At 39.0% G+C, this 72,089-nt stretch overlaps 2 protein-coding genes and 1 long non-coding RNA gene across 5 annotated transcripts in view; 2 read left to right on the forward strand and 1 right to left on the reverse strand.

Annotated features, from left to right (window-relative positions):
* Positions 1-9,398: 9,398 nt before the first annotated feature.
* On the reverse strand, positions 9,399-17,955 carry NDUFAF4 (NADH:ubiquinone oxidoreductase complex assembly factor 4). Its single transcript, XM_054490884.2, has 3 exons — positions 17,593-17,955; positions 16,673-16,776; positions 9,399-11,315 (listed from the first exon to the last, which is right to left on the reverse strand). Exons 1-3 carry the CDS (start codon positions 17,726-17,728, stop codon positions 11,028-11,030), a joined length of 528 nt encoding a protein of 175 aa, XP_054346859.1. The 5' UTR covers positions 17,729-17,955; the 3' UTR covers positions 9,399-11,027.
* Positions 17,956-17,992: 37 nt separating this feature from the next.
* Positions 17,993-30,213, forward strand: LOC134739743 (uncharacterized). The gene is made up of 3 exons (XR_010126752.1): positions 17,993-18,116; positions 25,393-25,490; positions 28,790-30,213. It is a non-coding gene; the product is annotated as an uncharacterized LOC134739743 (long non-coding RNA).
* Positions 30,214-44,632: 14,419 nt separating this feature from the next.
* Positions 44,633-72,089, forward strand: part of KLHL32 (kelch like family member 32) — a 224,608-nt gene continuing 197,151 nt past the window's right edge. Inside the window, exon 1 of one of the 3 annotated variants that reach the window (XM_054490891.2) lies at positions 44,633-45,031. The gene's annotated coding sequence lies outside the window, so the exon portion shown is untranslated. The remainder of the gene's footprint in view (positions 45,032-72,089) is intronic. The other 2 variants (XM_054490897.2, XM_063666439.1) reach the window with 2 other exon arrangements.

Consider the following 72,089-nt stretch of genomic DNA (forward strand, 5'->3'; position numbering starts at 1 on the left):
TTAAGTGCTGTTAACAAAGAGTAGAATAGAGGTAATGTACCAGTATTGCCTCTGGGATGGGACTATAGATGCAAGTCAAGAGGTTTAAGTGATGGCAGAGGCTAGTGAAAACAAGCACGGATGTCACATTCCTTTTCTTATGTTTTGAGGATTCTTGAGTGTATTTGCTGTGTAGGGAACATATACCAGCGTCACAGATACAGGTGACATGATAGCCAAGACCATTTAATGAGAGTGGACCTTGGTATAAGATGCTAGAGCCTACTACTTCCCTCTCCTTAAAGCAAAACCTCCATTGCACCATACATGCTCAGCCTCCTCTCCTTTGCTATCACCATAACAACCAATATGCCATGAGAAATATAATAAGATGTTGTCCTGAGAAGTGACAGCGTTCAGTGCCTGTCTTTAGGAGCCTCCTTTAGGGGCTGACCTTCTTTCTCTGAGCCCGTGAAACGCCTAAATTATGAAGGTCTAATTAATCAGCATTTGAAAGCCTCCATCAGCATCCCATCACCAAGGATACCTCACAGAACCATGAGTGTGCACCTCAAGGGCCAGCACTGATTCACCAAAGATGAGGCAAATATCAAGACTGCATAAGAGGCTCGAAATGGAAAGATACTCTCCAGCAGTACTAGATAGTCTAGGTGTTTTGAAGCCTAGACTTCAAGTAATCAAACGCACAATCCTTGGTAGGGAGCAGAATTATGTGGGATGAAAGAATGCAAGGCACACCACTGACCCAGACTTGGGTAAAATAACTGGTCATTCCCACATTCTCTGTCTCATCTATATGCATTGGCACATGCTTCCCCTCTATACTAAAGTTTCCTCCACAGTGAATTCCTATTTCTCCTTTTGTGCTATATCCAATGACCACTTCCCCTGTAAGAGTTACTGTGATATATCATATCCCTTTGAAATTTATCTCTCTGGGAATATTTGCTGTATGCATTGGTCATATTCATTCCCGGTCTCAAAGTTAAAAAGAGTCTCCCTTGCTAGTGAGAATTACAAGTAGAATACAGGTATAGTGGTGGTGAGGCAGCCCCCACCTCCTACCGTAGTCAAGATGAGGACTTTGGAGAAGAATCACACCTGGGATAGCCCCTCCGCCATTGATTTCCAATACAGCCTTGGGTCAAGTAAGTACTCAGCACTCTAATATTCAGTTTCCTCATCTGTAAGGTGCGGATAATAAAAGAAACCACCATATAGAATAATTTTGAGGATAAAATGAAATAAGGAAAGGAAAGTACTTGGCATGATGTCAGGCAAATAACAAACACTGTAAATATGTAACATGGTAATATTACTATCACCATTATCATTATAAACACAATGGTTCATATATTGATACTATCCTACAAAGGAATAAAAGGTTTTACTTCTGGGTTTCCTATAGATTATTAGTTTCATTAAAAATTTACCATCATTGAAGTAAAATTTGTCATAATTGATTTGAAATCTCTCAAATCAAGCTAGCAAAAGGGAAAACTGTACGAATGACAAGTCTCTGAGCTATAGCATACTTTTAAAGGCATGCAGTTTTATCTATTGTAAATTCACAGGACAAACTAGGATATATAAACTGGACTTTCTAAATAGAAGTCCAGTTGAGGAAATAATAGATAATCATGCATTTGTAATTAGCATAATTTCCTCAAATATATTGCAATATACTAAATTCTTTAACTTGTCGTGGGGGATAAATTGCTCTTAAAAACTCAAAATAATTGCTTTCTTAGAGATCGCTTTTTAAAATGATCTGCTTCTGTCCAGTACAAGCAAAAAAAAAATTCCAAGTGATGGAGTCTGACTGTATTATACTATGTATCAAGTTAAATCATTACGAATTAATCTTCCCTTCAATGTCTTATATCTCATACTATCTCTCGTGATCTATTATCACAAGTCAAGTTTGACATTTCTGTAAAATTAAAATATTATGTTACAGAATTCTGCTCTTTCTTTCTAATTAATTAAATTCTTACACGGTAGAATCCCTTTATTTTATACTAATAAAGCATACTCTAGTTTCTGAAAAAAATTCAGAACTGTAATAGATGTTTACAAACGGGGGGGCATGAGAGAGGATTTAAGTTTACAAGCCATGAAGACGATAATAGCTGGAGAAGATAATTCTGGAGATCCAGAAATCCATTTTTTATCATTATCACAATTACGGTAGGGCAATTTCATTGTTATTATAATGTGGGTTGTGTTTTATTCTGAGGATCATGAAGTTCATACACTTATTTCTGGTTAGTTTGATATATCGTCACAGCTATACAAATAGTGGGTGACCTTTGTTGGTGGGAGAATGAACTTGAGAATGTTTAAATAACTTCCCAGTAGTGCGGAAGCTGATATCTGAACACAGATGTGCCTTGCTAACATGCTCTAAAACCTCTAATTCACTTATGTAAAATAACTATAAATATTAAATATGAGTTGCAAATATATTCAAAGCACCAGAACACAATTAGAACTCTTAAACCAAAAACTATACCTACTATTGATTTTGTTTCTGATGACAAGAAAGAAACTCTGAAGTCATCCAGCATCTCCAGATCATCTTCAGGAAATTAAGTGTTATTACAAGGTAGGTGAAACACTGCATGGTGGATCAGGGAACAGGATGCTGTGTTCTAGACTCTGCTTTTAACTGTTTGAATTTAGACACCAGACCTGACCCTGCAAAATGAGGGAACTAGACTTGATTTTGATTAAGGTATCATCCAATGCTATACAATGCTTCAATGAGCAGACATCCCAATTATCATTAACAGAAATATTCAGTCTCAATTGCAGCATAAACTAACCCGAACTTTATGCAATGCAAAATGCACCAAGATCAACTTGTGCCCTTAAATAAACATATGCAGCTAAAATCTGACACAAGTTGTTACGGGCCGAATTGTGTCACCAACCTCTCAAATTCAGATGTTGAAATCTGAAACTCTAATTCCTCAGAATGTGCCTATATTTGGGGATAGGGCCTTCAAAGAGGTAATTAAGGTTAAGTGAGGTCATTAGGGTGGGCTTTAATCCAATATGACTGGTGTTCTTATAAGGAGAGGAGATTAGCATATAAGCAGGCACAGAGGAAAGACCATGTAAGACACAGGGAGAAAAAAATGGTCATCTACAAACAAAGGAGAGAGGCCTCAGAGGAAACCAACCCTGCCAACTCCTTGATCTCAAACTTTCAGCCTCCAGAGCTGTGAGGAAATAAATTGCTGTAGTTTGTTTACTTTACCCAGTCTGTGATATTTTATTCTGCAGCCCGAGCAAGCTAATGCAGTTGGCTCTTCTATAGCAGCTATATAGTCAAAGGATTCCAATGCACATAAATATAAATAGTAGGTATAGAAGGAACATTAGATGTCTAATAAAATGTGAAGCTCTGAGATTCTGCTAGAGGTCACACCTTCTCTGTAAACGTTAAAGAGGGCTCTTTGAGGATAACAGACTCTGCACAAAAGCCCCACAGTGAGCATCAAGGTGGAGTGCCAGCCTCCACTGTACCAGCCACAGCAGTGCTCTGCAAGGAGAAAATCAAAATGCTAATAATATCTACCAGCATAGGAAAATCAAAACCACACAAAGGATGAATACTTAAATAGCCTCTCAAGAACTGGAGTATATTCACAGAGAATGGAAGACTTTCCACATGCATAGTCACCAGACATACCAGCCACACAAAGGGACTAGGATTGCTGGGAACCTGAATTCTTTGGTGAAGTAATTACTTTTGTATTCTTTTTCCCCTTAAATAGCAGCTCCATTCATTTTTCTTGGGACAGTACCATTAATTCAGGCAAATAAGTCATGCTCAACAGGGGTTTCATCTCTCACACCTTTGATTCCCCATTGCACTGTGTTTATACTTACAGCACTTACTAAATTTTGCCCTGTAATGGGGTAATCTGCACACTTCTCTTGTCCCAACTAGTAAGCAGGGACTATTTTTATTCTTTATCATAACTCTTACATAGCTCAGAGCCTTGCATGGAATTAACAGTAATATCCACTAGCTAGAATTGAACTAAACTGCCATTCAATAAATCTCTGAAGTATTATTTTGCATTTTAAGTCATAGGTAAATATATATCTCGGTAGGAAACTTAGGAAAGCTGGAGTTCACATTGAGAAAGTCGTGAGAGATGAGTTTGGAGAGATTAAGTAGGCGTGGAGTTCCTTATAACTTAAGGAACTTGGATTTTATCCTAAGATAATAGAATGAATTTATCACAAAGGAGCAGCATTTTCATACTTGTGTTTTTGGAAAAATTAGCCTGAGTGCTAGTTGAAAACTGAATTATAGAGAGTCATTACTGAAGCAGGAAGCTGGTGGCAGGGGCGAATTACAGAACAGTCATTGTGTCTGAGTTTTGCAGTCTTTGTAATTGGGAGATTAGTGGGATCACTGTCCAAACAACCAAAGGATGCACAATAGGGTAAGGTATGAGGTAAAAATTGTGAATTTAATTTTTTGTTTTCTTTTTTATTAAAGTATTAAACACAATATACTAATGTATGTGAAATGCTTTATTCTGAAATGTACAGCTTGATGTATTTGTACGTTTGCATATCCTAACGCAATGGCTACCAAGATCAAGATTGAGAACACTTCCAGAGCTTCTCATGCCCTTTCCTAAGCAATAACTTATTAACTACAAAAAATAGTAATTTTATAGTGAAAATCTGACAGACACCACCTTAGCCAAGCTATCAAAGTTAACATCATCAAAATGAGACAAATTGACGTCATGTATTTCCTGATATGACGCACTGCAAAGGGCAAAGATGGCCACAAGTTCTTTGACACTTTTCCCATAGTGTGGTTTATGTTCCCTACACTTGAATCAAGGCAGACTTTGTGACTACTCTGACAAATAGAATAAAGAAGTGATGCTCTGCCAATGTCTAAGCCCAGGCCTAAAGAAGCTGACAGGCCGGGCACAGTGGCTGATGCCTATAATCCCAGCACTTTGGGAGGCCGAGGTAGGTGGATCACCTGAGGTCAGGAGTTTGAGACCAGCCTGGCCAACCTGGTGAAACCCTGTCTTTACTAAAAATATGAAAAATTAGCCAGGTGTGGTGGCTGGCACCTGTAATCCCAGCTACTTGGGAGGCTGAGACAGGAGAGTCACTTGAACCTGGGAGGCAGAGGTTGCAGTGAGCCGAGATTGCATCATTGCACTCCAGCCTGGGCAACAAGAGCAAAACTCCATCTCAAAAAAAAAAAAAAAAAAGCAGCAGCAGCAGCTGCTGACCTGACAGTTTCACTTTCTTTGTTCTGTAATGTTTGTTTTTGAACCCAGCCAATCACCATGCTATAAGAAGCCCATGCCATATGAATAGGCTGCCTATAGATGCTCCAGTCTATAGCCTTAGCTGAACTCTCAGCCAACAAACAGTATCAAATGCTGCCATAAGAGTAGGCTATCTTGAATGTCCCGCCCAGGTGAGCCTTCAGATGACAACAGCCCCAGCTGCAACTACATGAGAGATCCCAAGGGAAAACCATCTAGCTGAGATTCAATGGTTCTTCAATCTGCAGAATCATGAGAGATAATAATGAATTGTTTTAGGCTGCTAGGTTTTGAGATGGTTTATTATTGAGAAATAGATAACTGAACAGCAGCTAACAGTATAAAACTTAAGCTCCATGAGACTTGGAACTTTGTTATCTTAAATGCAGTATCCCCAGCCTCTAGATAAGTGCCTGGCACATAATGTGTATATCAATAAATATTTGTGATGAATGAACAACTGGTAATATTATTGATTTGAGAAAAGAATTTGAAAAGCCACTTATCTTTTAAACAGCTATTAAGCAAAGTTGAAATGTTTGTCTTCTTTCTGCTTAATAACTTGTGCAAGCAGAGAAAGTTTTTAAAAATGCTATTAATCTTAAATCTACATTCAGAAGTAGATTGCACATTTGACCTACCTAGAAATGGGTCTCTGAAAAAAATTGAATGTGGTGACCTAAATATTTAAAGGCTTCATTAAGAATGTTGTTTTGAGGCTTTACAATCTCTTAAATTGGGTCTTTAAAAAATATTGTCTTACCTTTTATTATTCCTCCAGAAATATCAGGGTTGGTGATGAAAGAAAAAGATGCACCAAAAGAACAATTTAAGAAGAGACAAGGTACTCTTTTTCTTTGGTGGTGTTGCAGGATTTCTGAGATATTTGTAAAGCAAAATGTAATAAATCAATCTCTCTCTCTATCCCCCTTTCTTTCTACAAGACACATTTTAAATGGCTTTTCCCCATTTCTATGCTCCTTATCTGAAGCCATAGCATCAGTTCTGAGCCAGCACCAGAAGAAGAAGGACTAATATAGAAATGATTGAATAATGAATGGATAATGGCCTAAGGAGCAATAAGCAAAGTCAATCAGAGTTGAATACTCTATGACTCTATGCAAGGATTTCCCGACACCTAAAAATAATGTGAATAATAAATAGGAGCTCATTTGTATTGTTTCTTACATGGCCAATTAAAAAACAGCATCTGTTTCTATATTTTGCCAAACCATATAAAGACATGGCAAATCATAATGCCATATACTGAAAACAATTAAAAGTAAAAAAGTAAAATTTAAATATTACACAAAAACATACCGGTATATTACACATAAACATACAAATCACCTGGTTGTATAACAGGATAATTGAAAAATGAAAGGAAATTAAAACTAATTCTAAAATACATGTAGTAATTATTATATAGTTCAGTTAAAGTATTAGGTGATTTGTGTTATGCTTACCCTGAAATGCAGGAAGACATTCAGAGAAAACTTTGGCTATGATATTCCCCATACAAAATGCTATAAAGCAGACACACATGGCAAAATTGCTCAAATATCATTAGCTCTAAATGGAATTTTTACTACTAAATACATATTAATCAATATTTATTCTTCTGGAAATATAAAAGGTCCAAGGCTTATTTTAGAAATTGATCTATTTTTCCTCAGTGGCCCCTTCTATTTCCATATGTGGATGTCAATAATCCTATATATAAATTATTACTTTGCTTGTATTTGAACCATAAGCAGAGTTGATTGTCAGTCAGGTAACTTTTCTGTTTAAGAATTAGATAACCTTTCCAAAGGTTATTATCTCTCATGTAACTGAGGAATTTTCCTGCTCATCAACTTTACTGTTATCCATTTCATCTCAGGGATTACTTCTCAATTCCCAGGTACTGGCTTATCCCATTTTAACTAAATTCTTATTCCCAAATTATTCATCTTTACAATGACTTCCTTGTTACCTTTTTCCTCACAGGAAGCAGAGAAGGAAGCAATTTTGATGTTACCTACTACATATTTTACAATATCAATAAACTGAAAAATACAGAACTCCAGCTCTGCTCAGGATTCTTGTACTCTAACTAGTGAGCCCCTCTTCTACAATTCTATTCACAAGTGCTCCCAAGATTTAGTTTTATTGTTGGGGCACTGACAGTGGCAAAAAAATAAAAATAAAAGTATGGGAGTACCTGGAATTCGTGACCCAAATGCTCTGAATTTAAAGCATAGGGATTTATACCTAATACATAGAGATTTTTACATAGGGATTTATACCTAATAAGTGCTTCTGATTTTCACCATTCCTTCTAATAAGTAATCCAGTCCTATTACTCCTGAAGCAGAAGAAATGGAGCATCCACGCTAAAAAACAAAAAACAAAAAAACAAAAAAATACATTCCTTCTCTCAAACTGTTTCATAGATTGGTCTTTGTCGAGACAAAATAGAGTAGTTATCAAACAATGAGTGATGGCTATTTGAGGTGCATAAAACCATTTTAATCCTTTATACTTGTTCTTTTCTTGTATATTTTCAACTTGTACCCAACAGGTTATCTTTAGGCACAGCCCCATTCACGGTGCTTTGAGCCCTTCAGTTCAATCCCTCCAAGTATGGATATTAGAAGCTTCCTCACACTAAATGCTCAGGGCCCCGCTCTCCTTTTCTTGAGATTATGGGTGTTTTGAGGGCACTGAGTAAATACAGAAGAGGGGATGTCCATGCACAAGTATTTGGGGACAAAGCAAAGCTCTCCGGCACAGACAGGAATCATTCCTGAGTGATGGTGAGATGCTAAAGGTTGGCAAGTTGGAGCTAAGACAGTTACATCCAGCTCAGAGGTGGCCTTTAAGTCCTGCAACAGTGCCTCTTGCAGTTAGGATTATCAAACCTCCTAATTTGTCCAGGACATTCCAGTTTTTGCCTATTGTCCCTATTATCGTGATGTAATTGGTGTCCCCTTTCAAGTATCTTAGTTTGGGCAAAAAATTATATGGTCATCCTATTTATTTATGGTAAAATTTTCCCAAATCCACCCACTTTTCTGCAGAAGGCTTCTCCCTTCTTGAGAGCTTTTCCTCTATCAGCTCCCTGGATCCTGGCTTTCCTGTCCAGCCTATTAATCTCCTTCCTTCCTCTCCTCACCCTATCCCCAAATCTTTGAATCTCCTGAAATTCTTTCCTTCTCCCTTCCATCAACTGGAAAGCTTCCTTTCTTCAAACTCCTTCAAGGCCACCCTTCTGTCTATTCTCTGATCCTTATCTTCTTTCACAATAAACTTTAGACCAGAGAATGCTAGTTCACTTGCACAGGTGATCAGCAATTTGGAACATGCTGGTGGCACTGGTCATAGATATTTTTTAAACACCCATGATGCAGAATCCATGAACCCAGGCATCTCCCAGACTTACACCAGCCTCTCATAGCAGACATCTATATTTTCCCAGAATTCTACAGGTGACTCTCATATACAGTGAGCATTGAGTAGTCCTGCCCTCATATGTCCCAGGCACTTTGCATGACATCTCATTAATTCTCATAATCTTACAAAGGCAACATAGTGTATCAGTTAGAAGCACAAGGTTCTGAAAACAACCTAACAGGACTAAATCCAGGCTTCAACACTTACTAAGTAACCTTTGAAGTTACTGAAGCTCTCTGTGCTTCTAAAATATGGCTACTTATCCTTGTACCTATGGTAAATACTAAGCAAGTTAATACATGTAAAGCACTTCAATCAGACCCTAGTACAGTAATTACTTTTAAAATGTTAGATGGCATGGCTAGTGGTGATGCTGAGATCTAAACTAACGTTTTCTGAATCTAAATTCCATGCACTTTCTGACATCACCGCTACCAAGTGCCCTCCTATATATAATAAAAGGCAGTATAGTAGGACTGATGAATGGTATGGGAAGAAGTTCTTGATCATGTGACACCACATAACAGTTGCCTAACCACGCAATGTAGATATGAATAGAGAAGATGGCTCAGAAGAATGTACTAGTATTTGTGACACAGCTAGTGACCATTATGATAAAAAGAATAAAGTTTTGACTTATTTACAGTTTTAAAGTGCATTTTATATTGAGTAGTTATTTCATGTTTTCTTAAAACAATTATTGTATTGAACTAAAAATAAACTAGGTAGTTTGTTCACATAACAAATCTACATTCAAAGACATGCTTACAAATTTTCCAGTTAGTCCATTTTTCTGTTCTCAGCATTACTACAAATGCCTCATTCCGTCATCACGTTGAATGCTTCAACATCTTCTATATCATTTCCAGGTTCATCTCTGGGAAGTAGTGATGCCTATCTTCCCTCGGAAGAACTAATAACCCTAATATACCCACAATTCACACCCTTTCCCTTCTTTGAGGTGTGCTGCTTTTTGGCAAGACAGAAAAAACACACTACTAGGATTTGAAAAACTAAATTCTGGGCCTGGTTAGGTCATAAACTACAGAACCTTAGGTCATATATTCTCCCCAGGCACTTGTTTCTCCACCGCAAAAAATAATTCCTATTTGCTTGGTCCTTTGTAGTCCTTTATTATTTATCTTCATGATAACCCTTACATTTAAGGTAACATTATGCTCATTTTATAGAAGAAATTCAATCTCAAAGAAGCTATAGTCTCCCAAAGATCCCACAAGTAGTAATATATTAGGCAGAGCTAAACTCACACACTCTCACTCAAGATCCTAGTACTGGTACATGCTATGCTAATTAAATTTGCTAAAATGGATGAAGCGGCAATTTCTCAGGTCCCTTCCAATGATCCTGTTGTCTGCTTTTACTTGCTATTTTCTTCTCTTCTCTCAACTAGCATTAACATCCGAAACTATATGTAATCACCAAATTTCATTTACCATGGTTTTTTAATTATTCTTTAAATTTTTCTCTATTTCCACATTAAATCCAGAGAAATGTTACTTTTTTGAAAGTTTCTACTGCTTCCTGCCACTCTGAAGGCCATGGGACTTACTTGTCAAAGCAGAAATTCCCATGGGACTTACCTATCTGTCAAAGCAGAAATTCCCAACATTTTGTAAACACCACTACTGTTTATAACTGTAAAGACAATTATTCCATACTTAAAACCAATTCAAAATAAAATAAATCCTCAATACTTCTTATTCCCTGGAGTAGTAATTTTAATTAGATTCTATTGATTCGTTTTCTCCTGTGTGCCTTTATTTGGGAAATACTGTTAGTCTACCCTGCTATAGAGTCTCTTTCCCTAACAAGAAAATGTCAGTCTTAAGGGTCAGGAAAGCTTTTACTTTCACTATCACATATGAAGAATGAACTAAACACCTAACTTGGAAAGTAAAACTCGGTTGAGGGATTCAGGACATTTCCCAAGGGGTAATATGACCAATTTAAAAGTTGGTATATGTGCCTAAAATAACAAATTAACTCTTTCACCATAATAAAGGTACAGATGTGCTGATTAGTCATGCTGACATGCACTTATGAAATATGCCTAAACCAAATTAAAATAAAACAAAATATATTCTATGGCAATCTTGAAAAGTCAGGGAGCTCAACAAATATTAAGAGTATGCCCTCACAATGAGAGCATTAAATATTTGGTAATTAACATAATTTAATATGCAAAAAATGAGAAAATATACAGGAGGAGGGATGAGGAGTACACATAGTAAATTTTTGTGATTTTCTTCATTTTGATTGTATTGCTTTCGTGTCTTCAGGAGGGAAGATTTCGACTTCAAAAGTAGCAAAATATTTAAGAAGAGAATTCACATCTTTCTGTTCTAACTGGTATTCTTGCGCTATTTTCTCAGCAGTCCAGGTTTCTGGGAAAAGCTTATGATTATTGAGAAGTGACAATGCTTCTGTAATGGAAATTTTGCCTTTGGGAATGCTCTTAGTATTTATCATATCAAGGTGATGGTCTTTCGGCAATCTGAATTCCTTCGGCTCTTGACATGTTTCAGCAGCTTGTACCTAGTATCAAAAAAAAAAAAAAGGGTTTCAGGATGAGAGAAAAGATTTGACATCTACTTTCATACTTCTCAAATCTACACTATTCCTCTTCACGTAACAACTAATATGGTTTGGATCTGTGTCCCCACCCAAATCTCATTTCACCAAATTGTAGTCCCCAAAGTTGGACGTAGGGCATGGTGCAAAGTGACTAGATCATGGGAGTGGATTTCCGTCTTTGGCGCTGTTCTCGCGATAGAGTTCTCACCAGAGAAAAAAGTGTGTAGCACCTCCCCCACACCCCGCTTCTTCTTGCTCTGGCAATATAAGCCGTGCCTGCTTCCCATTCCACCATGATTATAAGTTTCCTGAGGCCTCCCCAGAAGCAGAAGCTGCTATCCTTCCTGTATGGCCTGCAGAATCGTGAGCCAATTAAACATCTTTTCTTTATAAACTACCCAGTCTCATGTATTTCTTTACATCAGTGCAAGAATGGACTAACACAAATTCTATACATGATTTTCCAAACTTCATTTTCTTATTATAATGAGCCATAGTTTAATAGTACTTTTGCCACATTGCCTTTTCATAACTATAGCTCTATCGTTAAGAAATGTAGGTAGCTCTAGAAAATAATAATCAAATGTATACCATTCACTCACCATATTATTTCATGTGTTTTATAAAAGAACAATGAAAATAATTTATTAAAAACTGCACCTGTTTTAAAAGAGCAGGATTCTGATGCCACCCTAACAGCTGGCTTGATAACATCTATTGTTTTCCAGCTTTGTATTTCATACTCAGTACTCCCAAACACCTTGAATGAATTGAAATATTGCTAGTGATCTTGTCTCCCCTGAGAAAATAAACTAACGCCTCCAATACACTCCAGTATAAATAAAACAACCTATGCACACCCATCCTTCCATCTATCTGTCCCATCCCAGCTTAATCCCAGCGTGTGTGCTCTGCATTCCATTCTCGTTTCCTAGCTATGCCTATCATTCTTTCTTTTCTTTTCCTTTTTTTACTGCACCGTGCCTACTGCTGCTTTTTGGTCAAATATAGAAATGCTACAGTTACTATGTTTTTTAACACGCCCACCAAACCCAAAACCGACACCTCTTTTATGGCCAGTTTCCTTCTCTTCAGGTACTGTTTAAAAGAAATAATGCTTGCTATCTCTAATGACTGCCTAGTTGCTTAATTCAGAGGACACTTTTTAGACGTCATTTGAACTCACTATAGTATCTCACTACATCTGACACTGCTGACCACTCCAATGTACCTATAACTATCTTCCCCCTTGGTTTCCATGCCGCCCCCTCACACTTTTTCATCGGTTTTTTCAGTGGGTCCTTTGGGGTTTTTTTCATGGACCCTTTTCCTGTTGCTTACCCTTAAATGTCAGTGTGTGGTATTTAAGAGTGCCCAGGCCTTCTTCTCACTCTACACATTCTTCCAAAGTAATCCCACGCACTCCTCTAACTTCCATTACTGCCTACAAGTTAATTACTTCCAAAGCTGTGATTGTAAACCAAGACCTTTTCTTGCTTTCCCAACCCAAATGCTTAACAGGTATCTCCACTTAAATTACCTACATGCTCCTCAAATTCAATATTATCTGAAACTAAACCTATCACCAGTTCTACTCCCATATCCTCAATCTCAATGACCAACACTACCCACCTCTCATGCCAGAAATGAGACTATACCTGCACCTCCCTCTCCCTCACTCACTACACCAATCAATGACCAAATCCTGTTGATACTGCATCATATGTCTCTCTCGAACTCACTCACTTCTCCCCCGTACTGCTAAATCACCCTAGTCCAAACCAATGTCTCTTGCAGAAATGACTGCAAATACCTCCTATTTGGTCTCTTCTAATTAGATAAAATGCACTGTGTTCCCCCGCCAGGCTACTTTCAAATCTAACATCACTTTTTGACCATTAACTCTTTAATGACTTCCCATTGTCTTCAGAATAAAACAAAACTCCTTAGCAAGAAAAATAAGGGCCTTTACGATCTGGTCCCTATCACTCTCCATCCCAACTCACTTCTCCCAAATTCACACTTCACATTTTCCCATAACTGCAGTGAACTCTAACCATTCTTCAAAGGCATCACACACTCTTGTTATCTTTATGTTGCAAACTAGGCCTGAAACACTCTTCTCAATTTCTTCACTTTCCAAATCTCAAAGCTTCTCTCATTTTCCTATTCCCAGGTAAGGCAGATCTTCCTTCCACTCCAAGCACATCTGTATTCAGATTTCCTTTCTAATTAATAGTAAATACTAAAATTAATAATTATTTGACACAAAAAAATCTAAGAAGATTCAAAATCCTCTCGACTGAAAAAAAAAAAAAACCCTTAGGAAATTAAAAATAGAAGAAAATGTCCCAAACGTGATATAAGTATTTTTTAATCGAACAAAGTATTATTCTATTATAATTAATGCTGAAATATTTGAGACATCCTGTGGAAGGAAGGAACAGATGAGAATGCCTACTTTCACTGGCACATTAATGTATACAACACAATAAAAGAATGAAGTATAAATACTAGAAAGAAAAGTTTTTAATTCTACATAGATGTATCTTTAGAAAAGAGAATCAACTGAAAACCTAACAGAAATAATAACCTAGCAATGTGGGTCGCTACACTATAAAAACCACTCACTTTCTGATATATAATAGTACCTGGCTTTATCTACAGTTACCTGAAGTCAACTACAGACCAAAAATATTAAATGAAAAACCCCAGAAGTAAACAATCCATTAGGTTCAAACTGCAAACCATTCTGAGCAGCATAATAAATTCTTACGCTATCCATTCCATTCTGTCTAGGATGTGAATCCTCCCTTTGTCCAGTGTATCCACGCTGTACAGGCTACCTGCCTGTTAGTCACTTAGTAGCCATTCTGGTTATCAGACTGTGTGGCATCACTGTGCTTGTGTCCAAGAAACCCTTACTTTACCAAGAATAGACCCAAAGCACAAGAGTAGTGATGCTAACAACTCAGTTATGCCAAAGAGAAGCCATAAAGTCCTTCCTTCAAGTGAAAAGGTAAAAGTTATTGACTTAATGAGGAAAAAAAACATATGGTGAGAGCACTAACATGGATAATAAGAATGAATCTTCGAACCCTGAAATTGTTGTAACTGTTCCATTTTATTAGTTGTTAATTAAACTTTAACATAGTATGTATTTATAGGAAAAAGCAGTATATATAGGGTTTGGTACTATGCTCAGTTTCAGGCATCTACTGAGGGTCTTGGAACCTATCTCCTGATAAGGGAAGACTACTGTAGTAGCAATAAACAGTTTAAATCTAAAGTGAAAAAAGCTCCCATCACAGTAACAACATTCCCTTTACCCCTCAAAGACTTAATAATTAAAATGTTAATTCTCCTCAAATTAATCCATAAATTCCCATTCAATTATACTCAAAATCCAAATAGGACTTATTAAAGAACTTGACAAATTCATTCTCAAATTCATCTGGAAAAATATTAATGTGTGAAAAGAGACAAGAAACTTTCTAAAAGAATGAGAGAAGACTGTAAGAAATATCAACACACATTATATATTAATTAAAACTATGGTTCTAGTGTAAAAATAGAAAAATAAGTAAAACGATGAGTCCATAAATAGACCCATATGTGTATCTAGAGATGCATTTTAAGTAAGTGGAGAAAGGTCTGGGCTATTCAACAAATTATATTTACACAACTAGCCATCTGTTTGAAAAGAGGTTCAACTGATCTATTCCACACATCAAAAACCACATTTAATGCCAGATAAAGATTTTAATACAAAATGTAGTTATAAAACTACTAGAAGAAAATACAGAAGAGTTTATATGATGGTAGAGTGGGCCCAGTATTCCTTTACCACAAAAGGCAAAAAGACTGAAATATTTGACAGAATTTTGAATAAATATGTTAAAAAGTCAGACAACAAATAAATTATTTGCCATATGAAAGGCACAGTATCAATGATGTCTAGAAGCATCACAACCATGAACTGCCCGAAGGAAAAAAAGGGACACAGAACATAAACAAAAGGCAATTCCAGTTTTCATTATCACTCTCCCTAAGGAATCTATTTAGACTTTTCCTAATGTCCCCATGAAATTTTAATATCACTATATACATATCTCTTTATGCATTATATGTATAACTGAGTCTTATACATACAAAGCATTAATTTTTTTTTGCTCCCAAGAGTGAATTTTCAGATGCATGATTAAGTAACATGAGAGAAAGAATACTTGGGGAGTATTACTCAACACCTATTTTAAAATGACATAAGAATGCAGACATTAACCCTATACTTTTTTCATGTGAGCATTCAGTGATAACTGAACCCTACAATTACTATCTGCAGCGATTTACAAATCTTGTTTTATTTCTCCTCTGTAGTGAAAATTATATTAATAATTCTATCTGTGCAAATATCCAGAGAGAGAGGGACAGTACCAGAATATTTTAGAATGAAAAAAAAAAAATCTGGAAGTTGTTGGCACTTCCTTGGCCTTTAATCAAATTTTTACCCCTAACTAGAATCTTCCTGCCCCCAAAAACTCATCTGGTTAACTCCAACTGATCCCTCATCAGGCCTGAGCATAACTATCACTTCCTCAGAAACCATCCCTGATCCTCCCACTTCAAAGAGGTCCCTCCAATACACTCAGCAGTGCATGTACTTCTCCCATAATTACGGTCACATTGTTGCTCATTTGTTTAATGTCTGTGTCCTTCACAACATCATAGGCCCTGTGAAAATAAGGACTAGTTTTGTTCATCACTATATACAAAGCACTTGTGCCCAGGACTTACATAATACAGTATATGGATTTACACATAGGTTCCCATTCCCAATGTATTCTTTGATCCTTCTAATTTTAAATATCCTATCTGAATACATCCTTAAAAAAACAAACAGAACACCCCACAAAATCCAACAACACTACTTACTAAAGGAGTCTCTGAGATTAGAACACACCTCAATTCACAGAAGAATGAGACAATAATATTAAAGCTCTGCTTTTGTCACTCAAATGACAACCACTGGAAGTAATGCCTTACCAAATCCTACAAATTCTGAAATACTATGAAATAATTCACACAGTTGCCTGTATCAATACTTCCACAAGTTATTTTAGAATTCTGGTAAATATCCAGTGAACCAAGGCATAAGTGTCTTGCTGTCTTAGACCACTGTGCTTAAACTTTGCCAAGGCGCGTAGATTGGTCACAACACACTTGCAGAGCACTCTTTTTACGACTTGCCACACTTAATCATTTTCCTGAAGCCCCAAAATAAGTAAATTGTGTATTCACTTAATTAAACACACATTTACCTGCAAGGAAGGCACAGGATCTTTGGAATCAACATACACATCTTTTAGTAACGACAGCAGCTTGTTATCTTTACGAGCAATCTCTCCTTTAACTTCTGGATAGACTAAGGAAAGGAAAAAAAGTCACAATATTAAAATCAAGGAAAATTTCCTGTAATATCCTAAACGCTTAACACAAACGCTTTCTTTTTTTTCTTTTCTTTTTTGAGTCGGAGTCTCGCTCTGTCGCCCAGACTGGAGTGCAGTCGCGCGATCTCGGCTCCCTGCAACCTCCGCCTCCCGGGTTCGAGAGATTCTCCCACCTCAGCCTCCCGACAAGCTGAGACTACAGGCGCGCCACCACGCCCGGCTAATTTTTGTATTTTTTGTAGAGAGGGGTTTTGCCATGTTGGCCAGGCTGGTCTCGAACTCCTGACCTCAGGTGATCTGCCCGCCTCGGCCTCCCAAAGTGCTGAGATTACAGGCTTGAGCTACCGCGCCCGGCCTAACCACTCTAATTTTTTAAAAAATAAACATAATCATTTGGACTGTTAGGAAAATAGATGCAAATCAAAATTCCAGGTCAGGCTCGGCGTCCATCGTCCAGTGAAGACCCCTAGAGAAAGCTCTGTGACCCTCTCGGATTTTGATTCCCTGTATCAAGTCCGTGACAGCAGCCGACGAGGGCCTCGTTAGCGGGAGCACTGGCCGCTGCCTCTGGGACTCGGAAGTAAGCGGGGCCGCCGACCTCACCGCGGGCGCGGAGGACAGTCTCAATGTCACTGGCCTGGCGGCTCCCCCTTCCAACGCTCCGCCGACCCGAGCGGCTGCAGCCGAGCAGGCTGACGCCGATCCCTCGGCCTCCGGACCCACGCTAAGCACAGCCGGGCAGCACAGGGACTCCGCGCCCCCGCGCCCCGAAACGCCCTGGCACCACTCACGACTAATCTGCTCTCGCAGGAGGCTGTTGGTAGAGGGGTGTCTGGGAGCGACAGAGGGCTTCATCTTGCTGATTTCACGTTCCGCTCGGTTCTCTAGGTTGAAATTCCTGATACCGCGAATCACTAGGGCTCCCATCTCCTCATAACATTATGCCCTCAGGTTCAGGCCGCACGTGGGAACACCGGCGCAGGAAAACTCCGGGACGCCCGGAGCATGCGCACAAGTGAGGGGAAGACCCGCCGCGGGCGCTTAAATGCGTGCCCGTCGTCCCCTAGTGGTCGGGAGGCCACACACCGCTTCTCTGCCCAGGGCATTTAAAAGGGAGCCCCTCCCTTCGGGGCGAGTGACGGCTCCCACTGGGGCCGCTTCCGGCGGGAGGTGGTGGGGCTTAAGTCCGCAGACCCACGGTTGCTCTTAACCCTGGAACTCCGAGGGAGTCACCCGGGAAGCTCTGCAAAGTTCTGTGCCGGGCCCTACCCCAGACTTTCTGATTTAATTCTTGTGGAGTGAGGCCCAGCATTGGGTAAGACTTTCCACGTGATTCCAAAGTTTCAGCCAAGAGTTGAAAATCAAAGTCGTAAGGAAGTTGACCTTCAAGTTGTTTCACAGGGCAATGCCACCAAAGAGCTAGCCGATAAAAATGGAACTTACTGAACCAGGGTCAAACTGGGCTCTCAAGTTGCCCTTTCCTGCTTTTGTGAAAGGAAAATAATGAAAGGATGTTCCTTGTCGATGAATATTTGTTCTCAGCCGCTCTCATTTAAATGCCTCTTATTTTCCTGTCCCCCCCGCCTGATGCATTTTCAAGCCACTGTATTCTCTTTTTCCATTATTTTTTACATCCCGTTCTCATTTGACCTAATGGTATCGATTTTAGTTATACTTTCCCTTATCTTATTTTTGCTGCTAATTTACTTCTCCATGCTACTAAATGCTGAATCATTCCCTCTCCTATTTCTCTTCTCTCTTGCCCTCTTCATTCTTTTTAAGCCTCTGTGTAATTTAATGAAAGGAACAGACAATAAGACGTCAGAAAAAAAGAAAACACACACAAAACGAGTGTTACATTCACGTTCTCTCTGTCTCTCTCCATTTCCTGAATGGGTTACTGTAGTGCTGCTTTTATTTAAGACCCTTTAGAAATATTGTCATTAATCTATAATAAAACCCACCAGGAAGGCAGCAGTAGGAAGGAAGTTACAGTATTTCTCTTACTGTGGCTGCAAAATCTATTTTTAGTGTTCTGATCTCTGCTTAGCAAAATGAAGTAGAGTGGTTGTTTTTACCAGTTTAAAGTAAGAAAATATTGATGTAAAGATAATCGAATAGAATAATAATAAAACAAGAATCAAAGAACCAAAATGAAGAAAGGGAAAGTTTTTTAAAAAGAAAACTAATGTAATCATTAAATATAATGCTTAATCAGAGCAAAAGCACTACAAGGAAGACGGCCTCAGCCACTCTAATTTAAATGCCCTTTATTTAATTATACTGAACATTTTTACAGGGATTGGTATTTGGAATTTATAGAAGCTGAAATCAGTGATCTCAGATAGCATTAACTGGGAAGTTATCCTGAAGGTGGCAGGCTGCTCCAAGATTTCTATCTTTGATACTTTTAAGCATGCTTGTGATTCAGGGCTTTTTAGGCACGGTATTTCTATTTCTATGGGTGCTAAGAAATTTTAATCTGCCTCATTATGTCTATGTGCTTTAATCATGGTAGCAATTCGACTCACTGCCTGTTAAAATATTTTAAAAGTGAAAATCTCATTTTCATAGAAATTCCACCGAACTTCGGGCAGCATGAAAAAGTAATGTTAGAAGTGACTGTCAGGACAGTAGGGATTACAATATGAAATAATTATTTGAATTCACACATTCCAGTAGAGCTTGGATTCAACATTGAAAGAGCTTCCAGCATGTTTCAGCTGCTTTGCCTGATCCTGGCCCAGTGCTGCTCAGGCCCTCAAATTGCAAAACAGAAGGCAGATGCACTCCATCAGAAACTCACAATTGGCTGTCACCCTTTGGGAATCATGGAAATAAAACCTGAACCATAAATGCATAATTCCAGCTCTTCCTGTCAAAACATATAAATTAACAGGAACTCTGAACTTAAGAACTCCTGTTGGGCTTATGTTAAGGATTGAAGTCAGATCCCCAAGGAAAGTATAACTAGGATGCTGCTTAGAATGAAGCTTCCATCTGAGTGGAGTATTATGATGCATATGTATGGCTGAATATCTTAAGATACTAATAAAATAAACCCAGGGTCTTGACAACACATTAGAATGTAAATTCCAAGGACAGAACTTTTGTCTGTTTTGTTCACTGCTGTATCCAACACATTGAACAGAGCTAGTACACAGTAGGTACTAAACAATTATCAAATAAAGGTCAAATGAACTGAAAGACAAGTAGGATCCCTGAGCTGGAGTCCAGACCCCGGACAAGTTCTGTCTGCCTGAACACTAGCCCTGCTTCCAGAAGTGAGTCCTTATGCAAGTAACTTAATCTGGTTGAACACACTTTGCTCATCTTAAAATTGGGATAATAGTAATCACCTAAGGGGTTTTACACAGATTAAAAATATGTGTCTAGTACAATGCCCAGCTCAGAATCTGATGTTCAATATTTGCATCGTTTTTCATTTTTCGGAGGCGAAGGGAGCAGTTTGAAAAAGGACACATATTCTGAAGCTCTGGTGAATAGGTGAATGAAAGTGATAAAAAAAATTTGAGATTACAGTAAGACTCATGTTCTTCAATAATTAATTTTTTTAAATTAAAAATGCTAAATTTGATTTTTATTTGCTGATTAGCATGCTCAGCACACGTGGTGGCATTGTTAGATTTATTAAGGTTGGAATATGGGTGGGAATCATTAGCTCTGGGGCATAAAATGCCACCTGCCTGTGCCTGACATTGGCCACAAAAATAGTCCCCACTTTGTTTCCCTCTGCCCTCATGTCTTTCTCTCTGCCTAGACTTTTACCATTGGGTACTCCTTCTTTTGAACATAATTCAACATTATTCTGCGTTCTCCAAAGGATTACAGTAGCTAAACCCAGGTGACAGTTGGCTCAAGGGGCCCGGGACAGCCCTCAGAGGTTTCATCAATCAAATCTCAACCACTAGTGAGGAGTGTAACAGATTTATGGAGGAATGACTTATTCTGGCAGAGGTTCTGGTGTTCAGGCAGAGAGAACCTCTCCAGGGCCTGGATTCCAGATTAGAAACCAGAGAATTTGTAGGAGTCCAACTGAAGTAATTTACAAGGTTCCCAAGTTTGGCCAATTTCATAGTGATGCTGTGTTTTGGGTCTGTAAAACCTAGAATACTGGGAGCGGGGGGTAGTGCCGCAAACTCAAAACCAAAACAAACTAGGCTTTGTGCAGATCCAGTATTCATATTGAGGAACACTGGGTCTCAGATTAGAAATTAGAATGATCAACCAGCAATTATGCCCAGATGCCTGCTTTGTGGTTACTGCACTTATGACTTTTGTCATTGTATTCATTTGTATTCATTTCCCATTGCTGCTAGCAAATTACCGCAAATGGTTTAAAACAAAACAATTTATTATCTTACAGTTCTGGAGGTCAGAAGTCCAAAATGAGTTTTTAAGGATAAAATCAAGGTGTCAGCAGAGATATATTCCTCCTGGATGCCTTTTTTTTTTTTTTTTAAATGGGGAAGGGGTTTTTCTAGAGACTTCCCTCATTTCTTGGCAGCCAGCAGTTGCATCACTTCATTGTCACATTTCCTTCTCTGTGACTTTCCTACCTCCCTCTTTCCATTGTAACACGTTATGATTACATTGGACCTGCGTGGATAATCCAGGATAATCTCCCCATCTCAAGATCCTTGATTCAGTCACATTTGTAAAGTGCATTTTGCTATGTAAGGTAGCATTTGCAGGTTCAGGGATTAAGAGATAGACATTTTTGGAAGGCTTATTGTTTTGTTCACTACAGTCATCAACTTTAGATGATGGTTTGCTGCACAGATCATGCCATCACCCAGATATTAAGCCCAGTATCCATTAGCTCTTCTTCCTGATTCTCTCCCTCTCCCACCCTCCGACCTCCAACAGGCTCCGGTGTTTGTTGTTCCCCCTCCATGTGTGTATGTGTTCTCATCATTTAGCTCCCACTTACAAGTGAGAACATGCAGTATTTGGTTTTCTGTTCCTGTGTTAGTTTGCTAAGGATAATGGCCTCCAGCTCCATCCATGTCCCTGCAAAGGACATGATCTTGTTCCTTTTTATGGCTTCATAGTATTCTATGGTGCATATGTACCACATTTTCTTTATCCAGTCTATCACTGATGGACAGTTAGGTTGATTCCATGTCTTTGCTATTGTGAATAGTGCTGCAATGAACATACACGTGCATATGTCTTTTTATTAATAATGGAACAATTTATATTCCTTTAAGTATATACCCAGTAATGGGATTGTGGGTTTGAATAGTATTTCTGCCTCTAGGATTCTGGGGAATTGCCACAGTATCTTCCACAATGGTTGAACTAATTTACACTCCCACCAATAGTGTAAAAGTATTTCTTTTTCTCCACAACCTTGCCAGCATCTGTTTGTTTTTTTTTTTCACATTTTAATAATAGCCATTCTGACTGGTGTGGGATGCTATCTCATTGTGGTTTTGATTTGCATTTCTCTAAGGATCAGTGATATTGAGCTTTTTTTCATATGTTTGTTGGCTGCATGTATGTTTTATTTTGAGAAGTGTCTGGGCATGTTCTTTGCCTACTTTTTAATGGGATTGTTTGTTTATTTCTTGTAAATTTGTTTATAGGTGTTGGATACTGGACCTTTGTCAGATGTATGGATTGCAAAAATTTTCTCCCATTCTGTAGGTTGTCTGTTTACTCTGTTGATAGTTTCTTTTGTGTGCAGAGCTCTTTAGTTTAATTAGATCCCATTTGTCAATTTTTGTTTTTGTTGCAATTGCTTTTGGTGTCCTCGTCATGAAATCTTTACCATGCCTGTGTCCTGAATGGTATTGCCTAGGTTTTCTTCTGGGGTTTTCATAGTCTTGGGTTTTACATTTCAGTCTTTAATCCATCTTGAGTTGATTTTTGTGTATGGTGTAAGGAAGGGGTCCAGTTTTAATTTTCTTCATATTTTAGCCAGTTCTCCCAGCAACATTTATTAAATAGGGAATCCTTTCCCCCATTGCTTGTTTTTGTCAGGTTTGTCAAAGATCAAATGATCATAGGTGTGTGGTCTTATTTCTGGGTTCTCTATTCTGTTCCATTGGCCTATGTGTCTGTTCTTGTACCAGTACCATGCTGTTTTGGTTACTGTAGCCCTGTAGTACAGTTTGAAGTCAGGTAGTATGTTGCCTCCAGCTTTTTTCTTTCTGTTTAGATAAATCAAAAAATTTCTTTAAAGGACTGAAGATAAAGCACAAATCAACCACATAGAAAACAAACAACAAAAAAAAACAGTTGGTTCTTTGAGAATATAAAATCTGACAAATTCAAGTGAAAATAAAAGAACAAATAAAATACATTAAGAATTTTTTGGAAAGAATATGATCATAAATATAGAGACATTTTTTAAAATTGAAAGAAAATATATATAAATTTATATACAATTATAATACTTAGTCTCATTCCCTTGTGTGACATGCTTCTAGCCAATAGAATATAGCAAATATGAATATAACACAATTGAATAGAAAAGAATAGAATAAGGAATAGATACAGAATAGAATAGATTACGGTCACTCTCATGATTACATTATATAAGACCACCTTAGGAGACAAGAGTGAGGGATTCTCCTGTTGGCTTTGAAGAAGCAAGCTGCCATGTTGTTAGAGGATCTTTGAGAGAACCTGCAAGGAGGCCATATGGCAAGGAACTTCAGGGCCTTTGGGAGGTAAGAGGAGGCCCGATGTGATAGCCCACAAGAAACAGATATCTCAATCCTACCACCATAAGGAACTTAATTTTGCCAATGACCAAGTAAGCCGGGAAGAGTACCCCTGAGCTCCAGAAGTTAAGGCAGTTCAGTCAATCCTATGTAATCATTTCAATGGATTCCCAATATAGATTTGGTTAAATTCAACACCCATTACTAATAATACATTTAGCTAGCAGGGAATAGAAGAAAGCTGCCTTTACTTTATAAAGGGTACAATTCAGAAAATTATGGCAAATATTGTATTGACCAGCTCACAAAGAACAAGAAAAGGAAATAAGAATTATAAATGTTATGTTATTTGTTCTTTTGCAAAATCAGCACTTCTGTCTGCCTAGAAAATTAGAGAGAATCTGTCAAAGACTATTAGATCTAATAAATAAATTTAATAAGGTAGCTGAATAGCTAGCTATCCTACCCATCAGTTAGAAAACATAATGACCAAGGCCCAGGACAATGGCTCACGCCTGTAATCCCAGCACTTTTGGGAGCCTGGGGCAGGCAGATTACCTGAGGTCAGGAGTTTTGAGACCAGCCTGGCCAACATACTAAAACCCCGTCTCTACTACAAATACAAAAATTTTCCAGGCGTGATGGTGCACATCAATAATCCCAGCTGCTCAGGAGGCTGAGGCACAAGAATAGCTTGAACCCAGGAGGCGGAGGTTGCAGTGAGCCAATATCAGGCCACTGTACTCCAGCCTGGGCAACAGAGCAAGACTTTGTCAAAAAAAAAAAGAAAAAGAAAGAAAGAAAATATAATGGTCAAAAAATTTCATGGATGATGACCACAAAAATTATTATGCATCTCGAAATAAACTTTGAAATGTGTGTAAAACTAAAACTTAGTAAACCACAAAAATTATGAAAGAACATAAAGAAACACACATGGCTAGACATACCAGGTTCCTTGATGCAAAGTCTGAACAGTGTAAAAATGTCAATTATTCAAAAAATTAATCAATTAATTTGATACACTTTCAATTTCAATTAAAATTGTAATAGCATTTTTAATGAAGCTTGATCACTGATAATAAGGTTCATCCAGAAGAGAAAATATGAAAGAATAGCCAATAGATTTTAGAAAAACAGCAATTAGGTAGGACTTACCCTATATCAGAATATTATATAAAACTTTACAGTATGGTATTGATACAGGAATAGGCAAATAAATCAGTAAATATAATAGTGACAAGACCGACGTAATTATGTACAGGGCAACATTTAAAATCACTCTGTGATGTAAGGATATAATTCTTTCCCCATGAACAACTGAATTTCCAACATCATTTATCAGTTTGCTTTTTCCCCTTGCTCTCCATGCCCATTTATAACTATTCCCTGTCTTCTTTCTTCACTCCAGCTTTCCCTGCTGCATCAGTTTGCTTTCATACTGTATCTGTCCCTTCATGTCCCCATGGACTTGCTTTATATGGAATTAAGGAACTCCTCATCATAGCAGTTTTAGTTTGATTCCAATGAGATCTTTTTTTTTTTCCATCCATAGCAATTTAATCAATACAACAGTTGTCCATCTTGGCCCCAGCTACAGAAGGTACTCTTGATAATTAGGCACAGGGAAAAAAAAAGTGAAAAGCTGCAAAGAACAAGCAAATACTCAAGAAATCATTTTCATTTCAAAGATTATGAAAGATTATGAAAATAAAGAATATAGAACAGGGAATTCCAGAAGGACCCCAGAAAAGATGTGAAAAGTAAGTTGTAACCAAAGCATTTTACCTTAACTGGTAAACCCAACTCAGTAACTCCAGAGCTAGGGTCTGTGTTTGTTCTCTCCATCTGTCTGGTCCTTTCTCCCTTTGTAACTGTCTCTGATTCTTTTCTTAGCAGCCATGGTGTAACATAATGATTACTAACTGGCTTGGCATCAGACAAACCTGCATCTGAATCTTGGTTCTATCACTTCCTGACTGCATAATTTTGTGGTAAGCTCTTTAAATTTTCTGGTATTCAGTTTCTTTATCTGTAAAATGGAAATATAACAATACTACTTATTTCATAGGGTTGTTGTGAGATATGATCCATTTGAAAGCATAAGGCTTGTCATACAGTAAACATTCAAAAACTATTAGCTATTATTCTTTTCTATAACAAAATACTAATATAATAGGAAACATTTTAATAATTATAGTTTAGGTTTGACTGGCACTTTATGGCTTAGAAGTTAGTATCTTCAGATTCCTTATTCATTAATACATTATTGCAATACTCTGTAGTATTATACCCAACTATACATATTTAAGAGAACCATTTAGCTGCCTGAGGCTGTTTTTAAAATGGTGAAGGATACTCTGGGAAGTATATGAAGTGTCCTTGCTCATAGACGTTTTGGATTAGTTTCTTATTGTCAGTCCGTGACCTTGCAGGCACAGCTCTGCCTTTTTATTCTGGTAGTCCCACCTTTTGTTAGCTTCTGTCTCCATTGTCTCTAGGAATCGCACACAGCCACCCCTAAGCATCAGTGCACACAGCCCTCTGCCGAGTTTCATTTCTGTTGGATGTGACACTGTTAGGTGAGGCAGGGAGGCAGGTGTGGTAGACAGAAGTCTATGACCCCCAATGACCCTAAACAGGGAACCCAGTTAAGCCTGCTTTGGACTTCTAACCTACAGAACCATAGAATAATAAACAGATATTGTTTTAAGCCTCTAAGTTTGTAGTGATTAGTTGTGAAGCAATAGAAAATGAATACAGCAAGAATAAAGTTGGGGATTAAGAGGGTGGTGGAATGAAGAGGGATGGGTAAAGAGACAGGGAGAATGGGATGTAGCTATTATAGGAGTCACTGCAGGTCAGGTGGTGGTAGAGGTCTTAAAATGATCGGACAGAGTCTGGTTTTTATTTTCTATGAGTGAAGGTCTCTTGAGTGGAAATTAGAGAGCCATAGGTCTCTCTTAGAAAGATGACTGACAGCTACATAAAGGATGTTTTGGAAGAGAAAGAGAGACCAGGTAAGGTGCTGTTATTCTCATCCATGTGGGAGGTTAAGTTTTTTGGTCCAATTTTCTTAGGGATATCTATTTAATAAGAGGTCTTTGTAGTGGCACTGCTTAGATATGACTTCCACTTGAGCTGGACAGATAGACAGCAACAGTAACCTAAATAGTGGGATTTGAGATTCAGAGGCTGAATAAGTATAGTCATCTATTTTAATATTCTCATTCCACTCTTGGTGTAGTCAATCTTTTTTAGAGCTTTTGATTCCATAGAAGCTCAGGATGTATGGATGCAATCTTGTTCACTTAGAGGTTCCCAACCCATAACCATGGGCACAGTAGCTCTTATATGTCCAGAGAAGGCTTCCAGAGAAGTCTCCAGAGAAGGCTAAAAATATGAGGTCTGTCTACAGCTCTCAGCAGTGTGATCTAGTAAAAGAGTATGTGAAGTTCCCATTTTCATCAAAAAGATAATTCATGTACCTAGCTAGCTGCATTTTGATAAGCGGTTTTAATATATTTACTGTAAGAAATTATAAGTATTTATGCAAGTCAGAGAGAGTCTTGTTATTTAGCAATGTAGCTTTGTTAGAAATCTAATGGTAGTCTTTTAAAAAATAACTTTTGATTATGAAAATTTCAAACATATTTAAATGTATAGAGTTTAGTACAACAAATCTCCATGTACTCTTCATCCAGTATCCATAATTACCAATTTATAGCAAATCTAATTTCTTCTATATACTTTCCCATTTTCTACCTCCCTAGTCATTATTTTTAAAAAATCCTTCTTTTAGTGATACATCTTCTTATTCTAAGGACATCTTACCAAAGACAAGGACTGCTCTTTTAAAACATAACCACAAAATAACATTAGTCTTGTTCAAAGAGCTGTGAATGAGAAAAAGGTACAGATTTTTGGATGGGTTCACACTCAGAAATTTTTTAAGTGTTTTCAGTGAATTTGAGCAATAAAGTCATAATGTGATTGCTAAACACTTTATGTACAGGAAGCTCTTGAAACTATGTTTCACTCTACTCAGCACACCGCCTGTGGGCTTCCCTTTCACCAGTTTCTTACCCCTAAAAGGCCACATTGTTTACTGCTCATCAGAAGAGTGACTCTGTGACCTTAGGATGCCACAGCTTAACTCGCCCAGCTCATTTCTTTATCAATTCCTGGTAAAAGGTCATTTTTGTTTTAACTGGTTGGTTGAGTCAGATGGTAAGTGAAATATGATTCATGTGTATAACAGCTTCCCATCCCAGCTCCTTTGCCAGCCCCTAACTCCACCCCTCAAATCAAAGTTCTGCTTAGCGCTCAAGATGTACAACTAATAGCTCTTCTTTGTATGTGAATGACTAGTTAATTTTCCATCTTCTAACTCAGAAACCTATAGAACAGACCAAAGATACATGGACTCATAAATAGTGGACACCTGGGGGAAAAGAGTTCTAGACCAAGAGAACAGAAACTACAAAGGCTCTGAGGCAGAAGCGTGCTTGACATTGTACTCATGTGTACTGGTGTTGTGCCTTCTATAATAGCTAAACCAGAAAACCCCCAAAAGGATCACAGGGCAGCAAAGCTACCAATGGTAGAGTTGTGTATCTGAGACTCAGAAAATATACTCCTTGATAGTGTACAAGGGAAATAGGAGGAAATTTCAAGATGAGTGAAAGGTTTCTTATGTCATGGTAGCCCAGGGTACAAAAGTACAAGCTGATGATAATTAACATCAAGAAATATTCCTAGAAAAGAAACATACCAAAACCTTGCCACACACAGAGGTGTTCAAGAATAAATGTATACTTGTAATGATAAAACTGGGCTCGCCTAATGATTTGGCGGGATTCATTTGTGAGACACATAAAAAATGTCACATGAATGTTATTAACAGGGTTCTGCCACATGCACACCCCTCTGCATTTATAGTAGTGAATCAGAATGCTTGGAATCATGCATCATCCTACACTTCTGGATATTCCCATCCACTAGATTCTTACCAAAAAGCAAGATGAAAAGAAAAAAAGACCAAAGCTTCTTCCTCTATCTCACTTAAAACATGGCAGTAATAATTTGAGCTATGGAGTTGATCACTTTGAATTATAGGATGCTAGTTAGAACTTAGACATCATCTAGGATAATCAGCTCATTTTTCAATGAACAACTGTCCACTGTCCGCACCCCCCTCCCTTTACTGCCCTATCCTCTCGCCACTGTCCTGCCCCCTCCCCTTCACCAGTTTCCGGTGCTGACTCTTAACATGCCTCCTGCTTGCTCCCAGCCAGCTCTCCCAGGATGAGTTCTGCTGCACAAGAAGACCAAAGCTTCATACTTGTGCCTATTTGAATTCTACCGTTTGGGGATATGCTTTGTTCTTTTGTTGAAACCAGGAGAAACTGAATGAACACTGCAGCAAAAAAGAGGGTCCATTTGAAGGGTATAGAGACCTGATAAAGGAAGACTGGACCTTTTACAAGGGCAGCTCCAGGGATCTAAGCAGCAGAAGGGCTAAGATACTACCATTCAAGCACTGAAGACCAGCTGACTTCTGCTGCTGGATTTTTTTCTACTCCAGATTTAAATTATCAGACAAGAGGGATACCAATTGACCTGCCTTGGGTCAAGTGCCTATCCTTTGGTAGGGATAGAGAATTCGGCATCTCTATCAGAACCACATGGAAGTGAGGATGGTAAAGATAGACAGAAAAAAGATAGAAGATAGAAGAGAAAAACACTTCTGTCAACTCCTAAAATTAACTGCTGTGTTCTGGAATTTTGCATGTGTGTCACGAAGGCTTATTTTTGGACCTTCTTTCTGTCTTGGGACCCAGTTTTTAGATTCAGCAATCTTGTGTGATTGGTCTTGATTTTGGTTCTGGACTATGCTTTGCAACCCTGCTTATCCCACAGTTTTAGGAAAAGCAAATATACTGCTACTCTGCTCACGCTGTTGTGGGTTAGTCTTTAGCAAAGGCGGTCAAAGGCACTCCCATCTCTTAGCTCCATAATGGACAAGTTGAGCAGAAACAGACTCAGCAGAGATAGGGGAAACTTTGCCTAAGATGCTACAGATGGTTAGAGGCAGGTTCAGGACTAGAACTCAGGTATACTGATTTCCCATCCAGTGCTCTTTCCTTCTGTAGTAATTATTTCCAGTCCAACATTTGAGAGCTAACCAGAAAAGGAGAATAGAGTTACTGCCAGAACATCAGCACATTCAGAAGAGTTTGAAAGCGTGTGCCTTTTTGTGTGCAGAGATTGTGATTTGAACACATTAAAAATTAGAAATAGAATGTCAGCAGTCGTGTCCTGCTGGTATTGTAAAAAATCTTAAGAAGATGGATGGTAGTTTTGAAATAGAAGATTTAAAGAACTTTGTACTTTGCACTTTTCCACACATGTGACAGGTGGGAAAGGAAAAGTGGCAGGAGGAAGACTGTCACGCATTCAGAGACAAGTTTCACACAGCCGGCTTTGGAGGTGAGCCAGATTACTGGACTGCAGCTCTATTATGAGGTGTCACTTTCTCTAAACCCATAACAATGCCTTTCACTTTGGGAGTGGGCGCTGTAGCTGGCTCTCACATTTACCATTGACTGCTCCACTACCCGCAACACACCCTATTTTGGAATCTCCTTCATTTGGAAACAGGGAGTGGCACAGGGAAGGCCCACATATGACCTCCCTGTTTTTAATAACCCCATCCCCAGGGAAAAAGAATGAGAAAGATTCCAACAGAAGATAAAGCAAAAAAAAAAAAAAAAAAAAAATTAGACAAAATTTATCTGTCTCTGTGGCTGTGTCAGAGAGGACACACAAAGGGGAAGATCCAAGGATGTGTTTATATGATGGAGGAAAGAAGGGCTTGCTCCCTTGTTCATGAGAGAAAATAGTACTGCAGCATTGTGTATGAGCACTCTCATTTGTGTTTATTATTTTTACATTTTCAGTCTTCCCAACTATATGTGGAGCGGTATCATTAACACTCGCCTCCACATATCTACAGCACTTCATATCGTGATTTGCAAACTGTATATGCTTAATTGTACTTAATTTGCAAACTGTATATGCTTGTTGCTGAGAATAAAATACAAGTTTAAAATTTTTGTTGATTTTTAAAATCAATTGTATCTTAATGGAAGTTACTGAGTTACTCCTCAATTTCTGTTGCATTTCCACACATAATCCTTTAAGCCTTTTAGGTAAATCCTCAGTATTAATAAGAATATGATTTTAATCTGGATTACCATGAGGCAATTAGATTTGGCATGTAGTTTGTTGATAAAATAAGAGAACCATAAAAGTAGAAGCAGCACAAGCTTTGACACTCCAGGGAGTATTTTCCAGGATAATGAATTGCCAATTTTATTTTAAATACCATTATTTACCAAAATTATAGTTATATTCAGTATATATCATAAATTCTATGTGAATATGTATTGTAAAATGAACATAGTTAATTGTGTAAATAACGTAATAATACATATCTATATTTTAAGTATCTTTTTAAAACTGTACAACTAGTGCTTTGATATTCTGAATTAGTTTTCTAGGGTTGCTGTAAGAAAGTACCACAAACTGGGGGGTTTAAACAACAGAACTTTATTCTCTCACAGTTCTGGAGGCTGGGAGTTCAATATCCAGCTGCCAGGATGGCATAGTTCTGGTGTGGGCCCTCTTCTGAGTTGCTGACTGCAAATTCTCTTTGTATCTTCCACTTTCCTGATAGAAAATCTTGACGTCTCTTGTGAAGAAAAAGACTTCCGTGCACATACAGGCTACTGCATCCTGCGCTACCCTCAGTCCTGCAGCCTGACCCATTCTCCTTCCTGAGGGACCTAGAACCAACTCAAGCATTTTCAACTTCCGCCATGGTTCTCATTGGTTTTAGCTCTTTACAAACAATAAGCTTCTCAATCAGTTGTCTATTCTTTGACCTTTTATTCCACAGTTTTTTGCCCACCAGCATTTAACTGTGGTCAAATCTCCTCCAGTGCTGTCTCCTCTACCTTCTACCCTGAATCTCTTCTCCTGTCAAAGTCAAACTTCTTGAAAGAATTAATTCTTATTTTCACTTCCCTGCCTCCCATTTACTCCTCAGCCCAGGGCAAGTAGCTTTTGATTTCTACCACTTTAAAGAAAGTACTGCAAAGCACAACATAAAGCTCAAACTGCTAAATCCAATAAACATTTTCTTTGGTCTTTTTCTTACTTATTACTCAGCAGTATTTGACAAAATTGGCCATGCCCTTCTTTTTGAAATGTTCTTTTTCCATATATCTCCCTGGTCGGTCCTTCTTTTTTTTTTTTTTTTTTTTTTTTTTTTTTGTGGCTGCCACTCCTCCATTTGCCCCTTAAATACAGATTTCCTCCATGCTTTGTCCTAGGCTCTTGGCTCTCCTCACTCTGCACCCTCTCTCTGAGTAATCTCTTCCTGTTGCTGGCTTCAATTTCCATCTTATTTTGATGATTCCCAAATCTATCACTTCAGCCATCTGCTTTATAGACATGTCTTCCCAGAAGTCCTACAGGCCTTTCAGACGTAATGTTCTGAATCTGAACTCACCATCTTCCCCCCACAAACCTGCTCTTTCTCCTGTGTCCCTTAGCTCAGTGGTGGCCATCACCTCCTCCCTAGGTGTCCAAGGCAGAACACTGGCAGCATCCTCAACTCTTAATCCCTTCCCATTCCTGACTTTCATCTCCTTCCTGGATTTCACCCTCCTCACTGGCTTTCCTCCCTCTGCTCCCATACAGAGGCTGCAGTGGTGCTTTAAAGTAAGCCAACTTGCTCATCACCCTGATTAACAACCAAACAAATAAACCCTGCTTCTCAGTTTGTGTTTTCTCTGTAGCTTCCATATTTCATCACTCTCCCCTTGCATCTTTAGTCAATAAGTTTCCTCTTTTCCTAGCACCCATTGTGATTCTTCCTGTGTTGCTCCCTTTACTGGAATACTCGTTTCTCCATTATCCCTTAAAATGGCAAACTCCTACTCTCTCAGCTCTTCCCCTGGCTGTGAGACTTGGGATAAGTTAACTTAGCTATGCTTCAGTTTCCTCTTAAGTAAAATAGGGATAATACTAATAATATTTGCTCCATGAGTGTTAGAAAAACCAAATGAAAGAAAATATGCTTAGGACTTAAACTGAAACATACGAGGTACTCGATAAGTATTAGCTATTATTATTATTATTACTTATTGGACTCTGTTTATATGTCACTTTATCCAGGACTCCTTGCCTGACCTGGAAAATCTCAGTGAGGAGACCCTCCTAACTACTTCCGTGATCCAGTTCCTCTGCATTGTAATTGCTGCTTATTTGTCTGTCTGCTCCTCTCCCTACCACCTGCACACATGCCCTTCTCACCAAGGTAGCCTGTAAGCCCTGCGGGAGAAGGAACCATAACTATCAGTTTTACTGTGGTATTCATATTCCTAGGAGAAGCTCACAGTTTTTTGTTGTCTGAATGAATATAGATGCAAAATTATTTCAACGTTTGATTGCTCTGTTTCTGCTAAGTCACCACTTTCTGAACCAGCTCTGAAGTGCTTGAACTCTTATCAAGCATGGGATTTGTGGCTATGTATAATCTTGCTAAGATTAGAAAGGACTATTAATGAGGTATAGCCTTTTTGACAGTGCTGTCCAGTTTAGGTACATCATAACTCCAATTAGTCTTGGCAACACCTCAGCAACTAATAAACTGAATTCTGCATATCCTACTTGACAGCAGAAGCTAGTTAGACAAATTATGGTCTATCTTGTATTGGCATTTGTCTGGGAGACCCAGACTAACTGCAATAACCAATCACTGCCTTTGAAACGTAATGTAGGTCCCAGCTTGACTGTTAGCAGCACTTACTTTAAATTGATACATACCCAGTGGTTTGCTGGCACATGTTTAATACCTGGCTCTCAGGGGAAAAGCCCTAATTTTGGTGTTTGCTCATTTTCATGGTGTAAACAGTCCTACCTTGACTGATGTCAATGTGACATTGCCTAATTCCTGAAATTTTACCAATAACTTTTTGCATGTGGTGCAAGAAGGCTCCAGCACACTGCAGTCTAGATGGGTCAGTAGGGAGACTAGGTGAGCTTTACTTTCATGAATAAGAAATTATCTTAAGAACATGAGAGTTAACTTTTCATAGTTGGAGAAAAATTTTGAAACAAAGTAATGATTCTGAGAGTGGCCTGGATCAGAATATTGCCAGGCTTTCCCTTAACATATGTGCACCTCAATAACTAGGGCTCTCCTCCTGCAGGCCAGGCTGGCACTGTCCCCTCCATCATGGGGAAAGGGAGTGGTAATGTCCATGTCCTAATTCTTGAAGTCTATGGATAGATTATATTACCTGACGAAGGAGAATTAAGACTGCAGATGGAATTAATGTTGTAAATCAGCTGGCTTTAAAGTAGAGAGGTTATCCTGGATTATCCAGGGGACTCAATGTAATGAGAAGCGTCCTTAAAAGTGGAAGAGAGAGGCAGAAAAGGGAGAACAGATAAATGGCAGCATGAGAAGGATTTAGCCTAATGATCCTGGCTTTGAAGAAAGGGGGGGAACCTACAAGCAAAAAAGGGTGGATGACCTCTAGAAGCTGGCAGAGAGGCACAGAAATAGTGTCGCTAGAGCCATCCCAAAGAAACTGAGCCTGGCTGACATCCTGATATTAGCCCAGTGAGACCCATGCTAGATTTCTAACCTACAGAACTGTAATATAATACATTTGTATTTGTCTTGTTTTGAGCCTCTGTATTTGAGATAACTTGTTATGACAGGAAACTAATACAACATGGTATCACTGTTGATCACTACCAAAAATCCTCTGTACTTGTTAAGTCCTTGCTTAAGTTTGACTTTTTATCTAGTGGGCTCCAAATTATTGGCTCTGCAGCCTTAACTGTAATTCTGCTTCTGGTCCTTTGGTCTTAGTAATTGCATTTGATGTTGCTAGCATTTGAAATGTGGCTTTACCAAATAGATTATGCTTTGTCTACCTCCCTGCACTATTGCCCTTTTAGCAGATCCCCAGACAAGTCACCCTTCATTGTCATGAGGGAGAAGGGGTTTAGCTGGGCATAGCCTCAACACTGCTCCTCTCCTTTCCATTTCCATGGCCCTCACTGTATCCCATGTTCCCAGCACTTACATCCTGGACAATTTCTTTTTCTTTTATTTTTTTTTTAGAGACAGGGTCTCATTATGTTGCCCAGGCTGGAGTGCAGTGGCTATTTATAGATGCAATCCCACAACTGATCAGCATGGGAGTTTTTACCTGCTCCATTTCTGACCTGGGCTGGTTCACCCCTCCTAGGCAACCTGCTGGTTCCCTGTTCCCAGGAGGTGACCATATTGATGCTGAACTTAGTGCAGACACCCGATCAGCATAGCACACTACAGCCCAGAACCCCTGGGCTGAAGCCATCCTCCCACCTCAGTCTCCGAGTAGCTAGGACTATAGGCACGGACCATTGCGCCCGGCAATCCTGGACAATTTCAATGACCCTTCCTCCAACCCATTAAGAAGGTCAACCCTCCTAAAAAGAAACAACAAGTGTCACTTGTGCCTCCTGACTTAAGTACGAACACTTTGGATTAGCATTTATAACTTCCCATTATTTTGCCCCAACTTTTTCTGAAGGTATTTCTCCAAATTCTTCTACTGAAATTTATAATTTAATCTCAATGGTACCTACAGCTGTTTTGTATCTTCCTGCTTCTTAACTCATATCCACTCACTACCCATCATCCAACAAATATTTACTGAGTGGTTGCTGTTTTCTAATAGCTGTTCTGGGCATGGTGAAAGGCACAAAAAAAGATAAGACCCTCCAAATGGGCAAGATAATAGCTATGCTATTGCAGATCTCACAACCTAATGAAAGACACATATGAACACAAAATTTCAGTAAAATATGGCAACAGATGATAGCAACACAAGCCACGTGCCCGAGAGCTCAGTGGAAGGAATGGTGTGGCTGTCTTCTTTGTGATTCCCTCCCCAACTTAGAAGCAGCTCTGAGTTAGAGGAAAGAGCACTGATCTTGGGAGATAAAAAGCTGGATTTCAGCCAATTAATTTCTGCAATTAATTTCTTGGCAAATTCAATAAATTGATAAGGTTGTATCCATGAAGCAAAAAAAAAAAAGGGATGGATAATACTCATAGAATTGTATTAAGAGTGACAATTAATAATGCTCTGTAATTGGAAAAGTACTATGTATATATGATTCCATGTTTACCTATGAAAAAGGTCAGAATATGCCACCCCAAAATATGCCACTTTGGCATAAGGATTATTTTGAGCTTAAGGCAATTAAAAGCAGAAAACACGGAAAAAGCTCTTTGCCCTCCCCCATCGGCTTAAAAGCAGGACATAAATTTCCCTTTATAAAGGTGCTCCCCTTTCCTTTCCCAAAAAAGAAAGAGATCAACCATTATCATTAGAGACAGAAAGTGTTAAAACAAAAACTTCAGCTGAATTAAATTAAAAGGAGTTTAATTGAGCAATGAATGATTCACAAATTGGGCAGCCGCCAGAATCACAGCAGATTCAGAGAGACTCCAGAGGTGCCTTGTGGTCAGAACAAATTTATAGACAAAAAGGTAGAGGGACATACAGGAATCGGAAGTGAGATACAGAAACAGCTGGATTGGTTACAGGTTGGCAGTTGCCTTATTTGAACACAGTTTAAACACTCGGCAGTGTATGAGTGGTTGAAATATGGCTGCTAGGATTGGCCAAGACTCAGCTATTGTTATAGGCACATACTCCTAAGTTAGGTTTTCAATCTTGTCTACCTATTAAGTTAGGTCACAGTTCATCCACAAGGACTCAAATATAGAAGTACAGAGTCTTTCTCAGGACGTATTTAGTTTGCTTTAACAAAAGTCAGCACCAAGATGAGTCTGTAGGAACAAACCTCACTAAAGCAACCCTTACTTTCCATTAGTTTCCCTTGCATATTACCATCCCACAATTTACTGTCTCTTGAAGCTCAAACCTATTTTCCTTTGTCTTGTCACTTTCCTGTAATTTATCACCCTCTGTTAAAATGGTACATGAGTCCTTGGGTCAAACTGCTTAATTGGTTCTTCCATTCTTTTCTATGAAGGCCTCTGTGCACATAAAAATTAGAATATTAACACAAAAATTTTTGTATGTCTTTTCTCCTGTTAATCTGTATTTTGTCTATTCAATTCAAAGGCCCCAGTGAAAACATGAGAGAATAGAAGAAATATTTTTTTCCTCCTCTACACTTATTTAACTAAAACATATGATTTATGACCCAGATTATATACTATTTATTCTTTCCTTCCTATACATGTTTATAGTGCTATTTTTTTGGTGCTCATCATAAAGGAACTGTTTTTCCATCTAAAAATTATGTGTGGTGAAATATAATCAACCTACAGAAAAATGCATAAAACACAAATATGCAACCTAATAAACTACTGTAACAGGAACAACCCTGAACCCTTTCTAGAGTCAAAAACATAACAACCACCTTAGGAGAACCCTATGTACACTTCATATAAGCACTTTTCACATGCTGTTTTATCTGCCTTATTAAATTGCAAGGATTTTGAAGACTGGCATATTAGCCAAGATTCTTATGTTGGAAATGATAAAACCCAAATTAACCAAACTTAAAAAGAAAATGAGAAATTTATTGCACACAAAATTAAATGCTGGGAAGTATGCAGTGGAGCTGGACTTAGGATAACCTAGGATGCAAGCACTATCACTTCCTCCCTGTCACTTCCTCTTTTCTCCTGGCTTTCCATCCTCCCTGCTTCTCTCTGCCTGATATCCTCACTGTCACAAAATGGTTCCCCTGGAGACTCATACCCTGTAGTCCTCAGACCAGAAAAGAGATTCTCTTTACTCAGCTTGAGTTTAGAAGTAAAACATCCTGGCAAAGGTCTGTTGTCTGACCTGAGGTCCATGCCCCAATCTGTTATCAGAAGGAGGATGAGCTCAGAGAGAGATGCTGGCAACAGAAAACAACAGCTATGACAGAGGCACCATTTCTTGTTCAATACCCCAAATGATCATTACAATCTTCACAGAGGAGGCAATCCTATCATTAATATTGTAAGGGTCCCAGCAGGAACTTCAACTGGGCCTCCTCTGGTATTCAGGCATGTTTGGGTTTATCAGGAAGACTGCTGAGTGTGGTTCTCTGTGTGCCAGGGATCAATTCCTGTGACGGGCTTAAGAGACTTCAGGGAAAAGAACATCATCCTAAGTGAAGTCAGAGACGAAGAGCATCTTTAGTGTAAGAACATCAAAGGACTGGTGACTTCTCAGGACAGAACATGTTTGTTACTCAGATTGTCCCCTAAGCTACCTCTCTGAGACTGAGGTCTGTGCCTAGAAAAGAGTTTCTAACAGTTGGGGTCAGATAATTCGTTGTTGCAGGGGCTGTCCCGTACATTGTAGGATGTTTAGCAGCTTCCCTGGATTGACCCTCTAGATGCCAATAGCATTCTTATTTTCTAGGCATGCAAAACAGTAATGACTTCAGACATTATGTCCCCTGAGGGACAAAATCACTTTTTCTTGAGAACCACTGGCCTAGAAGGAAGAAGCTATAAAAAGGAGGAAAAGAAGTAAATAAAAACAGAAAGAGCTGCTGTCCAAGGCAGCCATGTAGTCTCACTCGCAATATCTACAAAGGGCCATTTCTTGTGCTGGCAAGGATGCGTAGGGTGAGTTAACAGAGCTCATAGGTAAAATACCTTTGAGAGAACTTGAAATAAAATTTGAGGAAGCCAGGGATGCTAGTTTCTGTTAATCAGACAGACTAAAGCTGGAGAAATATTTTTGTGTTATTTTTGACAGTTCTTATAACCTATTTTTACCTTCAGGCTGATATGGCTTGGGAAACATTAGTTAAATTTGAACGAATGGATGATTTTAATGAATGAGGTTAACAATTTTTTTTTTCTTAATGGCATGCTTAAATTCACACATTACTACTGTGGGGTTAGAATTTTAGAAGTGTCAGGTACATTAATCTACATTATACTACTGTAAAATAGTGATGAACTTTCTGTGAAAATTGATCCCACACAAAGTTCTAAGATTAGAAACTAAAAATTTGATGTATCACCAAGTGTTCAATTTAAATTCCATAATAAGTGGCCTAAACATGAAAGAAAATTTTCAAAATAGGCTACTGTGAGACATCTTCACATTCAGTGGGTTACTCATCAGTTTTTAAAAGAGAATTTATATCTTTAAAACTTGCATTAATTTGTTTTAAAATACCAATTCTGATTCCACTGGAAATGTGTTTTGAAGCAGTAATGGGGCAGGAGAGGATATAATAAAAGAAAATATTAAAAGGAAATAATAAAATTCCTCAATTAAGTCTACTTTTAAAAGATGGAAAAAATGAAGAGCCATCTCTCCGCCTGTGCAGTATAGCATCCCTTTCCCCAATGGAGGTAAGAGAACTTCACTCTTCCTTGGGGGAAGTCCTCTTTCCCCATTTCACATATCCTGTCCTCCCCACCTCTCTTCTCCCTATCTCGGCACAGTGAGAGGTTCATGACCTAGACTTGACCAATTAGATTCTCCTGGGAATTTGGATCTTGGATGGGGTGGAGTTATTTGGGTTCCTGGCTTTACTAAAAGCTTGGATATTCAGGTTTTCCCTCCCAGTACCTCAATTCTATGAGCCACCAGTATCCTTCCAATTAAGTATCTTCTTCACTTTATTTCCAGTAAAGTAATGAGGTTATCAATAATCAATTTCATTTGCTTAAAACAGAAGCAAAGAACTGTAACTAATACAGGAAACTCTGATTTAAAAGTATTGTGACTTATTTGTCACTATGATTGAAGAGAACGGGAACGGGTCAGGAAAGAAAATGGAATTAGAACTGAAAGGTAGATTTCTTGAGTCTATGCTGACGAAACATTGAAATGTGTTGATAGGAAATATCTATTCATATGTGTTTCATTTGTTTGTTTTTTAATCTTCTACCAGGTTTATATATAGGTGAAGTTATGTAGTTTCCAATTTTGCTTGATTAATTTTAGGATTCCTACAATATTTAAGCAATTCTTTTTTCTGATTGTGATGCTTATTATTTTCCGATAATGCAATTAAAAGTGTTATAATAGCCACTTTTATAAATTGATTCTAAAAAGTAATGCTTTTAATGTACGAATGCATTTTAATATAAATATTATTCATGCTTATCATAAAAATAATAAACAGTACAGAAAGGTAGAAAATGAAAAATAAAAGAGCCACATCATCCCCCTTTTCAGAGAAAATCAAGTTTCTTACTTAACGTATTTCTAGATATAACTGATATGCCTTTGGTTCCTGGTGTTTTCTCGTACTTGGGCTCTTGCCCATTCAACCAAGTAGGCATTTTATAAAACTTGCCTCAGTGGAGGGATAACATTAGAGACCATAGGTTAAGAAAACCAATCAACCAACCAAATTTGCTTCTTGATGTAATGAGTTTCAAAAGGCTGGTCCTCAGTGGAAAGGCAGGGTCTATTTACACAGGAACAGAAAGAGTTTCAGGGAAAAAACACGATGAGGAAGAGTGAATCTTGCTAACTGGAAGGACTGGATAGGCTTCCCTGGGCTGGGATGATGGGAAGATCATGACTACTCAGTAAGGGAACATGGTCCTTTGGGTCAGGGAAAGGGGCCTGGTCAAGGAAAATCCTTGGAGAGCAGAGTTGGCATCACAGACACCATCCTCTAACACTATGAGCACTGCTGGTCACCTCCAGGACCTGTTGGCACTGAGTCTTCATTCAGCTAAGACCTATACAACTGTTAGTTTTCCTTTCCATGGCGTCCCACCTTCCAAAATCCAGGAGGAGAGAATATGTGCCCTAAGAGGGGCCTATCCTGACCTTTTGATGGCCTAGGACATGTGTGAGTTCCCCAGGTTAGAGAGTGACACAGAGCATCGATGGTACTGAGGTGACATGGAAGGTCCAGCACCTTGATGTGTATGGCACTGAATAGAGCCAGCTTCAGATTCACCCCTCTCCTCCTGAGCCAATAAAATGGAAAAACACACACAATTACACACACACACACACACATCTCCCTCCTTCTCTTCCTCTACTTTTACACAAACTACATCACATTATACCTATTGATCTTCCATTTGCATTTTTCACTTAGTGATATAGCTTTGATATCAGTCTGCAAGGATCTAATCTGTTTTTTAAATGGCTACTTGGTATCTTCATAATTTGACTGGTCCCCAAATGATGGACCTTTAGTTCCCTCTGTCCCTGTCTCTCTTCTCCCTTCTCCCTCCCCTTTTCTCTCTCAAATATTACCAAGCTATCATGAGTATCCTTTCACATAAGTCTTTGAACTTTTGTTTGAGGTAACCCTAGGATGAATTCTTAGAATTGGAATTACTGGACCAAAAAGTATGAGCTTTTAAGAAAAAAATAATGAATGTAAATATTGACAAGTTGTTTTCCAAAATATTTGTTTTGACTTGCATTCTCATAAGCTCTTCTTTACCCATATTCTCTGTAGCACTAGGTATTATAATCTTTTTATAATCTTTGCCAATCTGATACATGAAAATTACAATTTATTTTTAAATCTGCCTTATCTTAATGATGACTAAGAATCCTCTTTATATTTTGTTGAACCTATTTAATTGTGTAATTACAATATTCTTTCTTACAGGTAGAGGCTATTTTCTATTCAGCACTGTAAATTTTTACAAAGCTCCCATCATGTGTCTAGTTGATTATGTTGAATTAGACTGAAAACAACAACACTATTTGATATCAGAGAATGTGGCAGAGAAAATGTAAACATGAAATATTTTAACAGTAAAAAGTTTCCTGTGGCACTAGTTTTGAGTTACACTGGCACTGGCTCCTGATGAATAGGACGAATTAGCTACAAAATGTACGCATAGGTAATTGAGTAAAGTGAAGTGTTAGCTAGAGTTGTTTTGTGTTATCCACTTGAAAACTAGAGAACATCAGCCAAAAATCAATTTTGGTTTTGGCATAATTAATGCTGATCTGTTCTCTCGAGTAGTACAGTAATTAGAAATATGGCTCAGTGATTCCTTAATGTCACTACTGGTTTGTGACAGAAAACCACGACACTGGCATCAAGAATGACAATTTCCTCCTTGCTTCAGGAGGAGGCAGCTATCAGGAATTGAACAAAGAACTATGACATAGCTCTCTTTCATGATGTAGTTTTAGCTAGAAATCTGATCTGTCTAGAGACAGTTTCAAATCTGATTCTCCCAGAGCTGTTAGAATACAGACTTTATAAAAACTCACAGCACTAGATTTATGCTACCCTCCTATATCTTGGCTCATGGAGAAGCTGATGATAGATGAAAAAAATGCTGCAGAAACTTGTGTTCCAAGATGCTTACCAAAGTATATTAAGAGGCAAGCTGAAAAAAACAAAAAAGTGTTACCTACTCAACCAAACTCTAGAATACTTGTTTAAGAAAGTGAAAGAGGTTTCTTTCGTGTAAGACCTCAGTTTAAAATACCAATGTGACATGAACCTAGTTTTCAGTGTTTCCCCAACTCATTTGACTTGGCACCCAATTTCCTATAGTAAATGTAAGCTATTTTCCAGCCACCCAGTGTCCACTCTTCTTTTTATATCTAGTGGGGCTATGAGCAGGGGTCCCACACTACCACAACTGAGGGACAGGCCAATGCTCCAGGCTAAGACAACTGGAAGCTGCAGACTACAACTGGGAGTACAAAGGGCAATCAATTGGGGCTCACCCATTTAGCAATGGAAGACACCATCTCATAACATTCCTGTCCTGACATTAGCCTGTTGTCACTGCTTCTGTGCCCTTTGGGGTTATCCTGCTGGCTTTCTATCCTGGGTATCTAGCTAGGCTTCTCATCAATTCTTAGAGCTCCTGATATCCTTCTATTAAGTTCCTTCTTGCCTAAATTGGGCAGAGAGTTTTCACTTGCAACCAAAGACTCACACTTCAAAAAAAAAAAAAAATCTTCTTCAGCTCATCCCTCATAACATCACTAGATTGAAACAGGAACAATGTATATTTATTGACAACTAAAAGACCTACGTGGATTATACCACCTAACACATTCTAGGAGCTCAAAAAATTGCTGAACAAATAATAAGTATTCCAAAAAACAGCTTTTGGGAAGTATTATTTTAAGTCATTTTCTTAATAAGGAGAAAGACTATATATAATGGTACCTAAGAGAGTAATGGTGCCTAATACCTAGTTGCTCCTCTAGGAGTGGAGTAAACTGCAAAATATGTTTGTGTTGAATTTTGGTGGCTATTGAATAAACTAGTGTCTCTTATTTTAGAGAAATAAAATACTTAAGACAAAATATAAACTTTAAATCAATACTAAGGAGCCATTTAAGAAAAACTTGCCCTCTCTGAACTAGACATTTTACTAGGCATTTACCATTTAAACCTCAACGCCATGTGTCAATGAACAATATTTAGTGAGCCGATACTATGTGGCAGACATTGTGCTAGGGCCAGGAGATACCATGACACACTCAGCTTGGGAAGTAAGAGACTCTTCCATAGTCACACAGATGGTGAGTTGGTGGTGTAAATATTCTTTTCCTGTGTAAATGCAATTATAGTCTTTGCTCTATTTAATTATATTAAATAAATAGCTGCTATTTATTCTACACAAACAGGTAATCCAATCAATATAGATGGGCTTAAAATTTTAAGTATTCTCACTTTAGTGACAAACACCTTGGGAATCTTAAAGGAGTGTTTTATTTATTGATACCAGTCACTCAATATTTTTGGTTCAAAGACGCTTTCATATTCGATTTTCTGATAGAAGACAACGCAGTGAAAACTATCAAGTTGCTTATGAAAAATTCTTAGGATGACACTGCACCTAATGTTTGTAGTCAGTTGTTTGTCATTCTTTCCCCTGTCCTATGCTGTGTCCAGGACTGCTAGATAAGTAGGTATCCAGCATCCTAACGTCCAAATACCAAAACCATGAAAATGAAGCACTACAAGCCAGACAGATAACCCCCAGAGGGAGCAAACGAATAAACCCCCAAATCCTGTGGATCTAGAAGTAGAAAATAATCGCTGAACCACTGATTTGAGACCAACGCGAACATTAAGGACACCTCAAAATAGATCAGGGCACTGTTCCTAGCCCAACTCTGTGGCAGAACATAAACCTGCAAGAAATAGGATTAACATACTATCTTTGCAGTAAGTTAAATCCTGAACTTCTACAAAATACAGTTTACTCCAATTTAGTTACATTCTTCCTGCTTCTAGTGTCTTACCTCCACGTTGGACTAAGGTTTTCAATTCGGTGGTGGAATACTTACCTATTAAAATTACTCACTTTGCTTTAGTGTGAGTTTCTCAGCATGTTTTACACAGGAGTGACCTGAATGACTCGCAAGTGGCACTAGAGTGTGCCAGGCCCTGGAATTTAATGGTATGGTTCTGTGGTTGTTGTCTGTTTGCGGTTTTATTGCTGAATTAGTAGTAACCACAGTAATCACACCCTTTCTCATTTCTCAGGCTTGGGGATTTCGTCCTCCTCTAGGGGGTTGGTTCCCCTGTCGTTTCTTAAAGTTACTGTGAATTTGTTCTGGACAGTACCATAGAGTGTATTATCCTAAGGGGGACCACTGTAGGGCCGCTAGGACTGGAGGCAACTTGAACTTCACAAGTTAGCAGAGCAAGGACTCCCTGGCACACCGAGCCACGGGGTCTGTTCGCTCAGGTTGCCCGCCAGCCCTGGGAAAGGAGTCTGGGGGCGAGCAGCCTGGGTTCCCGGGTCTCAGTCGCCGCAGTGGTGGCTACAGACTGCGCATGTGACCCAGGGGCCGGCGACGCAGGTGCCGGAGAGCGAGGAGGAGGGTGGCGTGGAGGAGGGGACTTCCGGGACTGGCGGACCTGCGCTGGCAGCTCGCCGACGGCGGGGGCGGGGGCTGCGGGGGCGGGGGCGGCGGGGGAGCGAGCGCGCTGGTGGCGGGCGGCGGCGTTGCGCGCGGGGTCGGAGAGGATGTGCGCGGGATCGCAGGGGAGGGGGAGGGGGAGCGAGCGCGCGGGCTCGCTGGAGGCGGGAGGGGGCGGAGCCCTGTGGCGTCTGAACCCGCCCCGGGGGTGCCAAGGTGCGTCTCCAATCTGACGCGACCGCCTGGGGCGGAGTCAGCGGGACGTGCCACCTGCAGTGCTGGCTAGGGCTTTTTATTTACTAGGGAGCAGTTTCCCCGCGCGACAGTTCGGGAGCGCGCAGGCACTCGCGCGCACACACATGCACGCAGGCACACACACACACACTTTCGCACACACAAACACGCTAGGACGCTCGTCTTCGCTACTGCATCCCCGAACCAGCAGAGCGAAGCTACTGCGGGTTCTCTTAACCTCAGCATCGTGGGGCGAAGCAGAGCCATTGTGCATCAAGGAGAGGCCGGTGCCTGCGCTGCCGTCTCTGGCACCTAATCCAGCAGACCGCTCACCCCATCGGGTAAGCCAGTCTCTCTCCTTGTAACCTGTTCTGCAGACCCGAGGAAGAGGGTGGGAGGCTGCTGGTACGCCAAGTGGGGGCAGACCCGAAGTTGACATTTCAGGGGCTTGCAGCCCATGCAGCCTCTGCCCGTGTCGTCTAACGGGAGCAGCCACTACTCAGGTTACTTATGCTGCCAGCCCTGGAGTCGCTCTCCCTTTCTTCCCTCCCCCCGAGCCCAATATGTACTGTGCTCCTTGGTTGCCAAGGAGACTTGCTTAAACATCAGCCCTGGGACATCTATTGAAAGAACTGGTTTCTTAAATGATGCCGTTAATTATTTTGATATTTAAAATAAAATATACACTGAGGACCTTGTCGTAATTTGGCATTTGTTAATCTGTATTCAGGTGGCGGTTTCATTCAACTTCAAGAAAAGCCGTAATTGCACTATATGGTATGCTTTAAAAAGGATTCGTCAGATGAATTTTTCAACGGATTGTGTCTTGAATCATAATTTACTCCCATTTTGGTGATCTTATAAAGAAAGCTGACTCCAGTTTAGATCCCTTCTTCCCCTCTATTTCCAGTTTTATTTTGCAGTTCACTTAGTTGTGATTATTTTAAATTAAAAGCAGATGATTTAATTGTAGTTCCCCACACAAGGATGAGCTTCTATTCTAAATTGACCAGAACAGGAATACATGTTTGTGAATTTGTAACGTAAGAAGGTAGCATTCATGACATACATCTTTGCTAGCATTTTTATATCCCCTGCATCAGTATTGAAGCGCAGTTTTTGCACCTCTGCTCATTTCTGAGAAGATTCTGTTTTTTTTTAATCTCTTATTGATTATTTTTAGGTCTGTCTATCTCTATACACATATAGAGATAGATATAAAATGTGTGCCATGGCTTACTAGAGCTTATATGAAAGTGCAGTTGTTTTTGTTTTTTGTTTTTTTTTTCTGATGGGACTGGGTCCTCTACTGGAACACTGATAGGCCAATGGAAGAGGTCAGCCTAATACCTGGGCTGTCAGTTTTGTTTTGTTTTGAGGTTTCAGGTGTCTATTGGGTGAACTTGTAACATAGTACTTGAAGGCATCAGCAATCCAGTAATTACACTTTGCACGAATTTCATGCCTCCATCACAAACAAATGGCCCAGTAAAGATCCACTGGCATTCAAGAACTCATTTTGTTTTCCTTTGATATTTGTTCATCTTTTCTACTTCTTGTTAAATGACCCGAGGAAATAAGTCAAATTCTTGTAATTTAGATTTTAAACTCTGTCACAGAGAGTGTAATAAATAATGTGAGGAGCAAGTACGCCAAATAATGACAGAGGTAGATAGAGGGGATTTATGCAACTCACAGAGCTTTGGGAGATGAATGATGATGACAAACATTTTACATTACAGTGTAGAAAGCACTTTTCATATGCTTCTTTTTTAATCCTCACAACAACCCTTTGAGGCCAATAAATTACCTTCCATTTAAAGCTGAGGAACCCAAGACTCAAACCTTGCTGAAGGTCACAGCTAGTGAATGGGGAAGCCCTTTCTGGATCCAGTCTCCTTGCCTTTAAAAAAAAGTTGTGTGTGCGTTTCAGATGTGTGCAGGGATCTGACAAGTGAGATAAAGGAGTGGAGCAGGCCTAGAGAAGACACGTGGGAGAGAGGGTATGGAGTGGAGTGTGAACTGTGGCCTCTGGAACTTGCAAACCACTGTAAAGGAGGCAGCTCCCACTCCACTGTAGCTGATTGTTACTGTCCAGGCTCTAAAACATGACAGTTTTTTAAGGAAAACAGAAGCTTCTGGATTTTTTTTATGAGGTATCCTTAATTTTAAAAACTGTAAGGACCACATTAAAAAATGTATCTGGGTCACATCTGGCCTGTGGCCTGCTAGTTAGCAACCCATAACTACTGAGGTCTCACTCAATTGTAAGTTATTATTCTCTAACAAAATACTCATGTGAACAAATACATCCATCACTGTGAGTGATCAGTTTTTTATTTCAATATTAAAGTCTAATAAATGCGCTACCTTTGTTCTTCAATAAACAGGTTCAAAATTTTTTTGAGGTTTCCTAGATCTCTGTCTTATATCTCAGAAAATAAAAGAGCATGAAGTGCTCCAAAATAGGAATTTTTGAATCTGGTGAAACAAAAGCATATATAGTTTAGAACTTATGTTCCTGGCTTAATGTGTTTTTTCTTGCCATAAGGCCAAGAAGTGGAGAAAAACTCAGTTGAGTGCTTGTTATAGGAAGACGTAGGGTTGGTCAGCAAATGGAGCATCCTGAGCCTTTAATGAAAATGTCTGATTAAAGTGTTAGGTAAAACCCACCACTGAATACTGCAAGATGCCAAAGGAATGAAAACATAAGTGGGAACTCAGAGACATTAAATCCTAGCACCCTGGTATATAAAATGTTTACTCCTTAAATAACAATCTTGTAGTGAGGTAAATACATTTTGAGAAGCTGCCATTTTCTCATGTTTCTCCTAGAGCTATAGAGATGCTAGTGGACTTCACTGAAGTAGGTAAGTAGTCAGAGAGGAGTGTCATTTTATTTACATTGTCTCTTTGGTGGATCCAGAGAGGTGTAGTTAAAAGGAAAAGCCAAAAGATTTGAACAGCGACTTCTAATGGTTCTCTTATTCCAAAATCCCCCTCTAGAAAGATGCCTTAACAGTAAATAAAGCCATTTCAGTTTTCCTTTCATGGAAATATGTTGCACCCCTAGTAAGGAGCTGTGCAGGTGTGTGTTAGTAATGTTCTAACAAAGTCCTGGCTGAGTGTGTGGAGATACCGTCTCTGCCCTCAATGATTCAGAGCAAACACACTGCTCCTGGCAGCGTCCAGTTTTCGGGCTCTTCTGTGAGCAAGCTACTTCCATACTGGCTTCACAATGACTCTGTAAAGTGGGCATCTTATTTCCATTTTACAGATGGAGAATCTAAGACTGCAAAGTCCAATTGGAGCAATGAAAGAAATCTTGCAACCTCAGCTGCTCTTCTCTCTTCACATTCCTTCTTCTTAACTGTTACCTAATGCAGGTTATAGACATGTACATAATTGTGATTTTGAGGGAGTTATGTGTTAAATGTTACAATGGAAATATAAGATTCCATAGAAGCTCAGACACAGGGAAAAAATTTTAAGTGTCCTGATTGTGGAGATCAGGTCAGTCCCTAGGTAGCAGGGGGATTAGTGCTGGAACTTGATGGCTGGGTATGATTATATTAAATGAAAATCCTTACAGCTATTGAAAGATGGGAGTCTCCACCAGACAGTCTGTTGGAAATGTGGGTTAAGAGGATGATGCTAGTGATACCTGATATTGATGAGCTTACTGTAGCTGAGCGAGTGATGAAAGCTATGGAAGAACTATGGTCTGGAAGATGGAGTGCAGCAGAAGATGCAACTGCGGATGGGTGGGAGGGGATGGAGGAAGACAAATTCGGGAAGGAGACTAGGAGAGGAGTTGTAGCCATAGAGGATAATCTGGAGAATGTAGTACTGATTCTTCTAAAGACTGAACCTAAAGGCAAGGGACAAACCGAGTAATATATTCTCTATACAGAGACTGGCACACAATAAATACCCATAAACCATGATGATGTGTCTATATTTTTAATGTCCGATGGCTGGTACATAACTTCCTCTCATGATTATCACTTTTCTATAGAAAAAGCATACACATATTTTATATGAATTCATTTGGAGTGGATAAATATATGGATTTTCAAAAATGGGAAAAGATCCTGGCAAATTAGATGATAAAAGATGTAATCATTTTTTTTCTAGTAGAGTTAGAGACTTGGAAGCTAAGGAGGCTCTTACAGATACAGATTTTAAGGTTGCATGTACTTTTGATGAAGTCTCATATGTTTGGGACAAGTAAAGGAAAAATGTGGGCTGTAAACCATTTGAAAAGCTGTACTCAAATCTAGACAGAAGGCTTTGGTGACAGATAAATGTACTATAATCTTGATCCTGGTTGGGTCAATGTTTTTATTTATTATATCAGTAGAGAAATGAAAGAAATGTGACAAGCGAGTGGGAGTTAGACTTGCATTTAAGTACTAGATCTTCAGTGACTGGGTGGGAGAGCTACCTGTTAGAATGTTCAGCACAAGGTAACAGGATGAAATAAAATAGAAGGCATCATAGCTAGAGTCTAGCACTGGGAATATTTGTCATGACAGGAATTTACTTTAAAGTTGGAGGGATTTTAATTCCTATCAAATACAATATAAGCCAATATGATGATTTGCTCTTCACAGATATATTTGGCAAGTAATGGAAAATATTATGAAAAAATGATACTGTAAGGAGCCCACCTTTCTTAATAAGCAAGGGGCTTTTTGGTGACAGCAGAGATAGATGTGGCTATGTCTCTGTGTCAGGCAGTGTCTTACTTCCCTTCTCTGCTTATATGACTGCTTATTATTTCAGAATTGTTTTCCAATTTGTAGAGTAGAACTTAAGAATTTATCCTAGAACATTTTACTTTCTCTCTTGTTGGGAATTAGTAAATGGAATTCATTTTGTTCACCTTTTTCCTGGCATTTCTAATCAGAACCTTCATTCCTAGGCCTTTCTTGTCAAGATCTTTACCTAAGAGGAGCTGAGCAATGTGGAGCGCTCAACTTTCTTCATATTTCTTTTGTTCTTTCCCTATTTCGTATACACATTGCAATGCATTAATGTATTTAATTTAACTTGATTTTGACATATGGCACTATAAGTTTTGGTGAGATTTTTAAACGAACTATGTAGGAAAAAAAAACAGTTTTGCAGACTTGACTTGGAGTCAGATTAGTTCCACATATGGCAAAAAGCATTGAAAGCTGTAAATTTGTCTAAAATAGCTTCTTCCCTTGCAAGGTTGGAGTCACCAACCTGATAATTTTTAAAGGAAGAAGAAATGTCTTTGGCAGTTTTCATGGACTCTTGACAACATTTTCCTACATGTTTATTTGAGGCATAATGTATTCTACTTTCCATGCCAGATAAGCCAGTACCAGTTACTTAGAAGCAGGGCTACCCCCTCCCTTCCCCACCCAGATGATACAACCCGTTTGTTACACAAGATATTGATGGAAAAAGAAGTCCCATCCTAGCTGATTGCTTCAGTGAGAACATATTTGATGCTAATGGCACAGACAATAGAGCAGTGGAGGAGGCATTTTGCAATTTTTTATGACACAAGTTCTGATACCTCATTTAAAATCATTACTTAGAAACCTTATTATTTATGATTTTTAGTTCTACAATTGAAAGTGCAAGGTAGCATGGCACAACCAGAAGAACCTGAGCCTTGGAGCCTGGATTTGAATACTAAATCTGATACTTCTTGGTTCTGTGACTCACAGTCCAGTTACATATCCCCTCTAGCTCTCATTTTCCTCATCTGTAAAATGGGAATTATGTTACCTAGATTATGGAGTTGTTTTAAGATTAAATAAGAAGTGCATAGAAACATCTAGCACATTGTTGGTGTGTCATAATATCCAGTACTTATTAATTCCTTCCCTTTGCCTCCCCTTTCCCCACTCCTTTGCCTTCCTCAAAATGATGGTGGAATTCATTTAAATTTCCTGAGCCATATAAAATGTTTTAATCTGGTGTGCCAACCTTGGAGCGCAGCTACCCTCATTATGCTATGGAGCTTTTAGTGATGCAGTACACTGCTTAGGTGGGCTCTCCCAGGGAGAGGGATGCATAGCTTGGACTCAGTCCTGTCTTTTCTCTCTGACAAGCCACTGTTCCCTCTTTTATGCAGTTCCTGGAGCATTGGCCTGGTCACAAGGAAAAGGAGGGAGGGTCAGTCATTTTCCTCCTACCCAGGCAGCTCTCTGGGCTCTATCATAGGATCTCTTCAGGGGTCCACATCTGCAAAAAGCACAGAGCTGCCCCTTGTGTTCTCTGTAGAATTAATAGTGGCAGCATCAAGTACCTGGTGGGTACAGACCTCCTAGCCTTTCTGCAAGGTCAATTTCTAGAGCCCACATCTTTCTTGACAACTAGAAGTTTCCCTTCATGCTGAATTATGTAAATTTTATGAAAAGGTCAAAAGCTCACCAGGATAAAAAAAAAAAAACACTCCTCAAATTCTCTTTCAAGTCAGATAGGATTAAAATCTTCCCGAACAGAATACTTTCTAGTTAAATCTATGTTTTTTTCTTTTTCTCTGCACCACGACCTCACTCATTCTCTGTTCCCACCAGCAACTCCTTCTTCTGTGTTGAAATATCATGTGGATTTCTGATGACCCAGGAGTGCACATGAGGTTAGTATGGGCTGACTCTTTTCAAAGTCACCCTCCAGCTCATGGGCTTAAAGAGAACCTAGACAGCAGCAGGAACCGCTAGCAACCTACCACACTTGTAGGAAATTAGCCTGAGCAGTATATCATAGGATCCTGTAGACCGAGCTAAGCTTTGTTTTCATCATACAATGGATTAAGAAAGCCCGTCCTTAAATAAAATACTTTTTCTTGTTTTAAATGTGCTCTGCTTATACCTGGTATGGATGTATGCATATATTTATATATTTCAGCATTTCTAAAGATATAGTGCAATTTCATAATTCAGATGCATTTTTACTAGTTGGTAACATTACTTGAGACACCTAAAATAAGAAAGACAAGTTCTGTGATTGTTAAAAACAGAAAATCCTTTACTCATTTCTTTATCGCTCCAGAAAAGAATATGGTAAAAAGTGTTTCATAATGGAGATTGATTATAGTGAGGTGTAGATTCTCAGCTGAAAAATATGGTAGCCGAGATGACATCAGTGCCAGGTCTTGTGTCTGCATCACATTCACAGACCAGCAAAGTTACAAATCACTATGATAAAAAGCCTACTCTAAATGTGAAGATACCAGTTTATTCTAAACTACTCCCCAAGCAATAGTTATGGTTATTATTTTGGAAATTTAGGTTCATAATTAATATGGATATCTGAGTGGAGGAGATTTATTTTGATAGAGTCTCTTGTTCACTTGTTTCCTCATCTACTCTGCTTGACATTTTCTGAAAGGACACTTTCTTTTAAAAAAATGCTGTTTTGTGATAGGCGGTGGTGTAGATGTAATCAGATGCCCCTTTGGCTGTGTAAAGATTCACTAGTCTTTCCTAGCCTGATGTCCTTGAGCTGATAGAACTGACTGGGTTTTTTTGTTTTTTTTGTTTTTTGTTTTTTTTGAGATTTCAAAGCCTAAAGGAATATGGAATCAATGTTTTTTTTTTCCATGAAAACATTAATTACCTACAATCTGATTTAATTTTGCCATAGCTTATCTTCTTTAGCTTTGGGCCAAAGCTATTTATCATTTCTTGGTATTCAAGATCGCCTACAGATGGGGCCTCCTAATAGAGCAAAAGTCATTTAAGAAACTCATGCACAGCCCTTAGGCCTTTCTATACAGCATTTAACTTGACTTTTTTCTGAAATCCCTAAGATTTGTGAGTCTTAGTGTCATCTGTAGGGTTTTCTGATGTTTCCCTTCTCTCACCTTGTACTGTTTCACAAAGTTGTCAATTTTTCCCCCCTTTTTTTTTGAGACAGATTCTCCCTCTGTCACCCAGGCTGGAGTGCAGTGGTATAGTCAGCTCATTGCAGCCTTAAATCTCCTGGGCTCAAGCAATCCTACCACCTCAGTCTCCCATGTAGTTGATAGGTGTGTATCACCACGCCCAGCTAATTTTTAAAAATTTTTTTGTAGAGATAGGTGTCTCACTATGTTTTCCTGGCTGGTCTTGAGCTCCTGGGCTCAAGCAATTCTTCCATCTTGGCCTTCCAAAGTGCTGGAATTATAGATCTGAGCCACTGTACCTTACCAAGTTGCCAATTTTTGATTTCTGTGTTTCATGCTGTTTTTATCAATGTTACCCATCAGAAGCCTGCAATTAATTATTGTCATTACATTTTGTTAATTACTTTAACATCAAATATTAATATATTCTGTATATGTAACTGCCAAGGGGTTTGCAGATGTGGGTGGAATTCTTTGACCAGCACATTATTTTCCTAGTGGTTAAGGGTTTAGTGGTTAAGGATTTCACTAGCATGGAATTAGGACAGGAGGAATTAGTTACATGGTTTATCTGTGCAGGAGCATCACCCCGACATAACGCCTTTGAAAACAACAACATATTTTACTCCTGGACCCAGTGAGGGATGAAATTCCCATACCCCTCAAAACATGTGCCTTGATTACTGAATTTTTCCTTTTGGGCACTGTATTCTTGGAATTCTGCTTCCTCTACTTGGACCTCTTTTGGGAGATTTATATCCTGTGATTGCTTCAGAATTCTGTTGCCATCCATTCTTTGTTCATGTGGAAACTTAGAGTGCCTCAGTCAGCAGCTATTGGTGTAAGACTCCTTTGTTGGATGCAGGGACAAGGCAAGGTTGGAAGAGGACTTCTTGACTCTCAACATTAAGTGAGCCCTTCACATCAGTGGCCAACTGTTGACCAAGATGTTTAAGAAACACAGGCTATCATTGCTCTCAAGAACTTCCTTAGTTCTTAGATGTGATTCATCTCCCCTTTGTATCTGGGGCCTCATGGTTGACCTCAGGGATGGAAGCATATTGACAGTTTCAGGAGAGAGTTTTTCTACGTGGTGGCATAGCACCCACCAGTATCTCAGCTGGGACAGAGGGTCATCTCCCAGGAGCCAGCCACGTGTCCCTCCTTGGCCAGTTTTGAGACCTCCTAAAGACAGTGCCAGGGTTAATAAGGCCTTTTCTTTAGGCAGCACTCACTTATGGTGGCTTGAGTCACAGATCAGTACTGAAAATCTCTCACTGTTATTGCTTCTGTGGATTACAGTTAGGCTAGGGGTTGACACAGTAAGTGGATTGGGAGAGCAAAAGCATGTGGAATCAGTTTCCTTGAGTTTTCACTCTGTAAGGAGTGACCTTGACTTCAGAACTCTGTGCCTAAGTCTCCTTCTGTATAAATTGGGATAACACAAATAATCTCACTTTTCTCACATTGTCATCTATGAGATAAAATTAGATATGTTAAGTGCTTTGTTTGTATTAAGAGTGCTCTGATATTGCTTTTGATTGGGCATTGTAGGACCTTGCATCAGAAAATCATATATTTACCACTGTCCTGCAAATACATGCACTCTAGAGGTTTGCAACAAGGCTGGTCCTCAGAATGAACTGAGGTTGTTTCGAAAATATAGATTACTGGATCTTCTATACTTACTGTGTGAGAATCTGCATTAGTACTGAGTCATTTGTGTATTAAGAAACTCCCATTGAGTAATTATGGTGATAGGTCTACTTTGGGAGATGTGGTCTAGAGTGCAGTGAGCTGCTCACACTCTGCTTCTTATTCCTACCTTCCGAGGACCAGCCAGGCCATCTGGATCTGGGCCTCAGCTTTCTTGTCATTCACACTTAACAACAACAAAAAATAGCAAGTTAAATCAGTTCTGATGTCAGTGCTCTCCAGATACTCAGTGGACATTTAAACAACACAAACAATTCTCTACCAACCAGGTGCCCTGTCTGGGTAGAAGTCTTGATGTGTGATTAACATCTTTACTACTGAAACAGAGGTTATCATTTTCTACTAAAATTTGTGTATAACTAATTAGGTGGATTGCTGCAGACGGCAGCTAATATCCTCATAGTTGTCCATATGGTAGCTCAGTTGATTAATAACATACATTTCTGCATAAGATAAAACTAGATACTTTTTAATTTTATATCTTTTTAGATTTAGAGCATTGATAGTGATTACATGGCATTATGTAAGCCAACTGGAGAATGCCATTTCCACTGTGGATAAAATCTTATGAGTCATTGATTAACAGGTTAGTCGTGAACTGCTGCAGGATAGTATGGATATAGCACAATATGAGGAGCAGAGAGGCTACCGTTTCAAATTGTAGCTTGATCTTTATTTTTGCGAGGGTTCAAAATGTGCTTTTGAATATTAGGCATTTTGAGGAGATATGCAATTGTTAAGCACCAGTATACAGATAAGAAGAAAAAGAAACCTTGCCGTTAGACAACTTGGAAGGCATAAATAAATTGCCAACATCTACAAAAATGATCAAGGTTATGCATGATAGGATGTTGCTTAATTGTGATTTTAAGAGAATTCATTTTGTGGTGTGTGACTAGCTGAGAGAAAGGCAGACATCATACTTAGGTTTGCCTGTCTGTGGTAATTTAGTTATTATTGACTATTGTGATGGCTTCCCTGATGTTGAGTTAGGTACAAACCTGCTTAATTCCTATTGCAGGAAACTTTTTAATACTTAATAATATTTTTGACTTGAAGGTAAAGTCTTTTGACCTGAAGAATGACCATTTCAGGACTAGAATTGTTTTATTGAGTTACCTTTTCCCCCCTGTAAAGTAAGGTAAATGCTGTCTGTGAAACTTCGGCAAATTAGATTTTGGTTGGACTCTTCTGCCTTTTTTGTCAAGGAAAAGAGGAGGGGTCTGGGAGGAAAGAGGGAACACTAACTGTGAAACCACGTCTATCATCAATTGATTTTGAACTTGCAGCCTCATTAGGTGGTTAGTATTGGGCCATCCAGCCAAAATCATCTTTTTGGCCATCTGTGTCAAATTATAGGGAGTAATAGCCTTGGGCACAGCTGCTGAGTCTAATGTGTATTTCTAACTTGTGTATTAATGATAATGACTGCATAGAGAAGTCCAGTGACCAAATGTGCAGAATAAATAAGAAGGAACCAAATACATGTAAATTTAGAATTAAAAGAAAGGAAAATCTCTATTTTACATCAGGGAATGACAGTACATATTTATTTAAATCTCTATACAATAATATGACCTTTTTCTACTCCATCTCTTCACAGTTTCTCCTAAGGAGAAATAAATCTTAAGAGAGATTGGCCTTGAATTTTGGTCCTTCTATGTGGTGCTTCTTGAATTTGCTCTGTGATAGGACATGGATTTTATTACTGTATCCCAACATTGATTGGGCCTTTTCTCAGCTCAGCCTGTCCCTTTAAGAAAATCACTCAGGAGTGACTGACTGCCTTTGGTGTCACTGTGCTTTTTGTTGGTCAGCTGGGGCCAGCAGTAGGACCTTTATAGGCAGGCTAAGTCTAATGTCACTAGAAATATAATTAAGAAATTATAAGAAAATGAGATATTCCACAATCCAATGACTAAGGATAAAGAATGCTAAGAATCAGGATTTTAAATAGACATGTCTACATTTTGCATGGCCGTTCATTTCTCTAAAGTATCTTGACTAATGAATGTATTGGAAGGAAACCTACCTTATAGTGAAGGAAGCCTTTTAAAAAGTCACCCAAAGAATGTGAAATGATTTGGCACATAGAACATAGTAGCATAGTTCCCTATACATGCTTTACAATTTTTTTTCCTTCAAGCCTACCTCATCCAGAGCCTCTCCATTTTTGGTTGTTCAGCACCCAAACCTTGGAAACATCCTTAGCTTCTTTCTCTCATAACTTACATCCAAACAGTCAGGAAATTCTGTTGGCTCTACCTTCAAAGTATACCCAGAATCTGACCATATGTCACCACTTCCCACTACCATTCTTGTCCCAGTCAACATTACCTGTTGCTTAAATCATTGCAGCAGATCCCCAGAAGGTCTTCTTTGCCTCCTATAGACTCTTCTCAACACAGCAGCCAAAAATTTTGTTTTAAAACCTGAATGAGGCTATATTTCTTTGCGTAAAACTGCAGCAGCTTCCATCCCAAGAACCAGACCCTATATACCATCTATCCCTCTCTTATCTCCCATTGCCTTGCCCATTCCTGCCTTAGAACTGGTGTCTCACAGTTGGTAATACCCTCGGCCTGGAATGCCCTGCCTCCTGCCTACCCCCAGGCCCACTGTCTTACCTCCTTCGGGTCTTTGCTCAAATGTCACTTTCTCAATGAAGTCCATTGTGATCACTGTGCTTAAAATTGCAACTGCCCACCACCCCAACCCCTTCACTCTCAATTCATCTTACCCTGTATTTTTCCCCCACAGCCCTTATAGATTAAAAAAAAAACAGTTTTACTGAGGGAAAACTTACATATCATTAAAGTTCACCCATTGTAAGTGTGTACAGTTCAGTAGTTTGTAGCAAATGTATAGCGTTCTGTAGCCACCAACACAATCCAGTTTTAGAACATTTCTGTCACCCCAAAATGTTCCCTCATGCCCATTTGCAGTTATTCCCCACCCCCTCTCCATCATAGGTAACCTCAGGTGTGCTTCTACATCTATACATTTGCCTTTTCTAGACATTGGCGTATTTGTCTTATTTGCTTAGTGCTTAGTATGTGTGGTCCAAAAGATGAGGAGCTGCATATTTGTGTTAAATTTGGATATTACCATATTTCTTGTGTGCGTGTGAACTTATTTGCCGATAACTAGTGTCAGGACATGGGGAAATTGGACAGAAATGGGAGAGAGATGCAGGGGTGCCTGTGCTCCATCCATGTGTGTCTGTCAGGCAACAATCCTGAGGTTCTCTGGGTGCGCCTCCACTGCCCTGTCCCGCTCAGGGAGATGAGCTGACTCCTCACACGTTTTCTATTAATGAATGATTCCATGATTTCTTCATTCAGTTATGGAGGAGAACATGGAATCAATGTGTACTCCTGCCTCAATATTCAGTCATCAGGGGCTCTCAGCCTCTCCTTCCACTTCGTCCCATGTCCTCCTCTACCCTCCATTCTCACAGCTGCCCTTCTGCCTTCAGCTTCCTTACAGCTTCTCTGTGCCACTTTCTTTATCCTTCCATCCCTTCCTAGGGACTGCTGTCACTAATATCTTTAGAGGTGTGGCTTCCAGCATGTCACTCTTCTTTCTAAAAACTTCTGGCAACCCTTGAATACCCACAGCTTGATTGGTCTCAAAAAGCATTTCTCCATCTGCCTTCTAATTCTTCCCAACGTGAACCGTGTCTGTTTCTCAGACTCTAAATAAACACACTCTCAGGAAATACTGATTCCTTGACAACCTTTAGTGTTGTGTATTTCTGATTCCTAAGCTTCTTTGTCAAGTAATGAATAATTTAAAACAAACAAACAGAAAAACCCTTAAAGCCCCTAGGAGTTGACTATTTGAAGAAATCCAGTAACTTATCTGTATATGTTTTCCTAAGTCTGTTATTCTCAAAGTATCACAGCTCCAAATTTGCTGTATATTTACCAAGGGTGTCTCTGGCCACCAGCGTAGTGAAATTATAGTTACAAGATAATTCCATAGTGGAAAAAAAAACCAAACGTGTGATTCAGACTCACCAGCATCAGGACCAGACTTCAGTTCCACTAGGTTCCCTATTGTTCCCTGCCAGAGGGTCCTGGGGTCCCTGGCCAGGTGGTACTGGGGCAGGGCTGGGCCCCACAGTGGACACCTTCTCTTCCGGGCTCCACCTTCCCACATGCTTCTCATGTCCTGCAGATACCTCATCAGCATTCTCTGTGCTCCTGTTGCTGCTTCTGACTGCTCTGGTCCTCCCTGATGACCAGTGGTGTTAAGGCTGCCTGTGGACCACACTGTTCAGCAGCCACCGGCCTCCTCCACAGCCAGTGGGCTTTGGCTGCTTGTAGCTTCCTTTCTTTCTTCCTGCAGCAGCAGCAGCAGCAGGGGATACATAGATGAAATGGATTTGGAAATAGACGGGCCTAAGCTTGAATCCCGGTTCTTTCATATACAAGTTATTTGGTCTTGGGAAACTTACTTATTTCTTTGAACCCCAGTATTGTGTACGTTTTTGTTGTTGACTGTTATGATATTCCAAAGTGAACTGCAAGGGCCCAGGAAGCTAATGGCTTCTCCCCTTTCACTGAGGACAGCAGGCCTTTCTTCCCAGGATTACTGCTCTGTGGGTGTAGGGTGATGTGAATGTAGGCAGTCTTTTTTGACTACCATCTACATTTTCCATTACTCAGTCTCTAAAGCTAGCAAACAGCTATGAGACATGGGCCACACCTTATTGGCTTGCATGACCCGCCCCTCCCCTCTTCCTGCCATTCTGTCATTGCAGGATGAAAGTTAGAAAACACCGATGTATTCTGTGTTGTTATTGCTTCTTAAAGCTGCCATTGGTGTTTTTGCTTATAAAAGCATTGCCAGTTTTCTCAGTAATACTGTTTTACTCTGTAAAGAATGCTTATTCGGCACACAGTTACTGGGCATCTGTCAAGTGTCAGGCATTATGCCAAAGGCTGATGAGTCAGTGGTGAGGAAGACAGTCAGGAACTTGTCATCTCTGAGCTGACACTCTAGTGGAAGCATTTATCACATGATCTCACAATTAAGAGTGAGATTACAATAGAAATAAATGCTGATGAGGAGAGGTTCATGGCACTGTTAAAAGTATAAAGTGGGGAGCTTTGACCTGCTCTGGAGGTTGATGAGGAAGCCTTCCCTAAGGGGGTTTGAAGGATATGAGGTGTCAGTGAGGCAAAAGGGAGAGGTTGGAGAGTGTTTCAAGTAATGGGAAAAAATCCTAGGAGGAAACGCAGTGTCAACAAGGTACAGTGGGGTGCAGAGAACCAAGGGCAGTGAAGGGGGAAATGTGCTGGAGGACAGGTAGAGAAGGACTGCACACAGGCCTATAAAGATACTATCTTTATCAGAAATGCCGAGAAGCCATTGAGGAACGATTGTAATGATGAAGTGGCAGGAACTGGAAGGCTAAGATGAGATCTGATTACAGGGAACAGTAATCAGAATAGGAGGGCACTGGAGTCCATTGATGTGGTTCAGATCAAAGGTCATAGAAGTAGCTTAGCCTAGGGAGGTGGGAATAGAGAAGGAGAGAAATTGACTAAGGACAACTCAGGAGGTAAAATTTTCAGGGCCTGGTGCTGGATTGAATATTGAGGGTGAGGGAAGAGAAATCTGATGACTCCTACATGTGCATAGGTGGAGGTCTCATTCTATACAACTGCAAGTGCGAAGGTAACATTCCATACAACTGCATTAATGTTGGTGCCGTTTGTATGGGTTATAGTACTAATCCATACAACTGTGTGGTTATGGCAATATTAAATTTGAACTGTCTTTAGGATGTTGAAATGAAGATATCAAGTAGGTTATTGTATGTTTGGAGGTCATAGAAACATTGGACCCATAATATGATTTTTGATTGAGATTGAAATTGCCTAGGGATAGAATAGATCAATTAAATCTCAAGGAACTGTAGCTCTTAATGATTAGGTAGAGAGGGATAAGCAAAAAGGAGAAAAAAACAAGTGCAGCCAGAGAGGAAGGAAGAAAACCAGGAGAGACTGGAATCCTAGAAGCCAATGCAGTGGTGTGATTGAAGGAGAGAGCATTTACTGATGCGGAATACTGCTGATATCCAAAATGTAGAGGAGTGAAAGTGGCAACTGAATTTGATGTTGGTCAAGATAAAGCATGCATGGTGACTCAGAGACCAAAGGCAGCCTGCAGCCCAGACCTCATTACTATGCCACTGCATGAAATCCCAGAACCGTACTATAGCCCTGCTTAAGCAGCCCCGAGAAGGCAGAGCTTCCCAACCGGTAGAACAGATAATAAGCCGAATTACAGAAAACAGGCAAATGAACAGTTTCTTGCACACCAGACTTTGTAGTAAGATTCGTACTTACTCTCTAAATGCTGTATACTCATTCATTTAGCAGACGTTATTGGATGCTGTATATAGAAGTGAGGTGAGAGGCGCTCCATGCCCTGAATACATTCATAGAACAGCAGAGAGAAAAGATATAACAATAATACACCCATAATTGTGATGTAGGCATAAGGTAAGCATCACTAACACAGGCACAAATTGTTGGAATTCAGAGAATGGAAAGCGTAATAGATGATGTGAAATGTACAAATCAAAAATAGAAACGTGAAGTGCGTAGTCCTGGAAATCAGATAATTAACACCTTAGGATTTACTGTAGAGTGGCACTGATTGCTTATTAGCCTTTCTTAGCCATTATTTCTTCCTTTGTACTTTTGTAAACAATTTTTCAAGTCTTTTCAAGGGTTTGTTTACAAGGTTGAAATTTTAAAAAATAAATTTCCTTGAAAATGCTTTAAAAGGTACAACTTCTATGATTCACATGTTCAAGTCAGCACTACTTTAATAAAGATAATGAAAAAGGTATATTTTGTTCTTTCCACCTGGGTTGACACTGGTTTCAAAAATATTAACTTTGAGAAATATTCTTACCAAATACTAAGGCTTCTCTCTAGGAAGTGGTGAAACAAACATGCATTTTGATATTTGATTTAAGAGATATCATGATTCTTACTTATCATGTATTTTCTGAAAAACCTGTTCTTATTCCCATTAAGAATTAACCATACTTAATCTGATTTGATTCTTAAATAAGTTTCCTGAGTGCCTTACATTTTAGTCAAATGAAATGATGGCTCTGAGAAGCATTGATTTTATTAAGCAGAAGAGGTTTGATATGATGTGATAACCAAAAAACAATTGAGGTAGGACTAGATGTTGTAGTCAACTTCACGTAATCCACGAAAGCCCCTCTTACACTATCTCTTGAATAAGTGAGCCTGAGAAAGTATCCTCTCAGGAGCCTCTGTGGGGTTCCCTGCTGCACAAGGATCACCTGGGTTTGTGTCACATAGCTGCTTTTTTTCTCTGATTTATCCTTTACTGATCTGTTCCATCTAAGCAATGAGAAGACCGACCCCCAAGAAAAATTTGGAGCACTTTCCTCTGACCTCTTACTTTTTCTCTGTTGTGTGTAATTGGGATGAGGGGTCAGGTGCAGGAAGTGGTTGTCCCATAACTTTTTGAGAATCAAATAAATGGTCCAGATCCTTATTCCTATGCAAAATGCATGTATGAATATGGTCTCAGAGAAAGAATGCAGAAAAAGATTGGCACATATACTCTATATATAGTAACTTAGGTAAGGTCTGTTTATGGAACCCCATTAGAACCCTCTGTTCTTAACTATCCTGGGCCATGATCTGAAAGAGTTTCCTGAAGCACATGTGTTGCTCTAACATTCTCCTGCTTTACAGCCAGTGGTTACTCCACAGTCAATGTTTGTTAGCTTAGGCTTCACTGCCTTTTTCAGCCCAAGATCTGCTGGCCCCACTTGTCTGGGTCAGCCCAGACTGATGCTGCCCCTGTACTACTGCTGTCCCCCTCACCATCCTTTCCAGCTACTCCTGCCACCTCGCACCTGCCAGATGCCCAGCATGCTTCTTCACCTCAATCTCAGTCCAAAATCTGTGCATCAAGCCATCTGTGCTCAATACCCATTTCCTCCATGAAACCATTCCTGATTAGCTCTACCATGCAATAATTTCCCTTGTTCTAGACATCTTCATCTAATCTGCCATTTAGCTGTGGAGAGTTGCATTTTGTTGTTCTCTGGTTATCTTATGTGTGTTTTCTTAATTTGATAGTATATAAATGATAGAAGCTATGTCTTAAAGTGTTGAGGCTGGAAAGGTCATTAGAATTGAAATCCTCAATCTTTTATCCCACTTCAAGAAATCAGTAGCAGTGACTTGCTACAGCTGTGGGGTGTGTGTGTGTGTGTGTGTGTGTGTGTGTGTGTGTGTGATTCAAAATATCCCTTCAGGGTCATATTTGATTCTCAAGGAAGAAGAGAGAGGGGAGAAAGCATAGAGAGATTGAAAAAGACTTTCCCCAGGTTGTTCTGATGCCACCACCTCCCTTTCTACCTCCATCTCTATGGTTTTTTATTGTCCTCATTCTGCAGAGAATCACTCCTTATGGCAGAATGGCTTTCGATCAAGCCTAAGTAATGTGTAGCACCCTGTTTCACCTCTCTCTTGCCCACATGCCATGGTTAAAAATTAAATCAAGCATTCAGGGCTAGAGATTTAGAGGAGGGACTGTAGGCTAAAAGAGAAAAGAGAAATGAGATGGATTGTTCATGCTCCTTCTACACACACACACACACACACCCTCTATCTGTACATACACACACATATATGCACATACATAAACACACATACACATACCAGCATATAGACACATATGCACACACATATATACACATACATACACACATATGCCTATACACACACACATACATTCTCAACACCTATCCCGGGGTAAAGGACTGTGATAGGGCCATTATTCTTTTCCTCAAAATGGATTTGGCTTATGGTAAATGCAGAGTTCATATTCCTCTAGAACCAGCTCTTAGAGGGTTGGTCTCTTGGTGTCATTCACACAAGACATGTGTGGTAATATGATATTTACTTCTATTTCCAAGAGGAAGTTAAAAAAAAACCTTTATACTGTTCTACCAAGGAGATTTCTCACCCACACACAGGCTGACACCTGTTTTACTTATTACTGCTGACCCCCGATGTTGGATAACTTCACATCAGCTGTAAAGAACTCTCCTACAAACTGATTTAATTGGATTCCTCCACGTTTTGTATGAGAAAGCAGAAGCCCAGGGAAACAAACTGGCTTGGCCAGTGAAACCCTTAGTAGCAGAGACTGGACGAGGACCCAGGTCTCCGAGGTCTTGTCTTTACTGGTTGCTCTTCTTTGGCTTTGCGGCCCCTGTAGTGCCTCGCACGAACACATTTCATAAGCCTTCACTGCTTCCTTTTCCAGTTAAACACTTCGAGCTTCCTGCTTTTTTCTTTTGCCATATGCATAGACACTTGCCCCAGCCATCTGGGGAAGGGAAAAGTCATATCTGGCAGGGGAATGAGTGTGCAGATGCATTCTTTTTATAATTACTGAAAAGGTTGTTGGAGGTATGATTTATTTAGCCAGCTTCTTTAGATCTAGATTCAAAAGCTGTTCTCATGTTCAGAAAATATTTTATTTTGTACAAAACTCTCAGGACATTAATTCCTTCTCAACTCGTGGTCTCATTTTTCAGCATGTGCCTCTCACTGAAAGCTAGTTCACCACCAGCATTAATTTGACCCCCAGCTGTATTCGTTCCCTGTCAGTTCTTGTCCTCCAGGCTGTTGCTCATCATTATATCAAAGATGGGAGCAGCTGGAATTAGATGCCTGTGATTAAGATGGTAATTACTGATCATGCCGACACCAGTAATATTAACTGGTGTTTAAATAATTTAAAATGTTACCTATGAGGCATGCATGAATTCAAGGTATCAGAATAAAGGCACTATCTAAAAAAGCCTAGGCAAGAATAAAATATTTGTTCTTGTTTTATTGAGATATTCTGGCTTAAAATGCTATGCAAGGATGATGGACTTCCTCTAGTTTAAACAGTTGTTTTTAAGTTTCTTTACAATAGACCTATGTAATATGGTTCTAAGGAATGCTGTTTGTGGGGAACACATTAGTTTTATTAGATTTCCCAAGTCATTAACATAAGTTAATAACTTAATATTCTACTACCGTGGCCCCATCTGCCTTGGTAGTAGAATGAGTTTGATGATGCTGTATGTTCATGTTGTACTTCACAGTTTAGGAAGTACTTGCAAACTCATCATGTCATTTAGTCTTAACAAAAGTATGGTGGGGGATGTAGGTTTACCTCTGTCTTAATGGAGAAATAAATGTTGGCTCAGAAAGGCTATATTACTTGTTCAAGTTACATGAGTAATAAGTTGTGAAGTTAGAAGACAAGATTTGTTGGTGACTTCACAACACTTTCCAAATCTGTGAAGTGACGGTAAACTGTATACCATAGCCTTGCTGTACTTGGGAAAATAAAAGAAATACCATCTTCTTTGGTGGAATCTTCTGAATCTACTCTGCATCGAAGAATAAATGGTCGTAGGAAGGAAAAGAGCTTTTCATGGAATTACAGAGCTTTTCTTTATTGGAAGAATGATCATCTTTACTCTTAAATTTATAATTCTAAGAATATAACATGACTTTGACAACTCTTTATTTTTATAGATGATTAAAGTGTATGACTTGTGCCATTTATGAGATAATTCCAATGTGCTGTGCTGAATTTCTAGGTCTCTTGTCATGAACTACTTAAAATATTTTTGTTTTAATTTGGGAAGCATTTCCTTGAGAGGTTGGATGCAGCTTCCATTACTTCATTTTTATTTATTGTTGTTTTTTAACATCATCATTTAATCCTAGCACATGGCCGTGCCAGCCCTTTATGCTAATTGCGGATGGTGCATGGCAGGGATAATGCTAACACTGTCTGTTGCTTACCGTGATGCCACATAACTCAAAACCATGCTTCTTTTGTAGAGTTGGAAAACCACATCCAACTCCCTTAGAGCAGAAATCCCAGCCTGTACCCTAAGATTGGGGCATGCCTGTGGGGCAGGCCCTTTCAGAGATCACAGACCTTGTGGAGAGAAGAAAGGTGCACACACTTAGTTCTAGCCCAGTGGGCCAATGTCAGAGCAAAAGTTTTATTTCCAAGTGCAGCACAGTGCCTACACTCGATCGTTCCTTTGCCCAAGTCTACTCAGACTCAAGACCAAGTCCTAGAAAGAGAGGGGTGCTTTAACAAGGGTAGGAAAAAAAATTTAAGCATTGTTTTACTGAAACCCCTACGGGATCCTGAGTGCACAACATTGGTGACTTGGGCAGCACTGGCACTTAAAATTTTGGTCATTGTAGGAAATGGCATTCTTGGGCAGTGTCTTCTTCAGAGAAGTGGGTGGTGGCTTCCCGGGGGAGTCACAGGCTTTAGAGCCATGTTCAGTGCTTTTGGCATGAACCTGGGCCCCTTTGGTGTCTACATCAGTAGATTCAGAGGCTGGCATTGTTGTACAGTGTGGAATAATGAGAATGTGGAGGCTGACAGGGTGATTATGGTTTTGGGAGTTAGTAAGACAAACCCTGGAACTGAGGAGCTGGTCTTCCTTGTGTAGTTGAAGTTTCTGCAGTTATGGGTGTGGGGTATAAGGCCAGGCAAGAATGGTTTTTAACGTTTTCTGGGGTCTTAGCTTTTACTTAAATGGCTGGGATATAAGGGTTTACACGAATGATAAGATGAGATTCATCTTGTTTCATGGAAAAATATTCACTTTACCAAAGAAGTATCAACAGGATTAGTAAGCTTTTAGATATTTAAAACATGAGTTTATTTAGGAAAAAATATTTTAAATATTTTGTTTTAAGTGATATCTGCTTTTAGACCAATCTAACCATTAAGAATAGATATATAATATCTATTTTCAGTTTCTGGTAAAAGAATTTTTTAACATGAATCCTTCATCTGGATCCCATTTATGTTGCTCAGTTTTTTAAAGCACTTATTATCTCGTGGCACACCATATCACTTACTTATTTGCCATGTTTATTGTTTATCTGTCTTCTTGTGTAGAAAGTTAGCTCCACAGGGCAGGCATTTTGTCTGTTCTGTTCACTGATATGTCCCAAGAACCTAGAAGTGCCTGGATATGGTGACCACTAAATAATTACTTGTTGATTCTTAAGTCAAGAATCTGTCACTTCACTGCTATGAGCTAGGAATTATTGTAATTGTTTTGTGAGGAATAGGTAGTGAGGAACAGGGGCCTGGATATTTTATAATATTGATAATTGGACAAAGTGTGGGAGAAAGCATGGTAGTGGCAGGCCACTTCTGAATTTGTAATTTTCATCTTATGTTTTTGCCATTTGTGCCAATCCTGCTCCAACTAGACCCTAAAGTAGATCCTAATGAGATAACAGCTCATATATTCCCATCTTTCCCTTTACTGTTCCTCTGGATTGGCTGATTGTTTTATACCCTGGTTACTTAGGGGGAAAAAGTGTAAGGGTTAACAAATGAGAAATGATGGTAAAAGAAAAACAAAGGGAACGGCCATAAAATGAGCTGTGAATTGTAGAAAAATATTGGGTTCTATATACTTATTAAGAGTGGGCACATATTTAATTCTAAACTTCCTTAGTAGTCATCGTGAAAAAAAAAAAAGCCGCTTGATTACTTTCTTGATTTAAAGCATTTGTAAATGTTAAAAGAAATTTATTTGGGAGGCCATTAGGCTGAGATGGCTCCAGCACCTTGGGTTCCTACCTAAGTAAACGAAACCAGTGTTAATAGTAAAATGAAACAAACATAACTAGCTGAAATCATCAACTAACCACTAACTAGGGACTTTCCACCAATCATATCCAAATAAGGCAAACACCTACCTGTAGCCAATCAAGTAGTTTCTTAGTTTTGCTTCTGCATTCAACCTGTGTAAGCCTGCAGCTCTCACTGCACAGCTGAGTTCTCTGAACCTCCTCTAGTTCCAAGTGATGCCCAATTCATGAATTGTTCATTGCTCAGATAAACTCTGTTATCTTTAATTTGTCCAAAGTTTTTATTTTAACATAAATAAGACACAACCACATGTTAGGAACATCGATACAATTTATTTCTTTATACTAAGACCAAAAATAAATCCCTCTCGAGGATTCTCATGAAAAGGACACTGTGTGATTAATGTCATGAGCAGTGTCTTCCAAGCATCTTTACAGGGTTATCACATCACTTCTCTGATGCTTTTATTGATGGCATACCTCAATATATACAGAGATGGTAACTTGGGAGTACAGATGGGAAGGTATATTGCCTTTTGTACTCTGGCATAATAATGATTAAAACTAACACTTTCACGGATTTTATGCTCTTTGCATTGTTCTTAGTAATTACATTGACTCATTAAACTCTTATAAACATGCTGTGAGGTAAGTAGTATTATATTAATCACATTTTATAGAATGAAGAAACTGAGGCAGAGAGGAATTAAGTACTTGTCCAGGGTCACAATGGTAGTGGCTGGGGATTTGAAACTAGGCAGTTTGATTACAAAGTTTGCACTCTTATCTTATGTCAAAAGGATACTACACAGTGTCCTTTTCAGAGAATCCTTGAGAGGGACTTCTTTCTGGTCTTGGCATAAAGAAATGAATTGTATGATGCTCCTAAACGTTTGGTTTGGCTAGATGCCTTTCTGGAATCCAAGGCTAGATTTTAGAGGATCCAGAAGAGAAATGAACATTTTTCAGAAAATTGTCTATTGTAGGTTACTTAGAGGTTACTGGGCAATTGTGAGAGTTTTTGCTCTCTGGAAAATCCCTGAAGTCTAGCTATTCTGTGCTACTAATGCTAGAGGCAGCACAGTGTACAATGAGGGGTGTGAATTTTAGTCAGACTTACCTGGATTCCAATCCTGGTTCTACCACTTATTAGATTGGTGATCTTGGGAAAGTTATTTCACCTTGTACGTCAAACTTGAGGTTTGGTTCATATCCTCTGCTTGGTAGGTCATCATAGTTGGTATTCCTAGACATTTCTCCAGAGAGACCAAATATTTTTGTTTTTAATAATGTGGAGAAAAAAAATTCAACCAAGACATCAGATGATTCCTGAGACTTACAGAAAAATTTTGTGATGTAGGTGTGTCCTTATGTGGACAAGTCTGTTTTTTTGTGTGTGATACACAATTACTGAAATCATAGGATATACTTTGGGTCTGTTTCTTCATGAAATAAACATGATGGTTTTATTTTCACTAATAGTATTTAGCAGTTTTAAGTACAGGATATCACAAAGGGCAATAACATCTTGGTTAGAGAATACACTTTTTTAAAAAACAACATTATGTGATCATAGATTTTGTGCATTAGGAAAATTAGGATTGATGAAGGAAGGATTTGACTTCAGTCACTGTGATGGATTTGACAGCCTTTTTCCCCTCCACCTCCCCCACGCAATTCTCTCTGAGATTTATCCTCCCACTTGTCGAGCTCACACAAGCCTATTGACTGAGCCAAGAAAACATACTCCACTCTCCTCCTCTTTTTCTGACTCATGCCAAAAAGTCATGTAGCGATTCAAACATTTCTGAAATTACAAAACATAATGTAGAAAACTTTCTTATCTCCGACTTTAGAATCTTTTTTATTATTTTGATATTTGCATAAGTAAGATTTTAGATTAATTTCATGTCTTCAGAGGCTTTCCCTGACAACTCAGTAAACACCTGTTGACTCAATCACATCATTATGTTTTGTGCATTTTAGCAGCCATTGTTATCCAGTGTTTTCTTGTCTATTTACTGTTTATTCTTCTTAGAATGTAAGTTCTGTGAAAATAGGGACATTGCATGTCTTGTTTTAAACTGTGTCTTCTAAAGGTAATGACACATAGTAGGAATTAATAACTTTTCAAATGGATGAGTTTTTCTAAAATCTTTATGCATTTTATTTCATTTGAATTGAGTCTCCATAGCTCCAGCTCTGATATTCTAGTTAGTCAGTTTTCTCTTCATGCAATTCTTTTTGCCATCCTTCACATTTGTTCACACTCGTTATCCTTGTTCATTTACCCAGATTCAGTGTCTCTGGGTTCATTTCTAATGTTGCCACCATCTACCCCCACCAGCCTTTCTTTCCACAGGTGTAGACTTGCCACCATCTTTTTGTGTAATGTTGACTGAGTTAGTATTTGATAATCTCATTTTTATTTTTTTAAAAATTGTGAATATTTTCCATTTGACTGACTCACAGTGGGGTTGTACAGATTATTAATGACATCTCTTATTTACTTTCATAAGATCATATCTTCAGAGTTCCCTGGTGAGATTAATGATTTTGCATTGTTTAAATATTCATAGTGTAACTGGTACTGTGATTCCGAAAGCATAACTTTTCTCTCTTTTTTTCCCCTCCTAAATTTTAATATTTCACAAAGGTATTTAGTGGTAGTAAAACTAAGGAAAGGAAATTCAGTAGGTAAATGGTTTGCCACTAATAACTGGAATTAAATATACTGACTTAAAAATTTTTTACTTAAATCAATATTGTTTTTTCTTTTTTAATAGTAAAATTATGGCTAGTGTTTTGAGTGCTCATTATATTTTCAAAGTGCCTCATCTTGCTGTTCAGTTACTCTGTAAAAAGCAGGACAATGTAATATTGTCTTAAAACTGAGCCACAGTGTGTTTTTCAAAGCCAAGGTTTTAAAGTGATAATAATTTAAAAATTAAAATGAAATTTTGATTTCTTTTGGGTCTTGATATCTCAAAGTTGTTAGAATTATGTGCATATTCTGTAAAAGACTTAGAAGCACATTTTTAATGACAGAGGCAAGTGTTTTTGGAGGTGTCTGAAATTTCTACGTTTGTGGTAAAAAAAAAAAAAAAAAAACCATTAGCTCTCTAAACAAGAACAATGCCTAAACAATACATTTATTAGTAAGTGTTCCAGGAACATAGCTCATTCTAGCACAGAGAAGAGTGGGATGTGATCCCTGCCCCTATAATTCATAGTTAAGATGTCAGTTAACATGAAGCTCAGCCCAGCTGAAGGAACTTCACCTCATGCCCACGTTCTTTCTTCTACCTTACATCTCTTTTTAAAAAAGAAAATTATGCTCTAAGTGATAGCTTTTATCAGTTGTCACGTTAAAAAAAAAAAAACCCAGACACTTTGCTTTACAAAATCATTTTAATCTTACTCCTTTATATGCATTCCTGGTGTATGGTAAGTGCTATTTAAATATTGAATGAGTTGAGTGAGTGAGTGAATGAGTGAATGGTTAGTGAACGACTAGTTATAGTAAATTCTTTGTTATTCAACCTGGCCAGATGTGTTTTCATGGAAAACCAAATTTCTCTGAGAGAATTAGCATGTTCATCACACCAATTAACATAACTAGTTGAATAGCTGAGGGTTGTCCTCTTTGCCATAGACATTGATATTAGTAACAAGACAAGGGCATTTCACATACTACTCTTGTTCTACTTTGATTCCACAACAGAAGACATTCTTATATCTGAGAGCCCATGAGATGATAGTGAGAAAATGCAATTTTGGGAGTAGACATGTGCATATAGCTGTCATTGATTTCTTAAACTCAAGAAAGCCTTGTAATACAAATTACTCAGTTTGAACAAAAAAAAAGTACTTCTCACACAACATGTAATTCTGAATGTTTTGTAAGTTAGGTTAGAACTGTGACCTGATCTAAACATAAAGTGGTTAAATTTCTAATTTAAAACATGATATTTAAAATTGTATTATTAACAATGGAAAAATATACATGGGTCAGACTCACATGGTCTCTGTTTGATGATAAGGGAGACTTCAACAGGCTGAGTAGGACAGGGAAGAAGCCAGGACCAGCTTGGGTTCAGGCAAAGGAAACAAACTGAGCTGTCTGCATGAGAGGAGATGTCAACAGCCCTATATACTTTGTTCCTGGAGTATTATGAATTTGGGCTGCATTTACCTAGTGTCTGTGGCTAGAAGTTGGGTACTATAAGGGGACAGCAGCAGGAGGAAAGTTTGTGACTAATACTCAGAGTCAGGTGAGCAGTATGTTGGTTCTAGGTCTATTTTAAATAGGTTCCAAAGAGGGCTGGGCCATGTGGGGCATGTTGGGCACTGTGCCACCCCACACCTTGTACCTTAACCATCGCTGGTAAGGTAGTTACTGATACCTTAGAGTTTGCCATCACTACCGTCATCTTACCATCATCATCAAGATAATATTAATTGCTCACTATTAATATTGAGCAATATGCATACCAAAACTGATATGTACTTTGGATTGTCTCATTTAATTGTCTGTCTCATAAATTGCATTAGTTATAATTTAGCTAATTAAGTTGTATACCTTGTGAGATAAGTTTTATATATTTTTTAAATTTAGCTTTTATTTTTACCAGTGTTATATAAAGAGTCAAATAATCCACAAGGCTTGTTATGTAGAAGTATAGAAGAGGCAACTGCTTTCAATTCTTTTAGCTGTTTTTTTAGATAACTGCAGGTCCTGGAGTAGTGTTGTTTTGTTCAATGCCATTTCATTACAATGTCAATCGGAGAAAAAAATTGATTCCCAGCTGGGACCACTGTCTGTGTGAAGTTTGCACATTCTCCCCATGTCTGCATGGGTTTTTTCCAGGTACTTTCGATTCCCCCCACATCCTAAAAATGTGCACATTCGGTTCATTGGTGTGTCTACATTGTCCCAGAATGAGTGAGTGTGAGTGTGTGTGAGTGCACCCTGTGATGGGATGGCATCCTGTCCAGGATGGGTTCCCGTCTTTTGCCCTGAGCTGTCAGGATGGGCTTCAGCCACCCAAGACCTTGAACTGGAATAATTGAGTAAATAATTATCTT

Source organism: Pongo pygmaeus, chromosome 5 (assembly GCF_028885625.2).
Source record: "Pongo pygmaeus isolate AG05252 chromosome 5, NHGRI_mPonPyg2-v2.0_pri, whole genome shotgun sequence".
NCBI classification, from domain to species: Eukaryota; Metazoa; Chordata; class Mammalia; order Primates; family Hominidae; genus Pongo; species Pongo pygmaeus.

Excerpts from the sequence above, each read along its gene's own strand:
- NDUFAF4 (XM_054490884.2), bottom strand. The coding sequence starts at position 17,728 with ATGGGAGCCCTAGTGATTCGCGGTATCAGGAATTTCAACCTAGAGAAC. Across the intron at positions 16,777-17,592 it reads CCTGCGAGAGCAGATTAGTC|TCTATCCAGAAGTTAAAGGA; the intron begins GTGAGTGGTGCC and ends TCCTTTCCTTAG. Across the intron at positions 11,316-16,672 it reads ATCCTGTGCCTTCCTTGCAG|GTACAAGCTGCTGAAACATG; the intron begins GTAAATGTGTGT and ends TTTTGATACTAG.